The 66083-nt window shown below is 43.7% G+C and overlaps 2 protein-coding genes across 2 annotated transcripts; one reads left to right on the top strand and one right to left on the bottom strand.

Moving 5' to 3' along the window:
• Positions 1 to 13625: 13625 nt before the first annotated feature.
• On the top strand, positions 13626 to 21757 carry NIM1K (NIM1 serine/threonine protein kinase; the record flags this gene model as incomplete). The annotated part of the gene is made up of 3 exons (XM_080363009.1): positions 13626 to 13917; positions 18706 to 18974; positions 21008 to 21757. 3 exons carry the CDS (start codon positions 13626 to 13628, stop codon positions 21755 to 21757), a joined length of 1311 nt encoding a protein of 436 aa, XP_080219135.1.
• A 3118-nt stretch (positions 21758 to 24875) lies between these two features.
• Positions 24876 to 34631, bottom strand: HMGCS1 (3-hydroxy-3-methylglutaryl-CoA synthase 1). Its single transcript, XM_080362949.1, has 10 exons — positions 34595 to 34631; positions 29714 to 30171; positions 29198 to 29323; positions 28522 to 28686; positions 27665 to 27833; positions 27378 to 27548; positions 26506 to 26612; positions 26034 to 26159; positions 25600 to 25763; positions 24876 to 25206 (listed from the first exon to the last, which is right to left on the bottom strand). The coding sequence occupies exons 2-10, from the start codon at positions 30159 to 30161 to the stop codon at positions 25114 to 25116; spliced, it is 1569 nt and encodes a 522-aa protein (XP_080219075.1). The 5' UTR covers positions 30162 to 30171; positions 34595 to 34631; the 3' UTR covers positions 24876 to 25113.
• Positions 34632 to 66083: the final 31452 nt, after the last annotated feature.

Genomic DNA, 66083 nt, shown 5'->3' with positions numbered 1-66083 from the left:
CTGCTTTAAGTGACTGCCCCTACCCCAGCTTAAGTTTTGGAGGGAAGTGGTGGATGGGAAGCAATGAGATTGTGAAATGTTTTTTTCTTAAATTCTAGTTTCTAGATTTACAATATCTCAAGTTTTTCTTTCAAATAATGGGATGGAAGGAGAAAACACTTCTCAAATGTTTGTTTTAATCACCTGCCTGTAGATTGGACATGTAAATTTGTAATGCGTCTTGCTAGAGAATAGTTTTGGGATCAAAAGTGAAAACAGTATTTTAAAGGTTCTACTGGTCTGGAAGCTATAAATGCTGATTTGTGAGCACAATGTCCGCTGGTGTTTCATATTTTAAATTTTAGTAGCTTCTCATTGGTATCATCTTCATAAAGACCACCATTTTCAAGACCATAAAGTGCAAGATTGCAGACGGTAATAATATGTGCATGTTACCTGGATAAAGAGCTAAAGCTTCAGAGTGAATGGTATCTGTCCAGGCTTGCTTCTTGTTCAGGTCTCTCCTGTGCAGCTCTGTCCCCACTTGACAAGCACAGCCTCAAGACGAGCCACGCAGTAAATCTCTCCAGCATTAGTACCAGCTCTCAGCGGTGCACAACGCTGTTTGAGCCACCAAGGAGCACGCTGCAGCGGCACAGGGATGCGAGTTATCCAGAAATGGTCAGCCACTCCGAGCATTATGCTTTCCACTCAAGTGAAGCGCTGCCTGCAAAAGCTATAAGGCGTTTACCGACAGCCTGCCCCTTGTCTCATAGTCCATAGGTTGCGTGCATCGCTCAGTGGCACCTTCACGCTGAACACGGGTGCTGCAGCCCTTGGTGGCTCTGTACTGTGCCCTTGCTTGGGAGGAATCAAACTCGGTGTCAGCTTCCCTCGTCTGTGCCACTGAAGCACGGGCAGAAGGCAGCTGTGTCCTGTCCTTAAGGAGTTACCACTTACTTATCACTTATTTATCAGTGGAACTGCATTTCTGCAGGTGTGGAGGCTGGGGGTGTGTGTGGAGGGCTCCCCTGAGGCTGGGACATTCACAAAATCCTGGAAAATGCTCGGATTCTAGCAGGATCAGATTTTTTAAAAAGCTTCAAAGGAAAGCATTTAAAAAGTAGCATTGATGCAAACTGTCAGCTCTTCTGCAGCACATCAGTGGCTGATTTTTATCTTAATTTGGACCGTAATCAGCTCCATTTAGTGGAGGAGATTTCTCTTGACAACAGTTCAGTCGTAATTAACATTGACAACTTCTTGCATCAGTAATGGATTTTTTTGGTGTTTTATTTCAAAGCCTTCTTGCTTATTCTTCCTTGGGGTTTTTTGTCTGTGTGATTGTTTTTTCATCATCCCTCATGCTTTTTTCTGTCCCAGACCCTTTTTGGCTGGTTAATGTCACTTGAAACAGCTGATATCTTGCTAAGTAGGAGAAAAAAAAGCATGTTTCCCTTCAGAATCAAAGTCCTGGAGCATCAGTAAGAGCTGCATTTGGCCTTTTTCCCAGATGCAGATTATATCATCCTCTTTGCTGTCCTTGGTCTCTGGTGACACAGGATTTGATGACCTCCTGAGGATGTGTTTGGCAGGAAAATGAAAGCTTGAAGTTAAGCGATACCTAGAAGCTAGCCATACACTTCATGTGAAAATGTAGTCATCAAGCAAAATATACCGAATATATATTGGAATATAGATTAGAGTTGCCCAAACTTCTGTACTCCACAGTTAGAACAAACATATTGTAACTGAGGCTTAATTCTTGCTAAACACCACACAACTTCATTTGGGTATCTTGGAAAAAGCTATTCCCATAAGCCTGATGCTAATAAACTATTATTTTTCTTCACATTAGGGGGTGATAGACTGGTACATAAATTTTTATGTTATATAAATTCCTATATGGGTCTACATCACAGTCAGTGGGTTGTCCTCCCTCCACTCCTCTAGAAACTTGCTTTAGTGGCACTTATGGTTTTCAAGGCATGCCTGGAGGATAGTTGAGCAATGACAGCATTCTCCTGCGTGGTGAAAGACTGTGTCTGAAACCCTTTTTCAAGGTTTAGCACAGAGACTCAAATACACCACCAAAGTCTGAGTAGGTGCTGCAGTCACAAGCCTGCTTCCTGTCCGCTCTTTTGACCTAGATTCTGTTGGGTTTATTTGTTTTGTTTAAAAAAACATGGAAATTGTTCTAGTCCAGATGTGGAATAACTTTAGATTCTTTAAAGAAACTGAACTGTCCTTGTCACCTCCACTTAACAGACATTACAGTATCACAGTATCACAGTATGTTCTGGATTGGAAGGGACCTCAAAAGATCATCTAGTCCAATCCCCCTGCTGGAACAGGAACGCCTAAGTGAGGTTGCACAGGAACATGTCCAGGTGGTTCTTGAATGTCTCCAGAGAAGGAGACTCCACAACCCCCCTGGGCAGGCTGTTCCAGTGCTCTGTCACCCTTACTGAGAAGAAGTTTCTTCTCAAATTTAAGTGGAACCTCTTGTGTTCCAGCTTGATCCCATTGCCCCTTGTCCTATCATTGTTTGCCAATGAGAAGAGCCTGGCTCCATCCTCATGGCACTCACCTTTTATATATTTATAAACATTAATAAGGTCACCCCTCAGTCTCCTCTTCTCCAAACTAAAGAGACCCAGCTCCCTCAGCCTTTCCTCATAAGGGAGGTGCTCCACTCCCTTGATCATCTTGGTTGTCCTACGCTGGACCCTCTCCAGCAGTTCCTTGTCCTTCTTGAACTGAGGGGCCCAGAACTGGACACAATATTCCACATATGAGGCAATACAGGAGGTTTACAAAAAAAAATCAGCTGTCTTGGGAAATTGACTTTTATGCTATTCATAGGGAAAAGATATTGCTATTAATGAAACTTAAAAGAAGAGCCAACACATCACTAACTCAGAAGAAGAGAAGAGGAACTTGGAGAAGAGGATGTGACCTCATTAATGTTTACAGGTATATAAAGGGTGAGTGTCACGAGGATGGAGCCAGGCTCTTCTCAGTGACAACCAATGATAAGACAAGGGACAATGGGTTCAAACTAGAACACAAAAGGTTCCACTTAAATTTGAGAAGAAACTTCTTCTCAGTGAGGGTATCAGAGCACTGAAACAGGCTGCCCAGGGAGGTTGTGGAGTCTCCTACTCCAGAGACATTCAAAACCCACCTGGACACCTTCCTGTGTAACTTCATCTAGGTGTTCCTGCTCTGGCAGGGGGATTGGACTAGATGATCTTTCGAGGTCCCTTTCAGTCCCTAACGTTCTGTGATTCTGTGATTTTGTGAAGAATGCAGCATCCTTAACAGATGTGGTGTTTCAGAAATTGTTTCCTTCAGGGAAAAGCTTGTCTTGTGAGTTTCCTTGTTTTCTTCTTGCTTATTTTTCCTCTCTTCAGTCTGATCTGAGAACTTCTTAGTGATACAAGCATTTGCACGGCTGGGTGAGTACATTAAATGATTGTGGACGTGCGGTGTTGAGCTGGGCTGCCCACAGTGACAGCAATATTTAATTGGAAAGCGCTGCAGCTGTTGGCTCTAAAACATCTGGGAGAAAACGGGAGAAGCTACTTCCATCGACCTCCAGCCCCTGCTTTGCTGTGTTCAGGCAAGTAAGGAACAAGGACTGATCTGTCAGAAGTGAAAAGCTGGAGGTAACTGCAGCAGGTGCTTCAGTGGTGGTCAGAGCCAACATGGGAAGAGGAATTCCAACAACTTCCAGTTCTCTGGCAACTAGAGGTTTTCCTTGGATGTTGCATGTTGTGTGAGTCTGTGGTGCCTATCTGCCTACACATGTGTCTGTGTGGCAGGTGTATTGCAAGATTTAGTTGAATTTGGGGTCAGAAGGATATGAAATGGAAATGTTGAATTCAGGGCTGTAGTACAGGGAAAAAACCTTGAGCAAAACCCTTCAGATCACACACTTGTGTCTGACCCTGCTTTTGTTTCACTGGTTCCACTGAAGACGTATGGGTTTCTCTGACATGGGTCCACACAATGAAAAAGGCTCTCTTCTGATTTGATGTTATAGTTCAGGTCACCTTAGAGACAAGTGTAATTATCTGCCAGTGTGAGGAGAAATGCTGACGAAAGTTTAGAGTCGGAGCTTGTTTTGGAGAATGCATTTAAGTGAACGTGACTGGGCTTTGAAGTTTTGCAGACTCAGCAATTATCTTGATGTTGTGACTGGCAGTCTACACAAAATGGTGCTACAGAAGAGCCTGGTTTCTGACTGCTACAGCACAGAAATGAGCATCGACTCCTTGTTCATTTCAGAGCCTTTTTCCACCAGGGACCTGAGCTTCAGCTGGTAGATACTGAGAGGACGATTGTTTGCAACACAGAAATTTTGTCTTTTGGAAGTGCTTTGCAAAGGCTCCCTAGATTTGGCGGCTTTAGCACTGGGAGTTCACTTCTGGTTTTGGTCTCTGCTAATGCTCCCAACAGTAAACACAACATGGTGTATGCAGTGGATTTCAGTGCTGTGAGCAGGTGCTGTCTGCCAAGGTCTCCTGAACTTTAAAGCTGATTTGGACTCTGATTCTGTTTGTATTTGCAGGCGAGTTTTACATCTGCTCCCATAATTTTCGTATGTGTGAATCATTCTGCTAATAGTACAGAAGGGTTATGAAGCTGCTCAAAAGATGCTGTGTTTAATGTGTGCCACAGCAGCTGAAGCTCAGAGAACAGTTCTATTTGCAGCAGGCTATTTTGAATGATGCTTGCTGCCATTAGACCGTTTCTCTAGATCCCAGTTTCAAAAACACCCATTGTAATGTCATTTTATTCTCACTCCACTGGAAGGGGAGTCTTTAATGGGCAACATTTCTTTGATTTGCAAAGTTTAGTAACTTATGACCCATAGGATGTCAAATGAGATCAGATCGCTTCCTGCTAAGCTTCTTGCTGAGTCTCAAAGACTTAACTGCGCGTTAAGTGGTTTCCAGAGGTTAGCTGAAGCTTCAGCAGTTCTGGCGAGCGTGTGCTTATTCCTCTGCGTGGCTCTGTGCCCACCAGGGCCGGGGAGGCTGTGCAGACAGTGGAGTGGGCAGCAGGGCACTGCCATGGGAAGACACTTCATGGTACATGGTGTCCAAACACGGGTTCAGAGGCAGGAGCTGGTGTGAGGAGCGGGTGGTCTGCATGGTGAGAGGACCATGTCAGTCTGAGAAGGCGACAGGCCCATATATTGCTAGAGAAATACGGCTGGGACTGTTTTCCATTTCACTGTTATATCTTGATGGGTTCTAGAGATTTCCAATCTAATTGTCCATTAGATAAAAAGTACAAAGATGTGTCTTTCTGTCTAGATTTTTTTCTTTAGATGTTCTGAAAGTTCTCAGTACTGGAGTCACTTTGGGACATTTAAAATGGGCAAGGCCAGAGCAGTTGCCATGACACTTTCAGGAGATGGTTCTTCAGCATTCGTAAAATGAAGCGGTGTTTATGACATTGCTCTGTTTCTCCATGGCTTATGCCCTTTTTACATGGGTGTCGTATACCTACATCTATGCCTTATTTTAGTCAGGCTCAATAATATAATTACTGTAATGCAGTGGCTTGTTAGCGCCGATTCAGGATGAAGCTGGGGTATCTCAGATGTAGTCTAAAAAACTGGAAGCGCCAGGCAGTATGAAGAACATTTCAGAGTGCGGTGTAGGAATTACGTCTTTCCAGATACCTCTCTGGAAAATAATAGCAGCTGCCTATCTTCTGCCCAGATCCATTTAAAATTTACCTTATGAATACTTCAACTTTTACTACTCAGTACTTTTGAGGAGTGCATATATATTGATGCAGCTAAACTTTATTACCTTGTAAGAGGTAACCAGAGTTATCTGTAATTTGCTAGGGCCCATGTGGTAAGTAAGTGGGGAACAGTGAAAGAAAACTGCAATAGGCAATGTAAACCCGAACATTGTCTGTTTTCTTTGGTATGGAAACACATTTTAGGTTTCTCTTTCCTGCAAATAATGGCAGGGTGATTTTATTGCAGGCCATCTGCTTAGCAATGCATATCTGCCTAAATATACAGTCATTTTGTTGAAATAAGTAAAGACTAATTACCTTGGTTATTTCAGTGGGACTCAAAGTGTTGCTACCTCTTGCTTCTTGTACTATAGGTTGCTTTTTCCGGAATTAATTTTATTTTCACTGAAAGCCTGTGAGTCAAATTCATTTTCAGTGGAGTAATTGGATTATATGTAAATTTTGTCCTCTTATTTAAAAGGCTAATCAAGACTTTGTTGCATGTCTGTTGCCTTAGAATGCATGTTTAATGGAAGCTGGTTTTACCTTGGAAGAACAATTCCGTGGCAAATTGACCAATTTGCATTGTACCTCAGAGAAGGAAATAAAAGAGACTGGTCACGTTAAAGTTTTCAGAGGGTAAGTTTTATTTCAAAACACAGCTAGACTTCAAATTAATCCTTCTCGTTTACTTCAAAGACCTGGGAAATCAATAGGTTCTACTAATAAATTCATTTATTTGTCTTTGCTTTCAATACAAGTTTCTGCACAATTCAAAGACTAATGAATTCTCTCTTTAGCTGTTTTTATTATGCAATGCTGCAAAAGGATGAAAGGGATTTTTCCCCTCACACGCATTTTGGTTTCTACTTCTCAGGTCTCAATGCATTAGCTTAGTATAGCTTCTGTTATGTTGATTCCTGTGCATTTGTTTTCCTTTCAATATACCCCGTGCAGTCTGCATGCTGTGGGTTTGATGTCAGGCTCCACTAGCTGGGCTGCACCCAACCCGTGTTGGCGTCAGCTCGGCTGGGAGAGAAGGGTGCTGAGGGCTCTCTGCAGCCTGTCCTCCTTGATGCTCTCATCCAAGAGCTCATTGCAGCCCATCGGCAGACGACACCTGCAGAGGTGGACAGGTGAGTCTGTGCTGCACCCCGGTGCCAGCATAGCATGCACTGCCTGTGGGTGAGCCTGCAGGACTGCCCTGGGCTGCTGCTGCCATGCCAACGCTGGTACAGGTGTGGCCTGGCAGATGAGTGTTGCTATGACAGCCCAGCCTGCTGTCTGCCTGCCAGGTGGCTGTCTGTGGGCCAAGCTGTAGCAAGCCCTGGGCACAGCCAGTGACTACCTGTCACTGATCATGGTGAGATCTTTTAGGGGTGGATCAAGGATTAGGGCACACCTCTGGGCATTCCCTCTATTCTCCCTGTTCTTGGTGGAAGGAAGTTGGACTAAATGAATGTAGGAGCTTGCTTGGATCTGTGATCTTCTGCCACGATGACCTGTGCTGAGTGGTGCGCTCCATGCCCCCCACACCATCTCTCATCAGCAGCTCTGGGAATGGGCTGATCGGGTAAGATCCTTGAGTCAGATTCTGTCAGGGAAATATCCACGTTTGTCTTTAGGGGTCCATCCTGGAACGGATGCGGGATCAACCCAGAAGATGAAGATTTCAGTTTTTCTGATGAACTGGTGGAGGGGGGCTCCTGAGCAACCACCCACCTGTATTCTGCTTCAGTGTGCAGGACTGGGGCTCATTAAACTTCTGAACAGGTTGCAAAGTCCATTGTCTTCTGCCCTCAGTTACAACTGTAGAATAAGTTGTGGGCTAGAGTTACTGTGTTCCAAGTTGTGGGGGTTTTTGTTGGCATTTTTTTTTCCTTTTTACACCAGGATTTCTGATTGTTTTTGTTTGGCATCAGCACAGAATAGGTGTTGACAGGTGGTGATAGAGTCAGTACAATACAACTGTTTGTTACCACCTCCTTCTCCTCTAGGTGCTGTGGCCAACAAGTGAAGTTTTGCACGGAAGCCATTGAGGGCGTTCTCTTTCACCAAGTGATCTGCAGCAGGAAAAGCAATAGTGTCCATGATCTTTAATGTTACTGTTTTGTTAGCCTTCTCTTTCACTTTGTCATCTTGAAGGTAGTCTTACATCTGTGGTCTGTCTAAGATGTGCAGAGAGGACAGCAGAGTGCTTAGACTTGGCTCTAGCCGATGGGCTGGCACAAGTGGCTGGCATTACCCTGTGTCCACACGTTATTGTGTGGCAGGACGGGGAGGTTCGTGCAGGAGGTGAAGGTGACTGACCTCCAGGTGCTGTGTCAGACTGCCAGAACATCTGCTGTTACAGTGAGAGTCATATGGACTCCATATGGAGTCACTTAGGTATTGGTACCGTTGTGCCTTGTCACAACCTACAATGTGCTGATGGAGATGATGGAAGGAATGAGAGCTGTAATGCACTACAGTGCATGTTGCAGTCACTCTCTGATGATATCATGGCATGTATCTTGTATTAAGCAAACAGGCTTTCATTTAACTGAAAAAAATAAATACAGCTTCTGCATAGTCTGTTGTACAGGGCTTGACTCCCATTTCACTGTCCTAAACAACTCTGATTTCCATCTGGTACAACACTCATGGGGTTGTACTTACATGGTTATAAAAGCGAGTACAGTGTTAGTTTATGTTGCCTTTGCCAGGGCTTCTGCATGTATTAATATTCCGTGTGCAGAAAAACAATGCTGTGTCTTAGGCAAGGATATTTATAAGGTTAAGAATTATGTTGATCATGTCTGGTTTTCATCAAACAATAATTGGCAAACTGGATGCTATGCTAGCTAACAGTAGTGATTCTGGGATGTACTAAAATAGGTGGCATGTGTGCCTGGGCAGAGAGAGCGAGTTGTTTGCACTGCTTTTATTTCCTCCTACCTGAGCTGGGAACATACAGTCTGCATTCAGCCTGTAACTGTGCTATACTCTGTGGTTTGAACCTTTTTTTTTTAGCAACTCATACAAGGCTCTGGGATGTGTATTTTATATAGTCAGTATGTTTTCTGGCATTCACAGAAATAGCACTGAGAGTGCTTCTCATTTAAATTAAAAAAAATGTGCTCAGGGCAAACCTTGAACAAGCGTTGACTTCCTTTGGCCACAACAGCCATGTACTGAACCAATATTACTTGAGAAAAAGTACAAAAGTTGAGCTACTGCTTTCCCTGTGTCAGTGAACACGGTTTGTGGCTGCACAGGAGACCTTTGTGCCATGTTTGGTCTGCGGTACGGGTCTTCCAAACACAGTATAGGTCTTCCAAACACAAAAATATACTGGGTTGCTGGTATTTCCTTGCAATAACTGAGCTTCCAATGCTATTTTAAAAAAAAAAAAAAAAAAAGTCAATATTTTTCTTATGGATGACTTTAAAAAATCCCTGCAACTTTACCTTCAGTTTGCTTCTACAGTTGTCTCGAGGTGCATATAATGTGCTAAGCAGAAGACAAGCTGTTCTTCAGGGGAAGTCAAACAAATCAAGATAATCTTATAACACAGGGAAATACCTCCAAAATCCTGCTCTTTTGGAGCGAGGCAGCAGAGGGGCTGACAAGCGAACACTAGTGAATGTGTTGCAATATCCAGTGGCACCCTCTGGATTAAAAAAACCCGCTATTCTGAGGATTTGAGTGGTGACTTTATTCATAGGCACTGACTAGGAGCTGCAGCAGTTTAAGCACACAAAGCTGGATGTTTTTTGCCTCTCCAAAAGAAGGGCTTAATAAAAGAAACTAATTTGGGAAATGTGGTGCTTAGAGCCCTGGTCTAGCTGCTTCTGTGTTTCCACGTGCTTCATTCAAAGCTTCTTAAGACCATATCACTTTTATATACCTGCCAAAATGGGATTTGGGAACCGAAGTTGGTATATTCAGTGATCTTTTTTTTATTATTATTATTTCATCTTTTTTGCTTTCGTTCTAAATTTCCTGAGAGCTGGGATGCAGGGTTTAAACTGAGCCTGCAGCTGAAGCCTGAGGGTATTTAGAGCTTCTTAGAATAGGATCAGATGGTCAGTACCTGGAAATATTTGAAAAACAAGGTCAAACAAGAGCAGCGTTGGGCTGGCCAGGTTCTTAAAGGACTAATACATCTATTCACTCTGTCTTGTGGTGCTTTTCATAGTGTTCTGGTTTTTGCTCATTTGTTTTGGTTTTTAAAGTAGTAATTTGGGTAGATTAATTCTCCTGAGGTTTTTTTAGGTTGAGAGCTAGCCAGGCTGGAGAAAGCAAAATTGAAATAATTGTCCTTCATTGTAATACTTGGATGACTCCTGATTTCCTTGTTGCTCCCTTCTCTCTTAAAATTATTTGCTTTTACAGTTAGTGCCCTTTTGTATGATTTCAGAGTAGATTTTACTGGTTTAGATTACAGGAAGGCACACAGGCCATAAATAGACGGTATATATTCTGCTAATACCAGGAATACTGAAGTAGCTCATCTTAAAAGAGACAGGAAACCTAGCCAATTGGCCAAGTGCCAGGAGATTGCAGGGTTGACAATTAGTGGGAAGCCTGAAAGGGAGATTAATGGTAGGCTGTGCTCTAAAAAAGAGCACGTTGAGCCCCAGGAGAAATTCAGCAGGGTCAAATTCTGGAAGAGCCATGTACTGATGCCTGAACGCAGTTTTGGCTTTCTGTTGACAGCCCTGTCCCCACGAGGCCCCGGCATTGCCCTGCAGTGTGTTTGTGACACTGACTGGTCACACAGACTGGGCTCGCAGCCTTCTCTGCCTTTACCAAATGTGTTCAGGAGGGGCTTGTACGGGTCTGATTGAAGGAAATCCTTCTCGTGCAGCCAGCCCTTTCTGTACAGCCAGTTAACTGCAAAGGGCTTGATTATTCTTGCAGAAGATGGTCTTCAACTGAGTGACGTCTAATGCTGAATAGACTGGCATTCGTAAGAATCACATAAGACACAGCTATTCAGAGCATCTTGCCGTTTCCCCCCCTACGCCCCACCATGAGCAGTACTTTTGTGTTTGCCCTGCAAGAGCAGAATTGTCGACACCTGCCACTCTAGAGTGCTCTGCCTACACCCATAAGCTACAGTTGTTCTTTGATAAGATGATGAGCATGCCAATGCCTGTCCAATGATACTTAATTAAATAATAGTTTGTAGCTTGTACATGGCAGCTCTGACATTGCTCATGGAGCATTCCAGACCTTCTGCATGGACAACCTGAGCGGCTGTCGTTTTCCTCAAGATCAAACAGCAGAATGGGAACACCTGAATCACTGTGCCAGTGTACAGCAGGCCAGTGGCTTCCAAAAGTCCTGCTCTGCCAGAGTGCTGCCCACCATTAAAACTGAAATACCGACGAGTTTCATGTTACAAGTTTTTTGTTACCTAAAATACTCTCAAAATTGTGATGTTAAAACAGAAAACAACTGTGGACCAGAATTCAGGCAATCCTGCAAGAAATCATCCTTTACCTCAATGGCAAAGGAGAACAAATAGAGACTGTAAGGTTTGGGTTTAGGTGGGGCTTTTGTTTGCTGGGGGCGCAGATGTCCTTCCACTCAGATTTCTTCTTCCTTGGTATCAAATAATAAATTTAAAGGGAACACTTGGTGCTAACAGCCCATAGAAGCTGTGGATGCACCTTCCCTGTAAGTGTTCAAGGCCACGTTGGACTGGCCTTTGAGAGACCTGGTCTAGTGGAAGGTAACCCTGCCTCTGGCAGGGGGATTGGCACTAAATGATCTTTAAGGTCCCTTCCAACGCAAACCTGTGATTCTATGGTAAGTGAGGGTGGTTTGATGGGAGAATACTGAAGACTTTATTCAGTTGTCACTCGGTCTCTCCCCTACTAACAATTTCAGGATTTGACCAATAGTTGTTGCACACATACAATATTTGTCAGGGTTTTGACTCTATTTAGATCCAGAGAACAATGTGATTGATTAATTGTTATTGTTTTATACTTTTCCTGTCAACTGTGAAAATGGCCCTTTTCTTCAAACAGGAGTAAAACAAAAAGAGTAACAAGAATTCAAAGGCGTCGTGGAATGTGTACGTTCTCCCTCCATTCCCACTGCAAACTGCGTCAGCTGTAAGTTTGCAGCACGCACAGTAAGCAGCATCCATGGCTCAGAGGAGTGACAGGGAGAAGTGATGGACCTTCCTGTACTGTGAGGCCGAGGAGAAGCTGGGCTCTCTGCCTGTCCCTGGGCAGAGCTGTCAGCAGCGTGGCCGCAGCATGGAGCGGGGAAGCAACTTGCAAAATCACTGGGGTGTCTGAGGGGAAGGAGCAGCCTCCTGGAGGCTGGATCACCTCAGCCCCTCTGTAGAAGCAACTGAGTGCTCCTGTACCACTCCAGTTCCTATTCAGTTAAATTGTCACCAGCCATGTCTTCTTTGCCCTTACAAGGTGCCTTTGGCCTCTCCACCTCTTGCTCAAGCAGTAGATTGGTGTTTAGAGGGCAGCTCCACCTGCAGTATCACACACTGTCTGTCCTCCAGTGTGGCACCTTAGGTGACTGTCTACTTTCCCTAAGCTCCCGGCACTGAGATGCTGTTCTAATTCTGTCCCCCTCAATCTGGTGAACCTGTCCACGGCAGCAGTGGGGTGTCTCCCACGTTCACCAGCTGGCCGGTGCTGCCGCTGGGAGCAGGGGAGGTGAGCATCGCCACCCGCGCCATCTCGGAGCTTTCCTGCCCGGCTCTCCACCCTCAGGCATGTGGCTGCCTGATTAGCCATTGCTGATCACCTCCTGTTTACCAAGGTTAAAGAAGAAAGGGGAAAAGGAACAAAAATGGTGTGCTGCTTTAAAGGTAAGTGATTGCATGTGTATTTAGAAAAAGGACTTCTTCGCTGGTGCTGCCAGTCATATAAGAGTTAAATTGGTGAGATGGTAATGCGGTGTGCTGTTATTTAGTGAAGCGTATGGCTGTTATGTAAAGGTTTTAATGACGGTCTTCATCTGTCTACTTAGGAACACCACGCATCTGGCAAAATTTTGAGAAGGCTCAAGGTGTTAAAGAAAGCTCATCTAAATAAAGAAGGGTTAACGTGACATTGCAGTTACTTAATCCTGTATTGTCCCACCATGTGACTGCAGGGATACTGAGAGACAGCCTTTCTTTGCCTGGTGCACAGTTTGTGCTTTTCCTGTCATCTTCCAGGATCAGTTGCTTTGTTAAACCTGCGATGAGGAGGAAACAGGAGCAACAAACTTTTTACAGCAAGGCTTCAAGGCACAGTGACATTTCCAAGGCACCGTGACGAGCTCACCGGCTGAAGAATGAATGAAAGGCAAAGCCTACATTCAGCTCTTGGACTGGTACCAGAATCAAGGAGAACGATGCTCTAAAGGTCAGCTATTCAAAATGAACTGGAAGCTTCTGCATTTATTTAGAGTAGTTAACCAGCTATTTGTTTGACCTTTATCTATCAAGTTACTTTTCAAAACAGCAAGCTGAAGCCTGAAAATTCGTGTCAAATGATTTGCATGTGTCAAATGCCCTGCATAGACAGCAAGCAACTGACCATTTCCTTGCACAAAGTTTACAGTTTTAATTGCAAAGCGTCTTTTACCTTGTAGATGAAGATCCAAACATACTACATCTGTTAGTGCGAGATGGATGTAAGCAGCTTCCAGTGTTATCTGAGATTTTGAACAGAACTGCAATATATAGACATGCCAGATCTGGTTTTGAAGTAATTTCCAAACTAATTACTGGACTTCCCGTAAGCTGCTTTCTTGCCTGGGTTTGTCACAGTGTCCATTATGTGGAGGACTGCATATTCATACAGAATTATTTCATCTGAACTACTTATCAGGCCATCTTGTTAAATGGGGATATGATTACCTTATAGACTATGACAACAGGATATGTGAATGGAGGAAGTCTTGGGAAACACCGCTATTGCAGGTGGCATCGTGAGGACAGCGGAGAGGACGACGGGCACCCGGAGCGCTATGGAGGAGAGGAAGAGGGCGGACAGCACAGGCTGACCCCATTTGAGAAACTAATGCAGGATATGTCCCAGAATGAAAAAGTGGTGAAAGAATTAACCCTGGGAAAGAGAATTGGCTTCTACCGAGTCAGAGGAGAAATAGGAAGTGGGAATTTCTCACAAGTGAAGCTTGGAATTCATTCCCTAACAAAAGGTAGGCACCGTTGTGTGGATCACCTAGGTGGTGAGTGCCCTCATTCTGTATGTGTGCAAATGGACCTCTTTGGGAAGAAAGATGCTGTCTGAACCTTAAATACACATGTAGTTTGTATGTGTCTTTGTTGTTGTTGAGTGAATATAGAGGCAGAGCCACAGATAAATACTCAGCTTTCAATTAGGCTTTAAAAAAAACCAAACCAACAAACAAAAACATTTCCTAGCTGTCAGCTATTACAAGAAAAGTTAATCTCTGCACTTTATGGAGTTAAAACATCTCATCGCATAGCATGAACACTCCACGCTGTGAAGCACGGTGTTGTGCCTCCCCTCCTACACCTCATCCTGTCCGTCTGCCCCTTCCCTGGCCAGCTCATGGACCTCAGGGTTTGTGTTGAATTGTCGATTATTATTATTTATTTTTTTGAACTACAGAAAAGCACTCTATATGCTAGGATGTTCTTCTTCTAGGAAGAACTATAAAGACTCAGGAACTGCAGCAAACACTTCAGTTAGAGGTATAACTAAGAATTTGTCTTCATCTGTCCTGTTTCTTTTTCTGCCTCTGCCTCTCTGACAGCGATAGAAACTGTTCTCATTTTCCCTCAGGGATTACTAGTTTTCCCCATATCTTTGTGCACTGCTATCTTGTTTTTTCCTTGTAGTCTTTCCAGTTTGATTGATTCTCCTTTCCTCCATCACACTGCAGGTGAGAGGAGATACACCCGAAAGCCTTCACGACATGCTGTCTGTTATTTTTATTACCGCCTCTTTCAGCCCAGGCTGCAGAGGTGTGAAAGCTCATGTGTCCCTCGTGTGCACCGGTTGTTACACTGGGAATCAAAGTGGGGAACTGAAAGTATTTATTTTTTCCAAATTTAAGCCTGCCTATGCCTAAGGGTTGCTTTAACTGCTTCTGGATTTTTTCGTTTTGCTTGTTTCAGAAAAGCATCTCAGTTTTACCTGGCCCACAGCAAGTTATTTGCTCTGCTTTTTTTGTGATTATTTTTTTGTTCCAGAGAAAGCTGTCTTGTCCTTACTGTTGGAGGCAATGCCGCTCCTGTACTCGAAACAGGAAGAACGCTAAAGAAAGGAAGTTATAAAGTTGATCTGAATGAACGTATGATCTTATGATCTGTTTAACTTGTTTAGGAGACAGGTTGCTTTAGCATTTCAATAGAGCTGATTGAAAACTTTGAACTTCAGTGGATACAGTAAGCTTGGACAACCTAAATACTAAAAACATTTTTTTTTCTTGAGAAGATTATTTTTCACCAAAAATGTATCTTTTTTTTTTTTTTTTTTAGTATCTTTTTTTTTTGTTGAAAATGTTCACAGGGCAAGGAATTAATTTCTCAATATTAAGTTTGCAATGACCATAAGGAAGGAAGAAGGACAAACATATTTTGACCCATCTCTTCCTGTGAGCTTATCTGTCCTCATAAAATACAGTATGCGGATAGGAGAATAGGAACGTGCACACATGCACACGCACACCCCACTGCCACCCACAAAGAGGATTCTGAGTTTTCCAGTAGATGCACATTAGTGTTTGAGTAACAAAGCGATGTTCTTGCACAGTGCTAATGAGTACAAGTTGGGTTGTTGTTGTTGGTTGGTTGGTTTGTTTGTTTTTCTGATTATATAAATACAAAGGGCTCATTATTAATGCTGTTTGGGTTCCTGTGGTAGGGGGAGGTGTGTGTATCAGGGGGCTGTTCAGCTCTTCAGTTATTGTCAGAGTGTTAAGTTCCAGTTTCTCTTGACATGTCACCCTATATTAAAAAAAAAATAATTATTAATTATGTCCTTCACTAAGGTGAGCTTTTGTAACAATTACATGCATGTGCAGTTCTGTGGCCCTTGTGATCTGTCACAACAGGATACAGGAAGAGTTTCCTAGAGGGAAAAACTGCAGGATCGCACTGGCTGAAGACCCTTATGTCTCTCACAAGTGCTGTCTTGGTTGCTTAGAGGATGCAGGAAATTCTTTGATGCTATGATGTGTATTGGGTTCTTTGGCACTGTTGCCTATTTCATTAGCCTGAGATTTGGCAGATACGTTCTCCAGAGACCAGCAGAGTTGCTTGCTAAGGACTGTTAGGATCCTAAGCTCTGTATAACCTTTATTTTACATACACCCCAGCTGACAAATGTAGTGTGACACCACAGCTCAGATGCGATTAAAAGCATCCACAATTTACAGCTAGCAAAAAGCCAGTCGAATGTGAAACATCAATTGCAAAGGTAGGAATGTCCAGGGACCTAGTTGGTGTTTGTTGTGGGGTTTTTTGGGGTTTTTTTTAAGCAATTTTAACTTGTTTGTATTTTGTTTCCTTTTGCCATCATAGCATACATCGCTCCTTCCTGACATTATTTCTCAATCTTTTCCAAACTTCTCTATTAAGATTTCAGTTAGCTCTTTTCAGACCTCAGCATACACTGCATATAGTCAGAAAAATCTCTTGCTACTCAGATTCAGTATTTTGGCAAATAAGCTGCCTACTAAAAATGCTCTTCTGTTCAGCACTGCCAACGTGCCAGGGTAATAGAGGATTTGTAAACCAGCTGGGTTTTTTTGGAAGCAAAGGGAATGAGTTTTTTAAAAAGCAGGGTGTTAGTTTTTTTTATAGTTTTACTGGGCTGGTTTTCTTTGCATGTCATGCATATGCAACTGCAGTGATGTAGATATAAAGGAGCTTGGTTCTGATTTATGGTGGTATGTGAACAGTGAGCAGGATCAAGCCATTCAGTTCCAAAACTTTTTTGTCTCCCTTTCCTTTTAAAACTTGGCAGGAAAACTGACCAGGAGGAATAGCAAATTCCAGCAAAAGAAAGGAGAAGGAATTTAACCTTGAAGATTATTCTTTTAAAGCTCAAATACCCCCAGCTTTTATAAACCAAGATGTAATTATATAGTTACAAAGTTTAAGTTGTAAGTATTGTTATCCCTGTAGTATCTGGGCATTTAGTTGTCTAAGTATTACCTACTGTGAGCTGATGCTCTTCCCTCTTGGTTTAGGTAATGAATATGCTACCAGCAAGCCAAGGATTTTAGTCTTTCACTAAAATGTGGCTGGGGCCACAGTCAGAGCTCTGACAGGGTCCGTGTCGGGTGCTGTTACCATTCAGTGTCTGCATTTCTTCCCAATGTATGTTACTAAGGTAAACATATCAAACATGGAGTTTTCTTTATCTGTGCAGACACGCAAGCTTATGTATCCTTAACAGTTCCTTTAGATATGTTGGAATACTAAACTTGAGTTAAACAACTTTACAATATTAAGTAAAAACATGTTGAATGCTTTTATACCAACATACATGTGCAAATCTAATAGCCTCTCTCCTCTTAAAAGCAACTAGTAAGCAATACTGACTTTTTTTAATTTACTCCCATGTACTAGGAACCAAGATAAAGGGTTTTTTTTAAAGATTTCATAAAACTGATTAATTGTTAAGAAATCTGTGAACATTTGGTTAAGCTGTTCTTGTCCGGGGGGGAACAGTGCCAGGAATAAACAGTTGTATTCAAGAGAGTGAAGACAAAAGCCATAACCTACTCATTCATACAGAAACATAAGGTCAGTTGTGACTGACCTGTTCCTACTGCTTTGAGCTTCCCTGGTCATGCGGTGCGGCTGCAGATGTATATCTATATTTTGTGGCCCTTGTCTTCGCTGTAGATATGCTACAGAAACATGTACAATTTAGAAGCAGCTTGCATTACCAGGACAGTGTAATACAGCTAGATATGCTGTCTCACGGGATCCCTGGAACTTACTATATTTCACTGTTGTTTTGGTCTTTTTCCCTTACTCAGAATAAAACCTGTGTTTGATGCAGATTCATGGCCCACTGCAGCATACAGACATGAACATATAGTTTTCTGTATTCTTAACAGTACCAAGAACTACTCATACATTAACATATTGGAAAACTGGTACATCTATCCTGAGAAAGACAAACCTCTACAATACCGATTGTGGTAACAGAATTTGTGGAGTATAGGATAAGAAGTTAGGGAAGAGTTCTCCAAGTCACACCAACTTAAAAACGCCTCTGCAGTTTGAACTTGCAGGGTTGTAGCCAAAGCCCCTAAATTACTCCCAAGTTTGTCTGTCCACTCTGAAACAAAGCACCTAAATTTGACACCTCCCTGGGGAGTCTGTTCCAGAGAGTGGTGGAGCACTGGAACAGGCTTCCCAGGGAGGTGTCACAGCCCCAAGCCTGACACTGTTCAAGAAGAGACTGGACAACACCCTCAGACAAATCGTGTGAACTGTGGGGTTGTCCTGTGCGGGGACTGGAGTTGGACTTGATGACCCTGGTGGGTCCCACCCAACTCAGGACACTCTGTGATTCTATGAGTCTGCAAGAACCAGGATCAGACCCAGCTCGTGTGAAGAGCACTGAGCCAACAACGAAAGAGAAAGTGCAGACCTTCTTTACCAGCATTAGACATCAAACCAGATGCTGTGACTGTGTCCGTCAGACACATATTAGCCTGACAGCTGGGGAGCACACTAAAACAGCCATGATTTGATTAACCCTTGCAATATTCCATCAGCCTTTAGCTACCTCAGCAATGCATAGGCTGCCACAGATGTAAAGGGGCACGGGCGTGAGTGTGAAATATCGCAGGGCTCAGCAGGCCTCTTTGGTTCAGCATATACTGATCAGAGGTGAAATTTTATTGGACTTCTGTAACCAAGCATTGTTGTAAGTAAACAGTATCAGAATTTGCATCTATTGCATTAATAACATGGAAAAGCATTTTTCTTTTCAGAGAAAGTTGCAATTAAGATTTTGGACAAGACAAAGCTAGACCGGAAGACTCAACGTTTGCTATCTCGTGAGATATCCAGCATGGAAAAACTGCACCACCCAAATATCATCAGACTATATGAAGTGGTGGAGACACTCTCAAAACTGCACTTGGTGATGGAGTATGCAGGAGGTGGGGAGCTCTTCACTAAAATCAGTACAGAAGGCAAGATGCTAGAAACAGAGTGTAAAATAATCTTCTCCCAGATTGTGTCTGCTGTGAAGCACATGGTAAGTTGCTCTTCTTCCACAAGCACGTTGTCCCTCACTACTGTAGCACATGTTGTGCCTTTATCTTTTGGGTTTCAATTAGCAGGTTTACTGTTAATAAGATTTCAGGCCCACATTTCTGAAGAGCAGAACAGCTAGAGAGGAGCTGTCTAAAAGGTATCTGAGAGAGCTTTCACATAAACGTTGAGTTCTTGCCCCTCTGTTGACAGCTTTTGGGAGAAGACTGAACTGGGAACACCCAATAGGTAGAAACATCCCTTTAGTGACAGCACTCTATCTGCTTTACGTTGCCATAGGCTTCGTTTCTTACCTCCAGCTATTTCAAAACATAAGATCAATTGCTCTTCTGCTACAAGAAAGCGTTCCAGAGAAGCAGCTTGTTAGGTGTTGCAAGCATCCAGCTTGTTTATTAATGCATGCAGGAGACTGGCACTTAAGACAGTTAATTCCTGGTCGTTGTTTTGGCACAAACCTGTGAAGTTAACACCCATCACATCACTTGCCCTTGTTTATTCTTCAGTATTGCAGCTGGGTTTAGGATGATGCCATTTGTGTAGAGCCTTATAAAAGGCAGAAAAGGAATAATTAATTATGTCAGTACCATCTCCTCTGAACCTGCACAGTAACTACAGCTACTTTAAACGGCATAAAAACAAGGGAAGACTGTTCTGCAAGTATGAGCAGTGGCATTTTTTAAAGTTGGCTCTGGGTGCCCTCCGGTGGCTTGCATTTTCCTGACATGTAACAGCCTCAGGCAAGTCAAAAGCAAGGATGCTCCCAGGTCACACATCTAGAAATTGCATTACAGACTGCTTGTGGCATAAATGAACAGCATGCATTTTTAATATATTTTGACAAAAGGATCATATTGTATAAAAGTATGCGATGGATTAGCTTCAACACCTTTTCCATAGGACAGGTACTTAGCAGCTACTGAAACTTACTTTACATCTCAAGATTGCATGTTTCCTAGCATTAAACCCAGACTACCAAGCCGGCCAACCTCCTTCACCTGTACACACAGCCTTCTGGAAAACATTTTACTTGTGCTGAGCTATCAAATCCAGGCTACTTAAATCACATCTCACTGCTGCCAGTCCACACAAGGACAGAAGATCCTTGCCTGTTATCGATGACAGTTTAAAAATCTTGGGATGCTGAAGGGTTTCCTGATTGTCTCCGGACACATGCACTTTGTTACTTCTACGGGCAGGGCAGAGAGTGTCATTCCTCATAGTTAGTTCAAGACAAAGCTAAAACCTTACCTGACCAAGACAGGTATATCACCACTCAGCAGAGCAAACTCAGTTTGATTCCTTGGCTGCTACTGCCATTTCCAAGGGAAAAAAAGTACAAGTTACAGCATATATATTTACTTTAGATCTCTAAAACTAGAGGGCACCACTGAACTTTGTGTCTTGCAAGGCACAAGTCTGTGGTCCTTTTCTCCTGCCACCACCCATTCCTCGTAGGACATTAGATCACACAACAGAACTGTAACAACTTATCTGTGATGATGTCGACTTGGTGAACTAAGTGCTTTCACATCATAAATCCACAAGCCAATAATATATACAAAAATGGAATGAGTTAAAAAGAAATTATTTTTTGTTACTTACACCATTACAGAAATGTAGTAATTGACAAAATTAGTGCTCTGAACTCTGAAAAAATACAGATTTTGCACATGAAGATATCTATCTATTCTTGTAGGATTAGCTGTGATACTATCACAAATCTGCTTTATGAAAATAGTTTATAGTATTAAAGGTTAGCAAAAGATTGCTACTGTTCCTAAACTTGGCATCCTTCTTCCCTTCTTTTGCACCTACTCTGTTGTTTCTGTATCAGTAGACAACAAAGTTAAATTTGTTTAAATACTTCAACTTTTCAGTTTCATTGTAGTACTTATTTCTGACTTTGTCCAAAATAACTCCCTTTCTCCTATGTGGCCGTTAATCAATGATAACAGCTAGTCACTTGAGAACCTTCCTGTGAACAACCTAACACCAAATTTTTCTCTTGTTTTACAGCATGAGAATAACATAATTCACCGGGACCTGAAAGCAGAAAATGTCTTCTACACCAGTAACACCTGTGTTAAGGTGGGAGACTTTGGATTCAGCACAATAAGTAAAAGAGATGAAACTTTAAATACTTTCTGCGGCTCTCCTCCTTACGCTGCTCCTGAACTCTTCCGAGATGAAAACTATGTTGGCGTTTATGTAGACATCTGGGCACTGGGGATCCTGTTGTACTTCATGACAACGGGTGTCATGCCATTTCGGGCAGACACTGTGGCCAAACTGAAAAAGTGCATTCTTGAGGGGACATACAGTTTGCCTCCCTGCCTCTCAGAAACTTGCCAGAAACTGATAAAAGGCGTCCTTCAGCCAGTACCGACCGAACGATACTCTGTCAAACTTATTATGAACAGTGAATGGATGCAAGGAATACAGTACCCCAAACCTTTAAAGCCATTTAAACTGGATCCAAAGTACTTATCGGACATGAGTACACTGAAAGAGGAAGAAATCGAAGTGAAAAACATTCTGGAAGATCTGGGAATCACAGAAGAGCACATTCAAAATAACCGGGGAAGAGATGCACGCAGCTCAATAACAGGAGTTTACAGAATTGTTTTGCACAAGGTACAGAAGAAAAGGGCACTTGAATGTGTTCCTATCATGTCCCACCCTGACCCCAAAGAACAAGACTTGAAGAGAAGGATCAGTTCTTACAAGGGGATGAAGCACACATCCAAGCTGTGCTCCATTTTATAAACTGTACTGCAGGCTTTATACTTGGCACATTTAACAAAGGGTTTTATTCATGTTTCATAAGTTCTGGTGTTACATTTTTTGTAATTTTTGAATAAACCAGAAATGCCTCACCTCCTTTGCACTTCTCAAGCCACAGCAAAGCGCTTGGATACAGAGCTCTTATGCATTTCTTTGTCCCTTGCTCCAGACACCTCATATAGCAAAGTGCAAAATCCCCAGGAGGCGAAACAGGCAAGGGATGATTAGCAGAGGTCATCTTTTAGTAATGATCAAACACTATTGCATTTAACACAGTTGGGACATCTCAGTAGAGGCATGTAAGAGATAACTCATTGAAATTTGAACCTCAGCTTGACACAACTTTACCACCACAATCCAGGACAGTTTTTGCAGAAAACTAAATTTAAGCAGAAACCAAACTATAATCTAAACAATTGCACATTCTTCTATAAAATTTCTTCAGTAAATTAAGCATGACAAAATTTAGAGCTTTTTTCAAAATTTTATTCAAAGAAACGGCAATGCTGTTGACCACAGCTCCTAATTTGTCACAATTCAGGAAGGCAAATTAAGATATGCTACTTTAACCCTGCATGTGTGGTTGCAATTCCTAGTGCATAACTGGTTGGGTTACCATTTACTGACCTTCTAGCACCTTCTGTTACTTGCACAGTTCCAACAGTTCAGAACTGCTTGGACTCCAGCTGCACTCCCGTAAAGAAAAACTTAAGTGTACTCCAAAACTCATGTAAATTCTTGCTTTAGCAACAGGTATCAGTAAGCTGAATGAACCAATAACAAAATCCCCTTATATATTGAGTATTACAGACTTGTACTAACTCCTGCCATCCTACCTTGGCAACAAAGGCTGGCACTCTTGACCACTGCAAGTTGTAAGTTGGGTAGTCTGACAACTCCAATTGTTCCAAGCATCACCAAAGTGTAGACACTTTCAGCTTTAATTGCTTATTTTATACATTAATCTTCAACACCATCAGCTCCAATGCAAATGGTGGAAAAGTGCAGTAGCTGTCCTTCTCTCAACAGGCATGGCTGACATGCCCAAACTAAGAGGTAGAGTCTCATAATTTTAGTTAAGGCAAGTAAGCTAATACAACGTTTAGAGAAGTACAGCTGGTGCCTTCAAATTTAAGGCCAGGATGCCTTATGTATTATAGGGACTGATCAGATGATCAGTTGACTTTAAGAAAGGAGTAATTAATGTAAATGAGCCACAAATTACTCTGAAAAGCCACCCATAGGAAACTGGACTCTGTGAGGCTCAGGTAAGTACAAAGCAAAAATGAGTACCCCTTCACAGTTTTTCTGAGGGGGATAAAACAATACCATCTTTCATAGGACAAGAATAAGTATCAATTCTATTTCATAAGGTGGGAATGAATTCCTCCACTATAAACAGTTCTTATATGAAAGCAATTATCTGGAAACACAACCCTGAAATAATGGTTTTACACCAGCCTAAGCAACCCTTTCTTTCTACTTTTGTAATGGAATGATATTAAGAAAGACCCAGAAGGTCCACATAGCTTGTGATCCCAGAACTTTAGGTGTTTATGGGGCTAGTTTCCTCATTCTTTCCTGTTAAAGGAAAAAAAAAAAAGGCATCCTGAAAACCCAAAAAGTCAGCACTACTCCAACAGGTCTCAAATATTTCCAACTTTATTTTAATAAAGGATCATCCTCACAGACCATGAGGTCCCTGTGGTTAACTTTGGGCCAGTAGCTCACTTCTTGGCTTGTCCACTGCCAGCAATGGACTTTGTTCCAAGGCAATTTGTTTTTCTGGTGCCAAGATACGTTTCACAAGGGCAACCTAAATCAAAATACTTGCAAACACTATCATCATGCATATTCCTCCATCATTTTCAGCAAAAACAACAGATTAGTACTCATTGATTTATAACAAACAACTATTTTACCAAGCCTTGACTGTACAAATACAGCAAGTTATCAAATCCTAGTGAGTGACAGATAATACAAACACTTCATTACACACAAAAATTGTAATTTAACAGACAAATCAGGTTCTGCTACTTTGTATTAGATAACGTAGCTTTGTAGAATTAGCAAAGAAAAAAAATTCAACAAAACTTCATTCTGTACATTAGCTCAATTTAAGTATATATTACAAGCTTACAAGGCTTATGTCATAGTTCATTTCCAATCTGGGCTTTAAAAGTCTACCAGAATGGACTCCCCATTAGCATTGTGTATCTACCACTTGCAAAATGGATAGCTTCTAGCTTGCATCTTGGGAAAAAACTTTTTTTTAACAAAAAAAAAAAAAGACCCCACTCCTACAATACTAGGGAGAAGGGCTTCGAAGTACAAAGCCAAAATCAAAGTTCGAAACAGTCATTTAGAAACATATTATATAAAGAATAGTGAGAGGCCAGAGCTCCAGACAAAGTGATCTTCCTGCCTTCCTTTGTTGGCCAATTAAAACAGCTCAATAGCATCTCTAAGTTTTATTTGAAAATTCCACTGCCTTAAATACTTCTACTGTACAATTCCAAAAGGTGCCAAATCAAGAAACCCAAAAATTACACCCTTTTTGTTCTTTAGAATAAAAAAATTACTACCTCTCTTCTTTTTCCTCTCTTCTCCCAGGCTGCTGTGATTTATAATGCAGGTATGAAACATCATATGAATGTTAGGGGGAATTATGCAGTAACTAACACAGTGGGTCACAGAGTTTCTTGGAAGAAAACCACCTGTCAGTCTATCCATTTCTCATCCAGACATTTTGACAGGGGAGTCAGATTCTAGTCCAGCAATGAATGTTACTCAGTTCTATACCCTTCCCAAAGCAACAGGGAGATGGGAGGTAGGCTGGGAGAAGAAAGGGAAGGTGACAAATGGAAAGAGAAGAAGTGCAGTATTCAGAAGATTGACTGCTTACTGTCAAGGCACTGAGAACCCTAACATGGAAAGCTTGGACTATTTTGCCACACACTTAAGCAGAAGTTAACAGTGTAGGTTTCAAGTAATCTCACACGGAAATAGCAAGCAGAAGACTATTTTGTTTCTATGTACAAAGACCTTGTAATAGACTACAGCTACTACTCTGCAATTAAAAAAATTCAGACATGTTTAGGAATCCCCATAGACCTTGTCAGGTCTCTCCATCTCCAGTATATTAATGTTTCTAGTGTTCTGAAAATTGTATAAATACTAGCATACCGTATTATGACAAATCTTTTCAAGGAGCTTATACAGGTTTTTCATGCTCCAATGAAGTACTACCGTACACTGAAACTTCAGCACTACTGCAATATTTTTTTTCCTCTCTCGCCCTACTCTTACGCCTTGATTCCCCACCTCACAGAGGTATCTTAATGCTCCCCATTGGAAATGGCAACAGTAACGCCTTCAGATTCTGTTGTTGCAGGGATTCTTGGCACTTTCTTAGCAGGGCTTGGGATGTGCTAAGAAGAAGGGAAAAAAAACATTAAATACAGTTTTCTAGTTCACAGACATTCATACTTCATGGTTAATCCAACTCTCAAACAACGTGTGCTACACAGGACAGCTTGGTCTTAAGTCAGTCAAATTGGTCATGCTTCATGCAAACTGATTACGTGAAAAGAGCCAGTTTGTTCTTGTTTCATTCCTGAACAGTTTCATTCTTGTTATGATGAAATGTACTTTTAAAAATCCCACATTCAATTTTTTACTTCTGGCTTATGTTATATATGTTAACAAAGTATTTAATATAACTTGTTAAACCACTTCCTCTTTTAACATACATGCACATGCTAAGACAAACACAAACCGTTTCACCATTTACATCAATATTTAAAAGAGCGTTGAGTGTTCACCTCATGAACAATGCCTGGGTGGACAACTTCAACTCCTGCCTCCAGAGGTCCATCCCCCACGAGCGGGCGCCGTGCGTAAGTTCTCCTGTGCTTTTCATCCACACGCACCAGGTACCAGGTTCCCTCAAAGAGATCTTCTACGGAGCACTGTGGAATATAGTTTGCTGTAAAAAAGTCAGTAATACACCGTTAGTTTGTTCTTGGTCAGAGCTTTACACAACATAGGACGTTGTGGTTTGGAATAGTACAACAGAAAATAAACAAGTGTGCATTGTCATTTCAGCCACATTGGGCCAATGGACACGAGCTATTCAGAAGTGCAAAGAGCTGGACATTTTCTTCATTCTACACCCTCATCATTTCAAGTCAGGTGAATTAAGTGATGAGCATTTTACTGTAAGACTAGGAATGATTTATATTTACGAAGTCCTTACCCAAATGATGTGTTTCCTGTCTGATCTTCATGTTTTCGGCAAAGACATCAGGTGCAATACACTTTCTTGAGTCAAGTCTTGTTTTCAGATCAGAAAGGCTGGCAGTTATTTTGTCCAGTGCAGAACCTACAATATAAAACCACCAGGTAAGGTAACACTAGTGTTAAGAACTGCACACTAGCATGTTAACATTTCAAGCTCATTCGAAATATTTTCCACTGCAGAAGCTAAAGTTTTAGTAATTTTAAAATATTCGCAATTACTCAATCAGAACATTAGCAGAATTTCAAGAATATTATTTATTTGCCCACTGAGACATTTAGACATTCGCTGGAACTGAAACATCTTCAGTTTAACACTACTGTCATTAGGCACTGTTCTGCAGGTTAGGCTATGCTGAAGGTTAGTGTAACACGGCATTTAAAGGTGAGCTGTGCAAGGGAGTCAATTAACATCTCTTCCTCTCACTCACCAGGAGTGGCATCTTGTGTAACTCTGATGGAATACAGCGTAGCAGCAAAACCAGAGCCATAGGAGAACACACTGATTCTCTGTCCCGCAAGCTGCTCTGGGGAGTACCTGCAGATCAAGCAACATTTGTTTAAATGCCAATGTGCCAATTTTTAACAACCAGAAACTACAGCTAGCTTAGAAAAAAGCAGCCAGCAAATTATACTGACTACAATATACATTTAGAATGCTGTGTGCATAAATGATGATATTTAAAAACTCAAACACTGCTGTTGTAAATTCCAAAGCTGCCACGGCAAAACAGAGCAAAGAAATGCCCAGAATATGATTATCTAGAAGGCAGTCAGCTTTCAGTTCTTAAGAGACCTAAAGCCTAAAATGAACAACCACATCTTAGAAGGCAAAGTCAGAACAAAGTAAAAAAGAGCACAAGAGGAATGGTTTTTTTAGAAGTCTGCCATTAAAAAAAAAAAGTAAATACTATTTAATTTGGCTTTGCTTATTGTAGTGAAACAGAGAAAGTAGTCTGATTCTCTTTTCCACAGCAGTGGGTTTTTTTTGGGTGGGGGTGGGGAACAGGCAGGGGAAGAAGGCTGAGGTTGAGAAAAGATGGCACCTTACAAATATAATCCTACTTTGGAAGGCAGTAAGCAGCTGTCCCAGATCAGCTTCTGACATAGAAATTTTGAATTTGCTCGTCACTTTAACTAATTGTATGCACTGAGTAACTTTTTAACTTCAGCCTTTCTGCTTGAGGCAATCTAGTAGGAAAAGGTTTGATATATGGTGCTTTTACAAATGGCTTTCTGAAACAAAAAACTTTAATGACCTTATATATAAAAGCTATTGTTTTTATTCTAGTTTTATGCTTACTGGGCTAGAAGAGAGGCAAGGCAACCATAGACTGAAGGGGTATACATATTTCCATTCTGATTGGATACAAGTAATGAAGCTTTGGTTTTCTGATTGAAGAGCTCTGCGCTAGCTTTCATAAAAGCTTTTTCCACATCTCTGTCAAAATATGTATCTTCAAGTTTTACATCCCTATGAAAAAACAGAAGTTCAGAAACAGTTAGTAAAATAGCAGAAAGTAAAAAACACACCTTGGATGTGTACCAAATTAAAATTACGTGAACAAGAAAGACAGCAGCCATCCTCACCTGAAAGCTTCCAGACCAGTGTAAACACCATTTGCTGTTTCTGGGTTCTGGTCACTGAGAAAATCATTCAGCAAGAGTCTAGCCACAGATTTCTGCACCAGTTTACAGTAGGGAGAATGAAAGATCATGAACCCAAAGTCATTCAAGGTGAAACGTCTGTCTGTCCCCTCTGAAAGTGGCAGAAACATTGTGTTACAACTTACGTTTAGTACTCACTTCAACTATGAAAATAAAATGGCAGGGTGGGAGGATACCAGTCATCAAAACACATCAGCATACAAGACAAACTATTGCTGTCAAGTTCTTTTAAAACACTGCTGCTACTTCTATTTACAAATTACTTTCTTAGTGACCTTTTGCACCAACTATTTTTGCCCTTCTTCTATGATAAAAAAATATAAGGTTAACAGAATCTCCCCATTTCTACTCAGCATTTCGACATAATCATCTGCTTTGTTTCACTATCTAATCTTCACATCTGTGCTTCTTAATGAGTGAGACAATTACTAAACATACAGGGTACAAAAAAGAAAAAGTGTTGTTACATAACACTTAAATATTAACCTTAAGAGCTTGGGTGAAGAGGGAAATAATGGGCTTTTAAGCAAGGTATTATAGGTAACACAAACAAAAGCCTGTAGAGACGACTGCTTACTGACTACCAGGTCTTTAGCCACACCAGAACAGAAATAACACACTTTTTATGGGAGAGAGAAAACATAACAATTGCCTAGGAACACACAAAGGTGGAGAAAGGGACCCATATACCAGTCTTTAGATTGGATGCTAAAACTTGAAAATACATTGTGTAGTTACACATTCCAGCATTTGCCAGATCATCAGGTGAGGCTACGTACCCTTCTGCCACTGGGCGTGGATTTTGTTGCGATAGACAGTATAGCAGCGATCTAATGCACTGAGGTAGCACTGTATAGATAGTTTGCCATCAACTACAGGATATTCAGAAACCATATCTGGTTTATAGAAGTCATATGCATGCTGCATGTGGGTTCCACGCAGCCCTGATGGAGAGAAATTGAAAATTACTTTATTCAGTTGCTTTCAGTCAGTCTGAATGCATTACTTGGCACATGTGGGGAAAGAAGCAATATTTGGGCCCAGTCAAACAGGTTTTCATAGCACTTCAGGCCTTTTAAAGTGATATTTCACACAGTTCTCAACTGCTTATTAAGTATGGTGGGACTGCGCATGACAAACACAAGTAACAAGTTATTTTCATCATTTCACCTGGGACATAGAGCACTGTGATATTCAGCTCTAGCCCACTCTTTGCCAGTTTTACTGGAGAATCCCCAGGGAAATGAAAAGACAGGAACACCTCTGGCTGTTATTTGCTGCCTCCTGCAATGGGACTTGGCCATGTTTGCCCAGAGCAAGAGGAGTTAAAGTTCAATTTCTGACATTAGTGGGAGGTTCATCCAGCCTTCCAGCAACACACAAAAAACAGAGGGCAGGCTTTAGAATGGATCCACTTATCTGGTTGAACAGTATTTGTTTTCTCACAGGACTAACCTCTCTCAAAAATTAACGGAGCATTTGGACCAACCAGCATAGCAACAGCACCAGCTCCACCTGTTGGCCTGGCATTTCCAGTGGCATACACTGCTATGTCTCCAGCAACAACGAGTGCATAGCGTCCTGTCAGAAACACACAGAAATAACAATGAGAAACAGGGGAGAATCTAGTACATTTTACCATCCATCAGCAATTTTTAGAGTTTGGTTACAGCGGAAATGACCTCAAGATTAAGGGGCTTTTCAATTCTGACTTCTCCCCCACCTTTCAATTTCCTGGCAGCCACTGAAATTTGCAGGAAAAGGCCAGTGATTCTAAGCCATGTCATTATTTTTTGCACTGTAATTGAACTGGTGGCAAACACCCAGAGAATTTAACAAAAAGACTTCAGAAGAGAAAAATAGTTTACCCTCTTGGGTTTTATATGGTTAAACATGAACCCTGTCACTATAAGGCAGAATATCCAAAACCAGGGGATGATGTAACTTTTCAAGAAAATGCCCTGAACTCACCATCCCAAGAACTGGACTCAATCCAATTAATAGCATTAAAAAGGGCAGCAGTGCCTCCATAGCATGCATTGGTGGTGTCGATTCCTTCTACATCCGTATTACCAGATTCTTCAAAAAGCTGCATCAGGACAGTCTTTACGGATTTTGATTTATCAATTATTGTCTCGGTTCCAACTTCTAATCTCCCGATACAATCATAGGCAAGGCTGTTCCTCTCCATGAGCTTCTGAACCACAGTCAAGCAGAGGGAGTTGATATCCTCCCGGTCGGAGCAGAACCCCATTTTTGACTGGCCCAGCCCAATGGTGTATTTCCCGGCATCCACGCCATCATACTTCTCCAGCTCTGTCTGGTCAACATACTGAGATGGGAAATATATTTCCAGTGCAACAATTCCCACATCTTTGGGCCAACAGGATTCAGCATTCACTGGGAGAGAGCCAGGCATCGTGGTAGATCTTAAAGAAAAAAAAGAAAACCACAAAAACAGACAATTTATTCACATCCATTTTGAGAGACCTACTTTCAATTTCTCTAAGTTTATAGAAAAAGTTACATTGCAGGAATTCTACAAGGTCTCTCTGGAGAGACTCTGGTCTCAGCATAATGTAAACATCAATATAAACATAAACATAAATATAATATAACATAATATAATATAAACATAATAAACATAATGTAAACATCAATATAAAATGTTACAAAACTTCCACTAAGAAGAACTTCTAAGTGAAAACACAAATTTCAGCCCTGGAGATGAATGGATGTAGCTTAAGCTCAAGCTACTTCACTGAAGCAAAACACATGTTTCACAAGTGTTTGAGAAATTAGTCTTAATGTTCATTATCCTACTTTTGCTTATATGCAAAGTCTCAATTTAAGACAACCAAGCTAGAAATATTTGATTTTTTAGAAAAATTGTTGGCATTTGGGAACTTCCTGATAAGGATACATTTTAAACAGGTGTCCTTACCAGGAAATCTCCGCCTTAAAGAAGGCCAGGACTTTTCAAAATTATTTTTATTTTTAAAGTAAATGAGCTAAGGTGCTCCATTTTGTTTATACTTACAACAAAGATGCAGTTTGGTTTTTGTCTGCTTTTTGGTTTTTTTGGCGGAGGGGAACAACTTTTTTCGCATGTTTGGTTGGGTTTTATTTTTTGTTCCTTTTAATTATTCTCTGTCTTGGCATTCCAGAACACTGGAACTCCTAACAGCAGGCCTGGAGGAATATTTCACAGGCTGAGATGAACACACAGGGATTCTCCCTGACCAAGTTTTCTTATCTGAACTCCATAGCTTTATTGTCACTATGCTTGGGGATATTGTACACCCCATTACTCTAACCCTATCCGTAGTACTCAGACAGGCACCATCTTCCCGTATTTTTGCTTACATCCTTCCAGAGCATTTGTCCCTTTTGTGCACAGCTCAAGTACCGTCATCCTGACCTCACCCGACTTCTTCCACAAAACCACCAAGAGCTGCATAACGCCTTTCTCTGCAGGAATGACAACTTCATGGGATGTGTATTAAGGTAAGCATTAGGAAAATATTAAAAGTGTTTTCTGTTAGAGGTACAGCCTCGTGTAAGACTGCATGGCTTGCCGTTCATTTTGATTGTCTCTAACGAAGTTCCAAGCATATCTCTGATGTACCCAAAAGTATTTTCTATTTAAGTATTTTCTCTTGTAGCCTTAAAACGCGTAGACGGGAGAAAAGCGCTATCTGCAGCTGCTGACCGAAGCGCTGTGCAACAGCCGTACAGCGGCACTGCCGCGATTTTAACCAAAACAAGCAGTTTGGCCTTGTGTGTGCTTCCTGCCGGCACCCAGCTCTCTCCCTCCACGCCGACAGGGGTCTCTCCTGCACGCAGGCCGTCACCCCAGGTGACCGCCGCCCCGGCCGCGCTGAGGGCGGCGGGCGCCCCCCTGCCCTAACGCGCCTCAAGGTTACCCAGGGCCCGGACAAGGAGACGGCGAAAAGTCACGGAGGGTGGCGTGGAAAAGCCACGGCGCGCCCCACCCGCAGCGCGGGCTCAGCGCGGCGCGGAGGCCGCCCACCCCCGGCCTCCCCCACGTCCCGCCCGCGGCCCCCGGCCCTTACACGTTGCGGAATCCCATGTCAGGCTGCCGGCGCCCCGGGCCGCGCGTGCGCGCTGCGCACACCGGCTCGCGCAGGCGGCTACTGCGCAGGCGCGGGAAGCTCCTCCCCCGGGGGCGGCGCTTCCGAGATGTCACCTGGTAGCGGCGACAACCTTCTCCGCCTAAACCCATCACAGCTTCCCGAAAGCCACGGGCAGTGAAGAGAGGGCCGGTGGTCCGGAGGGCTCCTCCAGGAAATGCTAGGATCATGTCCCGTCTCGGCCACTCACACGCCACCTCCTGGAGACACGACGCAGTGCCGGGGGCCAAAACTCGCCGTTTTACCCCAAATCTGCACAGGGACTGCAGGGGAGGAGGATGATGCTTTCTGGCTCCCTTTATGAATGCAGACGCGCCATCGACATCAAGATCCCAAGGCACCAGCTGGGAAAACGACTTCGGGGTTCAGCTCTCTTTCTGGCGGAAAACACCTCATTTCCATCAAAAGGGGACAAAAAGGAAATACAGACAGACCACTGCTGGGTCAGCACAGGGTCTGGCAGACACCACAAGGACGAGCCTTGTACAAAAGCAGAGCTGATTCTGCTCCAAGAGCTAGAAAGCTGAAAGGCACTTCAAAGATTCTTGCAGTAATAATTTTATTTAAGTTATATACTAAAATGCAATGCATGCAGCACATAATGGACTTCACCTGTAATAACCATAGAACAGTGGTTTTTAACCAGCCAGTGAATTATTAGGAAACTCAGTATGCCAAGAGGATTTGTATTATTGGTGACGGCTGAAGAAAACACTCTGCTCTGTGCTTGTTCCTTACAGAACTTTGAGATCAAAACTGGCATTTAATTCATACTGGCTGCAGTTCTCTCATCAGAAAACTTCCTACAGAAGACGACTAAAGAGAGGCTCTTTCTATTGCGTTCTCATGGCTTATCAAATACCAAGCTGGCCAAACGCACCTAACATAGAAGCAGTCAGGGCTGTCGGGCTGTACTGCAATGGAAAACACGGCTTTATAAGTTTGCTCTGATTACTGAAGAAAATGAGACATATGACATGTTATTTCAGTCAGTCATTTCAGGAAAAAATTGTTTACTTGCTGTAAAACAAACAGTCTTCTGTCCTCTTGCTCAAACAGCAAACAACTTCCCATCATTGAGTTTTTAATGCAAATGAAAGAGCACTCAAAAGTACAATTTCTTTTAAAAGACGGAGGACCTCAAATGCTTTAATATAAATAAACAAGAAACCTGCTATGTTTCACATCCCCCTAAGGTTGTATAAGGAATGATGAGCAGCATGAAACAGACACTTCTTTCTGCAAACATTGCCAGAAATACATTCTCCCATAACAACTGGTGGCTTTCTTTGCTTTTGTTAAGAATTTGAGAGTATTTTGTCAATAATTGGACTTTGTCATTTTCTGCCTAATTCATACAGAACACTTATATGAAAGTTAGAAAATAAGCCCTCAGGCTGTTGGCTACAAGCAGTACACTTGGTAACTCCTTCTGGGGTTTCACCTCTGGAGGACCCAGGGAAGAGGCTTTGGTGATGACGGCAGAGCCACTGCAAGCTGTTCCTTGAAAGTTAAGCAGTGATGACCTGGCAGCTACAGCCGTGACATCACCTAGTCATCCCTGCAGAGCCGAAAGGTCCACAGGTGCCCAGCGCATGCAGGACAGCGGTCACGCCACGAGAGGTCCCTGCCGCCACCCGCACTCGCCACGGCATGGACCGCGCGTGGACGTGGCATCCCCGCGCCCCGCTCGCCTGCAGGCTGACGGGGTGGGGCTGCGTGGGAGGCGGGCAAAACGCGTACAAACACCGAACCGCAGAGACGGCACCTTGAATTAACCCGTGAAAGCCCACCCGCAGCGCCTCCCGCGCTGGGGAGCCCTCCCTCCGGATGCACCCCCGGCACATCCGAGAACGGGGCTCGGTCAGCAGCACGGGTGAGTGCCGAGATGCCCACGCCCGTGCAGCAGCCGCCAGCATCGCCGGGGGCAGCACCCGGCTGCCATCGTCCTGCGTGATGGCGGGTGGCGTGAGCAGAAGGCCACGCCCGCCCCGCCCTCCCCACCTTGGGTGGGCGCCTCTGTCGCGACACGGAGAAGCAGCAAAGCGACACGCCGAAGGCGTCGCCGCTTTCGGGTTTCTTTGTGGAGCCCTAGGCGGGGGCAGATCCCGGCGGAGCCCCGCTGCAGCCGCCCACCACAGCGCACCCAGCCGGGGGGCTTCCCCCGCGGGCAGGATGGAAGGCAGCGCCCGGCACCGGCTCTTTCAGGCGGTCTTTGGCGTCGCCGGCTGCCCCGGGCAGGGAGCGCCGCACGCCGCGCCCGGGCGATGCTCAATGATGCTCCCGGCAGCGCCCAGCGCCCTGTGCAGATTGACACCAGCGCTAAGAGACACTCACACGCCTCTTTTGCTCTTTTCTTCCTGCCCTTTTTCCTCTTTCATCCTCTTTTCTCTCCCTCTTTTTTTTTTTTCCTTTCTCCATTTTTCCTCCTTTTTTTACTTTTTTCTCCCCTCTTGCCGCACTGCAGGCACTAGTGACAACACGCTTGCATGCACTGAAAACACCGCTTCTAACTATGTCGACCCACCCCCAAACCCCGCGGGCGGCTCCGCAGCCCCACCGCCTCACGCGTGCTTCCCCCGAGCGGCTCCGCGCCTCCCGTCGCGGCGGAGAGGACACGCAGGGGCCGCTGCCCGGTGCTGAGACGGCGGCGCACGCCGTTCAGCCCAAAGGCCTCCAGGTGCCGAGCCGCCCTCACCTGTCGGAGATGATGGCTCCGGTGTCGCTCGCCGCTCCGCAACCTCGCCCGTTCGCACGAACCAGGGAAAACACGGGGCGCCGGCGAGAGGCGCCTTTAAACAGCCCCGCCGCCCCGGCTCCGGCTCTCGCCCTGAGCGGCAGCTCCTCCCGCCAATCACAGCTGCCGCTGCCCAGGCCCCGCCCGCCGGGCGGCTCGCAGCTGGCGGAGAAGGCGGGGGGAATGGTGTGAGAAAGTGACGCGGCGTGGCCAGAGGGCAGCGCGCCAATGAGGACGCGGCAGCGGCGGCGGGCGCTCAATGGGAGCCGAGCGCAGCGCGGGGGGAGCCAATGGGAGCGCCCTGCCGACGGCGGGTGAGGGTAGCACGGCTGCCGGTCCCCGGCGAGGCGAGGAGGCGGTTGCCTGGCAACGGGAGGCGAGGCCTGCCCGGCCTGGCCACAGCCTCCCCTCCAGCCGCCCCGGCGCCGGACCCGACCTCTGGACCCGGGCCCAGCCCGACGGGCCCCGGCGTCTCCGGGGGCTGAGATCGGGCGCGGAGGGCCCTGGGTGAGGGGCTGGGAGGCGGCAGCGGCGCGTCGAGAGGGGCCCCAGGGCTGTTGCGGCGTCATCAGGCCGGGGCGGGCAGGGGGCTGCGGGGCAGCAGGAGGCCATGGTGCAGGTAACTCGGCTCAGGGAGCGCAGCCCCGTATCCTGGGCCTGTGAAACCTGCCCACGGTCCTTCCCGTGGCGGGCCAGGACCAGGCGCTTGGGGCTTGCACGGGGCTCTGCCCCATGGACGAGGCGCTGTCCTGCCCTACCTGCCCTGGATCCTCCCGTCACATCTCTTCCCAGCTTGTTAAATCCACAGTGTGCCAAGTCATATCTCATGGCGTTATTGGTGCTTGGCAAAATCACTATTAGCTAATGTATGGGTTTCACATGCCAACCTCGGCGGCCTGTAGGCACTGTGGTGACTGATATCCAGCTAACCCATTGCTGCACAGGTTACTGGGCATTGCCTGTTGCAGATGGGAAAGTGCTTCATAAAATTTACACACCTATTTTAAAGCCTTGATAGTTCGCTCAAGTCGAAGAAATATACTCCCTTAGCAGCCAGTGTCAGGTTCTGTGACATCTCATTGCTACAGCTAGGCAAAGACAACACTTTGCTTGCCACCCACAGTGTGAAGGTGTTGAAACTGTATTATTTCCACCATTTTAAGGGCATGTAAAAATAATGCAAAAGAGAGGGGAAAACTGTCACTGAAAGACTTAACTCCTGTCATGTTTGTTGAATCTGTTTTGCACTTGTAACTAACTGTTCTGCTATTGTCACATAGAATCACAGATTTTTCATGTAACTCTTCATAGTGCAAGGATTGAGAAATACTACTGAGAAATCAAAAGTTTTGTTTGCACATGTTACCCTGCACTCTTCTGATAAGCTTATGCCAGTCTGTGTACAAGCCAGTTCCATTTGTAATTCTGAAAAAACACGGTGACAAAATGCAGGCTAAGTAGGTGATGGCACGGTTAGGTCATGTAGACACACCGCGTGTTCTCTGCCTACGCACCAAACAGACTTCCTGTTAGAAAAGTTGAACTTCTGCTCTGGGAACCTAAAACTTGAATTCCTCCTACTTTTCCCTTCCTACCACAAAAAGAAAAACCAAAAGCAGAACCATGCCTTTGTTCTAGACTTAAATATGGGTTGCTAACACCAGCCTCTCATTGTGGGCTTTGGTAGCAAAATGCTTCCTGACGTGGGGTTGCACTGGCAGTTGTGGCTGTAGGACAGAACAGGCACCCAGGAGATGAAGCCATCAGTCTTGTTGAATTTGCGGGAGCTCAGGTGAGGGCTGTGAGTGCACCCCGAGACCTTGCAGCCCCTTCCCCGCTCCCTGGGGGCTCATCTCCCTGTGCATGGGCCTGGCTCCGGTACAACGCACACCCGCAGCCTGGGACAGGGCTGCAGCAAAAGCAGCTGTGCAGAGACCCTCATCGCTTATTCCCCTTCACTGGGGGGCTGTATCTGAACTGTTGCAGGTGTCCTTGTGCCCAGCTGTGTCCCTGTGGTCCTGAGCCACTGACTTAACTTCCCAGCTTCACCTCCGACCTGCTCATCACTGCACACTGGCCTGAAACCCTGGATTCTTGGTTGACCCCGCTCACCGTCACTGCCCTGCTCTGCTTTGTTGTGCATTTACCAGCAAGGCCACTGCCCTGCCTGCCTTGTCACGTTCAGCTCCTGGCTCTCCTGCCCTTGCAGAGCTACTTTGCTGCTCCTGCCAGCTTCACTCTGCTGGCCTGTAGGCATGCACTTACACAGTGGTGGGGTTTGTTTGTTTAGGGGTTTTTGTTGTTTTTGTTGTTGTTGTTGTTGTTTGTTTGTTTGTTTTTCTGAAAAATGTCATGTTTGCTCTTAAAATGGGAAAAGCAGAATTGGTCTTTGCAATTGTTTTTTTGGTGTGTAGTCAACAATAAATGCAGATGTAAATAGTAATCTTGTTATCTTTATTACATCTTCACAGATATGATCAAAAAAGGTGTCAAAATTACCAAGATTAGCTTGGGGAAATGATCCATATTATTGCTTTCTTTTCCGTGTCCGTGGTACAAGATGATGAATGACCTCTCACAGTCTCTTACATTAACTTTCTGTGTCGTAGAAGATAGCATGACATAGGCATGCATAAAACCATTGCTATTGATTCAAAATCATGTACGTTCAAAACAAACCTCTGTCAACCACCTGTAGCAAATAAAATTATAACCATATTCTCCTAGTATTTAAAGTTCACATGCTGCAGATGATGAAGAAAAGGTAAAAGGTGAAAGGTAAAATGTGACAGCTGCTGGATTTTCAGAATCTTAAAACTCAGGTTAAGGACACAATGCAGCCCCAGTTTCTTAACAATTATCTGAGGTTAAATTCAGAGATCAGGTATCTAATCTACACTGCTAAAATCAATGTATTATAGTTGCCTCCTCAGGATGTTTCTGGATCCAGATGATAATTTAAATTTGCATCAAGTCCAGAAGTCCTCCTCTTGCAGACTTCTTTAATGACTAATTCTTTATAGCCTAAGATGTACTATATTTTCTTATTAAACAGTACAATTTATTTTATAATTGTTGTCAATAGCATTATTTTTATTTGGTTTTATGAGCCTCTTACCTGCTTTTCATGTCACTGAGTGTATTGCAAGGCAATACATACAAAAAAATTACTACTATGTCTTCACAAGAAGCGACCTGCCTATACTGCTATTGCAATAGGATAGACTACAATTGCTTTTTACAATTTTCTTGCAAATATTGCAGTAATATCATTTAAGTTGTTGGTGAATCTTGTTCCAAACCTCTTAGGTAATTAATTATAGTCCTCTAACCAAACTGTGTTTCAGACATGTGATTGCCACTATTTCCAGCCCAGCTTTTGAGAATTCTGGTAATTTTCTTTTTGTGGCTCGACAGCTTAGCCAGTTTGTCCCATGGGATTTTCAACAGAGACTGTATTCGGTAATTTGGACTCATGTACCAAAATGAATGCGGCACCTCAGTAACATTAGAACTTGAAACCTGAGAAAGGAGAGGTCCTTTTAATAAAGATAGTACTACCAAAGAAACTCAGCATGACTGAGAATAAGCTTCGAGCAGGTTTCTGCTCGAAGGTTGCTAGTGAGAGGAAAACCACACTTCCTCTTTCTCTGTTAAAATCCAGGTTGTTTTGATAAAAGAGGAGTTTGAATTTGAGCCTCTCTCACCATTTTTCAGCTGTGTAAAGGTGGATGCGATTTCCTAATCCAGTACTGTTTCAAAAGAAAAGTATTTGCTCTCTGATGACTCACCTTTACTTCTAGTTTTAAGCCTATGTATCAAATTTAGGGGCACTGGCTTATCCTCAAAGAAACCCAACAGGTTCTTTGCTTCTGTTTAGTAATTCTCAAGCAATCCTATCTGTGACTTTTTTTTCCTAAAGTCTCTTAAAGAGATAGAGACTGTCGTATTAGGCTAAGTTAATTATTCTTAAAATAAATTAAACAGTCAGATGATTTAAGTTTTTTCTTAAAACCTTTTAAAAGTGAATTTATGAGAATTTTTAATGATATTAATTACAGGCCTAGTTTGGATTTAGTTCAACTGGAGCTACACTTAAGTCACTAAAATGCTCACTGGGGTTTTCAGATGCCAACTACATCTTTAGGTGTCTAAACCCATTGAAAAGAGAATTTTAGCCAGCATTTTCAGGCAAAAGAGCATCCTGTCCCATAATAATATGTTCCATAAAACAAGATGTTGAGATGACTTTATTGAAAAAAATATTGATTTTATTTTGTTGCCAAGTACAAAATAGCAAAGGTCAAAAAATAATGCTCAGGTACAGGGAATATGAGGTCACTCAAGTGAAAGTCTGGAAACTGAAAGTTGTTTTTTTTACATATTTGTGTGTCAGGGTTCAGGGATAAATGAAACTGTACCAGGCAGTAGATCTTTCAAGTGTTGTTTTGGTACTTCACATACCAATATTGGGTCAGAAAGCTTTTTGGTTTAATGACTAGCAGAAGTTGTTAAACTCTCAAAAGAATGCCCAGGAACTCAAACTTGAAACACAGTTGGGAGCTGGGAGAGGACTTGTGTCATCTCATAATCTCTCAGTTTGATCTATTGAATCCAGGAGAACCTGATATGAAATAGCACCCACACTGGGGAACAGGGAGGTGTAAACAAAACTATAAAAGCCTGTCTTGTTAAAGCAGGTCTAGTAAATGCATATATTTCAATAGTATTTGAGTTGCAGATCTGGTTAGGTCCTAAAATATTTGTGACATTTTAACCATTCCAGTTATTAAAAATGATAAAAATGCATTTAGAACACACTTTACTGTTTTTATGCAATATACATAAGAGGAGGAACGGCAGCAGTGTTATTATTTCAAATACAAAGCAGTAACTGCTGAAGAGATAAGAATCTAATGTGAGGGGACAGGAAAGCTGACAGTACAAAAGGAGGTCATCAGTAGGAAGAAGATACTAATCCCCAAACCAGAGGGACAACCGAGCCCAGAGGACCAGTCTGTAAGCCAGGACTGTGTGGAGCTTCCCAGCAGCCTGTGCCGAAACCAGCAGGGACAGGACTTCCCATGACAGGCTGGGTACCCAGGAGTTCTCAGTCTCGATGGTAGTGCTGCTGTGGTCTCATTGAGGCTCACAGTTTCACTTTTCCTATCCGTACTCCCAGCTTGACTTTGCTGCATTTTCCAGTTTCCCAGACTTTCCTGACTTGACTTTACCAAGTGGCAATATTTAATCATTCTGTAAGCAGTGGTCGAATGCTTCACAGGGGCCTCAGATGTGTCTGCGATAGCCTGGGAAGTTAGTTGCATTCTCTGATCCCATGGAATGCTCAATATTTCCGATAAAGCAGGCATGGAAATCAGGATACACTCCATACTTTGGTCAGTACTTAGGGTACACTCTACACACCCAAAAGGCCACTGATTGCATTGATGGTTGCATGAGGAATTGAGATGCTATCATAAACCCACCTAGAAATGTGTGACTCAAGAGGGAAGTGTGAAGGTAAAATATGGAATCTTGAGCAGAACATGAGGAAGAAAATAAATAGAACTGCCAGAAACAGTAAGATACCGATACTGTAGTGCAATATATTTCACCAATTTAGTGTTCCAGGTGCTCTGTTGACCTGGGCCCAGGAGGACTAGGTTCTGCCTAATACCCGTTTACTAAATCATGCGGTGTCCAGGCATCACAGTGCGCATCAGAGTGCACACAAAATGGTGTGAAACGTGTACCACCACAGCTTGCATCAGCCAGAGTTGCATCCTCTGCCTCCCCTGGATGCTGCGTTTGGGAGGAAGAGCTTCTGTGCATGTTCGAAGACAGAGAAAGCAACACCAAACCTGGCTCCTGGCACAAGGCGTCCTGCATGTCATGTCAGCAGGATGGAGCTCTGCCAGTGCGCATGGCGCACACAATATTCCCTAGAAGCCGGAAGAAGAGGTAGGTGAGTTGCTTCATCCCCGTTGGGAGGCTGTTGCCTCATCAGAGAAGATAATTATGTTTCTTATCTGTTTTGAAAGGAGACAGTTTCTTTCATCAGATGTGCCTCTGTCGGTGTATGCTATCTAATCTCTAGTGACCTTGCTACAGATATTCGTCTTTATTTTATGTAGGGAAGCCATCAGCAGCTGCTTCTGTCTACTGGAGTATGTAGTTAGACGTAGCAATTTCAAAACAAATACAAGAGAAAATTCAGAGGAGCTAATTTAAGGCAAATGCAGTGAATGAAAATGAACAGTAATTAGTAGGTAAAGAGGAAGAAGAACAGAATTATGTGCTATATTAAGTATTTTTGGCTCACCAGATAAATATTTTAAGTATGCATTCTATGGCACTTACTGTTTTTAAGACCACTCTTTTCCCTCATTTGCTGCTTTCCACACGTATGTGTCTGAGGAAAAGTGCCTTTGACTGAGGTGGCTTTGTGGAAATAGTAAATTAGCCTGAAGTTTCCAAGGAAGGAGGGAGGGAAGGAACTGGAGACTGTGCCACACGGGAGAAGGCAGTGCCATGCAGTGAGAGGGGGACTATGGAGCGGAGAGCCAGACCGGCATTTATTATTAGTCTTCAAAGAAAGGCCGTGATAGACACATGCAATCCTCAAGGGTAATTAAGAGAAATGCAGCAAAGAGGGCAGGAAAGACCCAGCTGAAGGATTTCAATAGGGAATTGAATGAAAAAAAGAAATGGAGATTATTTTTTGTTGCGTAGCTTTGGATGCCACACTTGGAGCCCAATGAACAGGCTCGGTTATTATCACTGAAATGATATTTCATTACAATAACAGCTGGGAGCAGAGGTTCTTTAGAATAAGTAAACAATACATGGTTTTGGCCAGCTTAAACTGAACTAGTATCCAGAAATCTATCTGTAAAATCATGTAAGAAGAAAAAAAATTAATGACTGGAAGAACAGAAATAAAACATGTAACAGCACAAAGATGATTTCAGACAAGAAAGAATAAGGACCAAGAATGGGACTGGGAAAATGGAGCAATGATGAGGAAGGAACTACATACTTCCATGTTAAAACAGAAATCACAGGGGAGGTTGCCATGAAAACATGATGGGAGAGAGGAGGATTTAAGTCTAACAATAGATCTAGCAAGTGCAGCAAGCACTTGCTACAAGGCATTGTCAAGAACTCCTTGTCATTTGGCTGGTAATGTGACCAGAATCATTCTTGTGTAGAGTTGATGTTTTCTGCCGCTGCTTTCTCTAGCACTCAGATATTTGAAAAGTCATTTTAACGCTACAATCATCCATGGCTGATGAAGTCTGTTATCTTTGTTTGCAGGTATCTTCATCATGGGGCTTGCTTCTTCATGTTATTTTTTCTTTTCTTCTTAATAATTTTGGTTTTTCTCTGCTTTCGACTGTGAGGTTTTTTTCTGGGAATCTTGTGCTTAGTCATCTTCATCCATTTTTTAAGTTTTCTAATCTGTGGGCTCACACAGAACTTTCTGCCTCCTATGTAGAGACTGCCAGAGCAAAAATTGGTTGTCAGTTTCAAAGAAAAAATGTAAAGTCCCCAGCTTTTAAAAATGATCGTACTTATCACTCACCTATGAAGACCACAAAGTTAGAATTGGTTTATATTAAATTATATTTTATACTATGTCTATTCACTTTTGTCTGGTTTCAAATACGTAAAAGTTATAACCTAAAGTTCATATGGTTAGACTCGTCTTCTAAAAACTGAAAAAAGCTTTACTACTTTAGTGTGACTGAAAAAAACCACAATGCAAAACAGTACATTTCTATGGCAAATAAATAAGTAGACAATGTTATTATGATTATTTTCAGGATCACCATGCAACTGCCTAGAAATAAAAAAAATGTCCAGGATTTCTTTGAAATTTATCAGTTTAACACAGTGTGATATGGTACCAGACCAAAAAAAAAAAAAAAGCTTATGTACAAAAGTGAAGCTGATTTAATGAGTTTAGGCAAGGTTTGGAGAGGATCAACAGTTGGAAAACACAGATAAGTCTTAAAGTGCATGAGTCATTCTTCAGTTCTGAAAATAAGGCAATTATCAAAGTTAGTGCAGGCTGAATAACTGTCAATATTATTACTGAAAAGGAAATTCAATTCTAGCAGTCTTAAATCACACACAATCTTGTTTTTCACTGAATTTGTGTCAGCATTCTAAGATTCTACATGTTTAAGTGGCACCAAATAGTTTTTAACTTGACAGTACCCCTTTCACAGTGAAGGACTCAAAACATATCTTACATAACAGCTTCCAGGTGACACAGGCCATCCGCTTTCTGCACTTCAAACCTCTCCACTCTTTGGAGAATTCCTTTGGGAATTCCATGTGAAATTTTCATGCAACAGTTGAAGGCCCCAGGAAACAAAGCTAAAAAAGAGTAATAAGAATGTTAGAAACAACATAGGTATGAAGCAGAGAAGTCATAACTTGACTTCACAGAATCACAGAATCATAGAATGCCTGAGGTTGGAAGGGATCTCTGGAGGTCATCCAGTCCAGCTCACCTGCTCAAGCAGAGCCACCTGGAGCTGCTTGCCCTTGACCATGCTCAGACACCTTGTGGATATCTCCAAGGATTGAGACTGCACAACCTATCTCAGCAACTGCTCCAGTGTTTGACCACCCTCACAAAAACAAAACAAAACAAAACAAAGCAAAACAAACAAAAAGGTGTTTCCCTGTGTTTGGATTGAATTTCATGTGTTTTATTTTGTGTCCACTGCTTTCTGTCCTAATCAGCGGACACTACTGCAAAGTGCCTGGTTCCCTTCTTTCATTCCCACCAGTTATGGGAATGGGACTGGGTTGGAAAAGACCTCAGAGATCATCAAGTCCAACCCTTGGTCCAACTCCAGTCCATTTACTAGATCACGGCACTAAGTACCATGTCCAATCTCAGTTTAAAAACCTCCAGGGACGGTGAGTCCACCACCTCCCTTGTTCTATTGCTGACTGCCTGGGAGAAGAGACCAACCCCCACCTGGCTATAACTTCCTTTCAGGTAGTTATAGAGAGTGATGAGCTCACCTCTGAGCCTCCTCTTCTCCAGACTAAACAACCCCAGCTCCCTCAGCCTCTCCCCATAGGTCTTCTGCTCAAGTCCCTTCACCAGTCGTGTTGCTCTTCTCTGGACCCGCTCCAGCACTTCAATGTCTTTCCTGAACTGAGGGGCCCAGAACTGAACACAGTACTCCAGGTGTGGCCTCCCCAATGCAGAGTACAGGGGAAGGATCACTTCCCTTGTCCTGCTGACCACGCTATTTCTGATACAGGACAGGATACCGTTGGCCTTCTTGGCCACCTGTGCACACTGTTGGCTCATGTTGAGCTTCCTGTCAATTAGTACCCCCAGGTCCCTTTCTGCCTGACTGCTCTCCAGCCACTCTGCGCCCAGCCTGTAGCGCTTCAGGGGGTTGTTGTGACCAAAGTGCAGCACCCGGCACTTGGCCTTGTTGAACTTCATCCCATTGGAATCAGCCCATTTTTCCAGTCTATCCAGATCCCTCTGCAGAGCCCTCCTGCCTTCCAGCAGGTTGACACTCCCTCCCAAGTTGGTGTCATCAGCAAATTTGCTGATGATGGTCTCAATCCCCTCATCTAAATCGTCAATAAAGATGTTAAACAGGACTGGACCCAACACTGACCCCTGGGGAACACCACTAGTGACTGGCCGCCAGCTGGATGCAGCCCCATTCACCAGCACTCTCTGGGCCCGGCCCTCCAGCCAGTTCTTAACCCAGCATAGACTGCACTTGTCCAAGCCACGGGCTACCAGCTTTTGCAGGAGTATATGATGGGAGACAGTGTCAAAGGCCTTGCTGAAGTCTAGATAGACCAGGTCTACAGCTTTCCCTTCATCCACCACGCTGTGTAACCATCCACCATCATGTTGTAACCATAATGGTTACAACACCTTGATGACAACTCCCTTGAGCCTTCTCCAGGCTAAACAGTCCTGGCTCTCTCAAGATTTCCTCATCTGCAAGATGCTCCAGTCCCTTTATCATCTTTGTAGCCCTTTGCTGGACTCTCTCCACTAAGTTCACGTCTCTCTAGTGCTGGAGAGCCCAGGACCCAACACTCCAGCTTTGGCCTCGCTAGTGCTGAGGGGAAGGATCACACTTGACCCTGTGACCAGAACCCCCTGCTCTTGACCCCTGGTAAAGTATTTAGCATAACTAACGCCATTTTATTAGGCAAGCAGCCATTCTGTGACTGAGCCAGTGACATATTCATTCCCTTTCCCATGTTACCAGGCCCTGAATGTCCTGTGAACCAAGCAGATGAACCAGACACATTTCTTCCTCCCTTCTCTACCAGCCCCCAGCATGTACTGCTGCCTGGTATTATTCCTCCCCAGACACAGGACTTTGCATTTCCCCTTTTGAACATCACGAGATTTCTCTCTGTCCATTTTTACAGTCTTGTGAGGTATATTTGCAAAGCAGCAAAACCATGTGGTGCATCAGCCACAGTTCCCAGTTTTTATCACCTGCAAACTTGCTGAGGGCACATTCTGGCCCATTGTCCAGGTCATTAATGAGAATGTTGAACAGTATTGGGCTCATGTTGACCTATGGGGTACACCACTTGCTTGCAATTGGACTTCGTGCTACTGATCACAACCCTCTGGACCTGGTTGTTTGGCTGCTTTTCAGTCCACCTCACTATTCACTCATCTACCCTGTACTTTGTCAACTTAGTCTATGATGATGTTATAGGAGACAGTATCAATGGCTTTACTAAAGTCAACGTAAACCACATTCACTGCTCACCTCCCGACCACCACACTAGTCACCTCACTGTAGAAGGCTACCAGGTTGGTCAAGCATGATTTCCCCTTCATAAATCGATGCTGTCTACTCTTGATCATTGTCTCATCCTTTAGATCTTTGGAAATGCTTTCCAGGAGGATTTTCTCCACCACCTTCCCAGGGATTGAGGTGAGATTGACCAAGCTATAGTTCTCTTGGATCTTCCCTCTTGCCTTTCTTGAAGATAGGAATGACATTTGCTTTCTTCCATTCTTCATGAACCTCTCCCAGTCACCATGGCTGTTTGAAGATCATTGATGATGGCCTCACAATGACATCAGACAGCTCCTCACCACTGGTGGGTGGTGCATCCCATCTGTCCCTGTGGCCTTGTGTAGGTTCAGTTTTTCCAAGTGCTCCCTAATCTGTTCCTCCTCCACTGACGATAAATCTTCCCTGCTCCAGACTTTCCTCTGGTCTCAGAGATGTGGAATTCTTGAAGGCCAGTTTGAATGGTAAAGAATAAGGCAGAGAAGGCACTGAGTTACCTCAGCTTCCCCATGTAATTTGTCAGCAGTTGCCCTGCCCCATTGAATAGTGGGTTCACATATTCCCTTCTCTTTCTTTTACTGTTTATGTACTTGTGGAATCCTTTCTTGCTGCATGTCACATCCCTTGCCAGATTGAACTCCAGCTCAGCTTTGGCCTTCCTAACCCCATTCCTGCATAATCAGAGAGCAACTCTATAATCCACCTGAGTCACCTGCCCCTGCTTCCACTCCTCTGTTCCACACTTTGTTTTCATGTTTGAGTTCAGGTAGGAGCTCTGTGGTCATCCATGCAGACCTCCTGCCACTTTCTTGGTTTTCTGTTTGAGACAGACCTTTCTAGAGCTTGTCAGACAACTCTCATTGACCCTTCTCCTCTCCAGAGTCATATTCCATGGGATTCTTCCAAGCAGGTCTCTGAAGAGGTTGTTAATCTGCTCTCCTGAAATCCAGGGCCATGCTCTTGCTTTTTGCTCTGCTCCCTTCTCCTGGGATCCTAAACTCCACCATCTTACGGACACTGCAGCCAGCACTGCCTCTGACTTTCATGTTTCTGAACAGTTCTTCCTTGTTTGCAAGTATCTGGTCCAGATGAGTGCTTTTCCTTACTGGTTCCTTTGATTACTTGTGCTGGAAGATGCCATCAATGAACTTGAGAAATCTTGTAGATTGCTTGATCACTGCTGTGTTGCCCTTTCAGCAGATATCAGGGTGGTTAAAGTCACCCATGAGGGCGAGGGCCTGTGAATGTGAGGCTTTTTCCAGCTGTTTGAAGAAGATCTCATCTACTTCTTCCTAGTCAGGAAGTCCATAGCAGATGCCCCCTACAATGTCGTCTCTGTTGATTTGCTCACTAATCTCGACCCATAAGCTCTCAGTAGGCTCATCATCCATCCCCAGGCAGAGCTCCATGTATTCCTGCCACTCTCATGCATAAAAAGCCCCTCCTCACCTTCCAGCCTGTTCTTCCTAAAAGCCCATACCCCTCCATTGCAGCACACCCGCCATGTGAGCCATACCACCACATCTCCGTGACCCCGGTGAAGTTCTTGCTCTGTGCCTGCAGACAGAGTTTAGGCTCCTGCTGTTTGCTCTCCGTACTGCACACATTAGTGGAAGGGCATTTCAGAGAGGTGTCAAGGGTTAGTCATCTTTACAGCTTACAGGATGAGATATCAGCCTCTCAGATTTTCTGACAAGACAGGTGTTTTTGTTGTTTAAAGAACAGCTTCCTCCACCTCTCCTTGTCTGCACATATGTAAAGGCTTTTAATAATACAATAAAATAACAATAAAAATATTTAAGTGTTTTATTTGTGTATTTAAGTGTTTTATTTGTGGAAGAAGGTCACCAACATTAATGACACAGGAAGTGTCATGAGTATAATTGAAAAGCTCTGCCTTGCAAGGTTGAATCAGGCTCATTATCTTTTGTCTTTGAAATTATTAATGGTGTTGCTGGATTTTATGTTTTCTATTGCCCAATGGCTCCCATGGCTGAACATGTCTCCAAAAGGGAATGATCTCCTGCAGACTTTTTCCTGCTTGCTAATACCATCTTGAAAATAAAAAGTCACTGAGCCTTAAAAAAAAGAGATCATATCTCAATATTTTTTTATGACAAATATTAACATTTTGGTGTTTGATTTCTTCTGCTCTAGCACAGAAATATATCTTCTGAAAGGGACTCCCTCCACCAGCTCAAGGACAAGCAAAGGTATGTGTCTCAGGGATTTATCTAGGATATGAGGGTCTCAGGACCAAATCCCTGCTTCAAAGTGAGCACAGCAAGGACGCCTGTGTTCCAGTCCATGAGAAAATCTGGGAGAAATGGCGAGACAGTCTTCTTCCTATTTGTTTTGGTTAATTTATGTTTTCTAGCCTGTAAATCATGCTGTTCCTTAAGTAATCATTTAGCTTAGGAGTGCAAGAGTCATAGAGCATGAAGAAAAAAAAATAGAAGCAGGAGAATCAATTTCAGTTCCTATAAGCAGGAGATGAGAAATCTCTTTGAAACTGTCTGGTAAGCAAGAAGGTTGTGTGCTCTGCTCCCTACAAGAGTGCTCACTGACTGACGGGGTAACAGACGCCGGCAGAGCTGCAGCAGCGAGCTGGAGCAGGGAGCTGGAGCAATGAGCTGGAGCAGGGAGCTGGAGCAATGAGCTGGAGCAATGAGCTGGAGCAATGAGCTGGAGCAGCAAGCTCGAGCAATGAGCTGGAGCAGGGAGCTGGAGCAATGAGCTGAAGCAGGGAGCTGGAACAGGGAGCTGGAGCAGGGAGCTGGAGCAGGGAGCTGGAGCAATGAGCTGGAGCAGGGAGCTGGAGCAGGGAGCTGGAGCAATGAGCTGGAACAGGGAGCTGGAGCAATGAGCTGGAGCAATGAGCTGGAGCAGGGAGCTGGAACAGGGAGCTGGAGCAATGAGCTGGAGCAATGAGCTGGAGCAGGGAGCTGGAGCAAGGAGCTGGAGCAGGGAGCTGGAGCAATGAGCTGGAGCAGGGAGCTGGAGCAGGGAGCTGGAACAGGGAGCTGCCGCAGGGAGCTGGAGCAGGGAGCTAGAGCAGCGAGCTGGAGCAGGGAGCTGGAGCAATGAGCTGGAGCAGGGAGCTGGAGCAGGAAGCTGGAGCAATGAGCTGGAGCAGGGAGCTGGAGCAGGGAGTTGGAGCAGGGAGCTGGAGCAGGGAGCTGGAGCAATGAGCTGGAGCAGGGAGCTGGAGCAGGAAGTTGGAGCAATGAGCTGGAGCAGGGAGCTGGAGCAGGGAGTTGGAGCAGGGAGCTGGAACAGGGAGCTGGAGCAGGGAGTTGGAGCAGGGAGCTGGAGCAGGGAGCTGGAGCAATGAGCTGGAGCAGGGAGCTGGAGCAGGGAGTTGGAGCAGGAAGCTGGAGCAGGGAGCTGGAGCAGGGAGTTGGAGCAATGAGCTGGAGCAATGAGCTGGAGCAGGGAGGTGGAGCAGGGTTTTGGAGCAGGGAGGTGGAGCAATGAGCTGGAACAGGGAGCTGGAGCAGGGAGCTGGAGCAGGGAGCTGGAGCAATGAGCTGGAACAGGGAGCTGGAGCAATGAGCTGGAGCAGGGAGTTGGAGCAGGGAGCTGGAGCAATGAGCTGGAGCAGAGAGCTGGAACAGGGAGCTGGAGCAGGGAGCTGGAGCAGGGAGCTGGAACAGGGAGCTGGAGCAATGAGCTGGAGCAGAGAGGTGGAGCAAGGAGCTGGAGCAAGGAGTTGGAGCAGGGAGCTGGAGCAATGAGCTGGAGCAGGGAGTTGGAGCAGGGAGCTGGAGCAGGGAGCTGGAGCAATGAGCTGGAGCAATGAGCTGGAGCAGGGAGCTGGAGCAGGGAGCTGGAGCAATGAGCTGGAGCAGGGAGCTGGAGCAGGGAGTTGGAGCAATGAGCTGGAACAGGGAGCTGGAGCAATGAGCTGGAGCAGGGAGTTGGAGCAGGGAGCTGGAGCAGGGAGTTGGAGCAATGAGCTGGAGCAATGAGCTGGAGCAGCTCGCCAGGCAGCTGGAGTCCCCAAAGACCAGCCACACCATCCACTGCAGTGTGCAGGGTCTGAAAAGACAACAGAGCCCCGGGATTTCACATCCAGAAGGGAAAGTGGAAGAAAGCAGTTGGGCCGGCAGTTGCCTCCTCAGCAACCCAGCGAGGAGGACTACAAATAATCATACGGCGCAGGAGGATTAATTAAGTGTTGAACGTTACCTGTATTATTTCCCCATTGCCCTTTGCTTTTCTCTCTTTGACAGCGTACTGCTTGTGAGGCCAGTTATTAATCATTGTTGTTTGCAAATGGGAGTTCAGCTCACTGAGCACCACTAAGTTTAATTTTTTCTGGGTGCTCAAGACAGTGTGGGTGACACTAAAGTAAGATCTTTTGTTATCACCAATCAGTTCCTGGCAGAAAGATTACGTGGGATAAAAACTCAAGGAAAGGTAATCATACCTTGAACTTTATCTGAGCTGGCCAGCTCTGCTTTTTGGAGAGGTCTAGTCCTGTGCTTCTTTGGGGTCTACTAAACTAAAATGGTTGACAAGGCCAGCACTCCCATGGAATGGCTGGATATTACAGAAGGTCTCAGGGTGAGCCAGCTGTCTCCTGAACTCTTCCTCACCTGGTTACTCAGGTGTCTTGCTCTCATCCCACTTCACCTACTCAGAAACGTCACTTCCTCTAATTCTCAGATCTCAGCCACCTGTACTGCACTTTATAGTGTGATATAGTGCACTATGTTAGCCAGTTGTCCACTTTATGACTGAAAATTAAGAAATATTGATATGCTTCTATAGCTTTATAAAGAAATATATACACAAACTCATACAAGGAAAATAAAGCAAAATTCTTGATGCATCCAGGTGGCTTTATGGATATCACACTGGCCACTCACGACAGACTGTCGTTTTACAGGGAACTTAGCCAACAGGAATCGCGTCTTTCAGAAACTTGTTTATAATTGCACTTTTAGACAGCACTTCTATAACTAGAGTAGCAGTTCTAGAGTGAATTCAATTACCTGACACTCGGTTAATCTTTGGAGCATTAAGCCACTGACGTCTAATTCATGCAGCTGTACAAAAATCTGTGCCTCCCAGCATGAGAACATGCAACAGACTGCATGTGAAACTGGTGAATACACCAACAGAAAGCAGATTGAAATTTTATTTAAAATGTGAGTAAGGTGGTGCTTAAGATTTTGCTAAAGGGGCAAAAGCATTTCTTATGAAGTTTGAGATGCTGCTAGTAACTTTTTATTTGATGCATGTGCCTGGAGAGGGTCTCTTGCTTTCACAGATTTGTATGAGTGTTTGCCTTGAGGAATTCTGATCTGCACTGTTTTTTTGACCAAAAAAAGCTGTCACTTTTAAATATTGTTCTTGTTGTTATGTGCATGAAAGTACATCTACAATATGGAAAATATAAATTATCTTTGAATCACAGATGAATACACGGCATCAGGGTCTTTTTGTCAGACAATATGAAAGTGTCATCAGCAACTTGTTTACAGAGGTACTTGTGAGAACTGGTACCTTTTTACATGGGAGTCAGTTTTAAAAGTTGTGGCGTTTTGTTTGTTGATTGATTTGGTTTGTTTTGTGTTTTTGTTTGTTTGTTTGTTTCAGTTTCTGAGTGTGAAGAACAATTGGAGCAGTGAGCCAAGGAATTCCTGTATTTCCCTAGAGCTCCTGGAGAGGGGGTGCTGCTCTCCCGGAGCACTGAGCCATCCTGCCCACTCCATTGCCCAGTCCATTATTACAGCACAAAAACCAGTTCTGGTGGAACAAGACCTTTGTGAGTACTGTTCATTATATATGTCTTTATGCTTCTGTTGATCAGTATCAAGTCTCTTTAACGGATGAAAGTTTATTTTTTCCGATTACTGTCTCCTACCTGGCCAAACTCAGCCCACAGAAACTTCTCTCATCCTTTCTGCTTTACTTTTTTCATTGTCCTTCTCAAACTTGAGAGGCTGAGGAAGCTGAGGAAGGCTGTGTCATCTAGGGTTCAGGCAAGAAATATTAAAAGCAATTATTGGTGCCTGCTCAGGTTCTGAGGCAACAAAGAACCTGTCCCTCTTTTTTTCAGTGTCAAGCAGATGCTCTCAGGTTTGCCTGCCTATTTAGGGAAACTGCAGTGCCTGATGAAGAGCCGTTCCGTGGCACACAGCAGCAGCCCGTGGCTGCTCTGTCACTCTCTGGCTGCGGTTTGTAGGCAGGTAGGACTACGTTAATGCCTCGATATGGGCAGGGCAGACCACTGGTAAGGAGAAGCACAGCAGTTCAGCCAGGCTCTTCTGTAGAAAATTCAGTGTGACAGTGCAGCTCTTTTCCTCCTGGAGGGGGGCCAGATGGAGAAAAAAGGGGAGATGAAGCTTCATGGAAATGGTTGGTGAGTGATGGTGCCATTTCCCACAACCCTGAGCTTGCTCTTAACTACGTTTGGTGTAATTTTTGCCTCTTTTGACTAAACACAAGAGGAAAAGCTGGGTTCCAGGTGACAACAGTGGGAAAGGCACTTTTGGACCCTGTATCCGTTTCTCTCTGCTCCAGAGCCAGCCCAGCTGCCTTAGGCAGGCCTTGCACAGCACTTTTACTGACAGCTGTCACTCCAGCAGTCAGTGTGTTGACCTGGCCCTTGGTGGTCCCTCCAGAATCCCACTGGCAGCACAGAGGAGCCTGTCAGTACAGCTGGCAGAGCACTTGGTTGACCTTCATGAACTGGATGTGACCCATGGGCTGCTGAACGAAAGGCCATACTGTAGACATTATATGTAACCAAAAGACTCCCAGAAAGATAGTTCTTGCACTTGCACAAACTAAGGGAGCCCAGCAAAGATGCATATGGTCATTAAGCAGAATGGGTTCCCCCAAAGCACTGCACGATTGGAGGGACAGCTTCTCCTGCACAGTGAGATCCATCAGCCTGAGGCACTTTCTCTATCTACGCTGAAATGTGAGACCAGCTGCTAATGTGCCTTGAGTTCAGCATGAACCGATGCTGCTCTGAACCGGTTGCACAACTTTGGCACACCTGGGGCAGCAGGCATTAGTGTTTCCTAATGGAACTATTTGGTGGTTACAAAGTAGGCTCTGTACATTTGGGGGCAAAAAAAACCAAAACAAAAGAAAACAAAAACACCACCAAAAAAACAACACAGAAACACCCACAAACCTTTGCATTGATTAATCGGATTAATGTTTTGCTTAGTCAGAACACAATATGTACTGAACTGTTCTGGTCTCAATACAGCAATTTCCATAGGTAAGTTTCAGCTCTTAATCTGGTGTTGCTGGTTTATGGACACAATCCAGGCTTTGTCCTTGGAAGGAAATTTACTATCACATCACCTATGCTTTAAGTTAGCTACTGTAAAGCAGCTCATGTAGTACTCATTTGTTCATGAAGCTGCCAGAAAATGATCCTTTCGCCTAAAAAATTCTTGAGGCTATTTTAAGAGTTCAATACCTCAAAGCAGGTCTGTTCCACCTAACCTAAAGCAAATCAATAACTATTTTGTTAGGCAGAAGGCTCTGATCTTGGTTGACAGGTGAACAAAGCAGGATGATAGAATCAAAGAATAACAGAATGTTAGGGATTGGAAGGGACCTCAAAAGATCATCCAGTCCAATCCCCCTGCCGGAGCAGGAACACCCAGATGAGGTTGCACAGGAATGTGTCCAGGCGGGTTTTGAATGTCTCCTGGGAAGGAGACTCCACAACCTCCCTGGGCAGCCTATTCCAGTGCTCTGTTACCCTCACTGAGAAGAAGTTTCTTCTCAAATTTAAGTGGAACCTCTTGTGTTCCAGTTTGAACCCATTGCCCCTTGTCCTATCATTGGTTGTCACCGAGAAGAGCCTGGCTCCATCCTCCTGACACTCACTCTTTATATATTTATAAACATTAATAAGGTCACCCCTCAGTCTCCTCTTCTCCAAGCTAAAGAGCCCCAGCTCCCTCAGCCTTTCCTCGTAAGGGAGATGCTCCACTCCCTTCATCATCTTTTTTGCCCTGCGCTGGACTCTCTCCAGCAGTTCCCTGTCCTTGTTGAACTGAGGGGCCCTGAACTGGACACAATATTCCAGATGCTGTTTCACCTGGGCAGAGTAGAGGTGAAGAACCTCTCTTGACCTTCTAACCACTCCCCTTCTAATACACCCCAGGATGCCATTGGCCTTCCTGGCCACAAGGGCACAGTGCTGGCTCATGGTCATTCTGCTGTCCACCAGGACCCCCAGGTCCCTTTCCCCTGTGCTGCTCTCTAACAGGTCATTCCTCAACTTATACGGGAACCTGGAGTTGTTCCTACCCAGATGCAAGACTCTATAATTGCCAGTCCTCGGCAAATGTAACATAGCTGTACTCCGTGAAAACAAGGAGGTTGCTTAATAGCTGGAGATGAGAGGGAAAGTCAAATACTGAAAAATGCCCTAATGCATCTTGCTATTTTGACTGCATGGCAATATACAGAGTTAAAGCATAATTCTGAGAAAGAGACAAACAAAAGATAGAAGGGATTGTAAGCTATAGCTGGTGAAGTGTTGGAAATAACCCTAAATAAAGTATAAATTGTAATATATAAATCATATAATGTAATTTTGTGGCCAAGAATAAATACAAATGAAGATATGCAGTGGTGCTTTTCCTGCTCTGCTCTGAGGCCGGCTGTTAATAGGGACATTTTCAAGGCTGGAAAGCTGACTGGAGATGGACAGATTGTTATGTCACATAGGTGATGATTTTCAAATGAGTCTTTGTCCATCAAATCACTAGCACTAGTTTGTGAGATGTCTGTACCCATGCATCATCCTTGATGCTTCGGCCTACAGAGTATCAACAAAATGCAGGATGAAAATTGGCAAAACAGAGTGGTGTGGTCAAACAAACACTGGCATCCAGTACCTTATCAGTGCCTTATCAGAAGGCGAAATTTCTGCTGTTCCTAGCAAAACCAAACCAGATAATGTCCTATACGCTAAGATGCAAAAAGAGGCTGTCATGAACACACAACTATTTTTTTTTTATATATAAAGCAATACTATTTGGTAAGAGGGAACTCATATCCCACACCGCACAGATCATCCTAACTCTGACCAGACCAGTGTTACTGGAATAATTTCACTAGGATAACTCTAGCTAACTCCTTTGGGAGGACCCGAAGAATCTTATTTAGTTGTTATTCCTACCCTGTACATTTAACACTTGTTTTGGATGTTTTTACTGTATAGGAATTACCAAATTTCTCTGTTCATATCTTCAAGATGGAATATATGCAGGAGCTTCTAAAAGAGAACTTCAGTGTTCTCAAACTAAAACTCAAACCAACCACCTTTCAAATAAGTTCCCTTGTCCAACCTGCTGCATACTTTGTCATGTGGAGCTGCCCACTTCACTGCAGGTGTGACAGCACCTGGCACCCTGTAAATCCCTGGCACTCAGATGATGGAAGAATGCCAGAAGGTTTTAAAGTAAAATTGCAAAAAACTTCTTTTGCATTATATTACTTAAAACCAAACCAGACCAAACGAAAACACCACCACCACCAAGAAACAAAACAAAACCCAAACCCCAAAAATAAACCAACCACACAAAAACCGTGTCACACACTACAAAATAATACTGATCTCCTCATTTACTGGCACTGCTTGGGAGGGCCGTGTCCCTGCCTGTGGCTGGCTGTACTTTTGGCCACCAGATGGCTTTCTTGGCTTCTGCCAACAGCTACCAATTCACATCCACGAGCAAAGGAAACTTCTGCAAGTTTGCATGTAGCAGCCCAAACCTTACTTTTACATCTGTACCATGACCCTGAAATAAATGGATGCATAATGGCCAGCCTAAGAAGCCTAACCCTAGTCAGGGTTAACCCTAAATCTGGTTCAGATCAGAGCAGGATGTGCCTGTATCCAGAAAGCCACATTCAGTTCTGTCCATTTTCATTGTGGGTTCTTCTGTTTGAGTATTTTTGCTAAGTATGGAGCATGTTTGCATGAGGAAAGTTGGGTGATAAGGGTATTTCCCCTTTGCCAGATCGTGCAGTGTAAGAAAACGTGTTCTAAGAGAACCTTTACTTTGACCTGTGCATGTACGTGCCAGTCCTATTATGCAAGACCTTGCCGACTGGCCAGATCATAAATCTAATAGAACACTTGCAGAGCATTCCCATGCCAGCAGGTGCAGTGGCCATTTTAACAGGATAAAATTTTAAGGCAGATTTCATCCACATTTTCTAAACCCTCAAGGAGCTCCACAATTCCTAGTCCTACTGAAGTCAATGGATCTTCAGAAAGGAGCATCTCAAAGGCTGAAGTCTCCAAAACTTGAACTATCTTTTCTGTGAACACAGCTTGTTTTACACTAGAAAATTACAAAGAAGAAGTAAGAATTCAAGCACAGCATTGGCTAATTTCTTCTGAAAATTTTTCTATTTTGATGAAAATGCAACAAGACAAAAGCAAGTGTTATTAGATCTCTCAAATCTTCGAGACATGCTTCACTGAATGTGGAACAAAGCTGCATGCAAAACTGCTTTTCTGTAGAGACAAGTCAGTTACCTGAAGTTTGTCATAAAAAGTTTTTTAAATCATTGCCATCCAGGGCAATTTAACTTTAAAGGAAAAAGACCAAGCGATTTTTTAAACATATTACCTCTTGAGAAGGTTGGAAAGGAGAAAATTGCAGCTGAACGAGAGAGATCCCTTTAAACAAACAGTGAAATTTTATTAGGTGTTCCGTCAGGAAATCACTGCTTCAAAGTCTTATGCTTCCAGCAGTTAAAACTCTCTCAGCTACGATGTTTTTGATAATGTTTGCTATGACAACCCACTTGGCTTTTGCTTGCTTAAGCCATCTTACAGAATCAAAGTCCCCACATCCGTTGTGGAAACATCAAGGAAATTCTCAGGTGAAGCTCCTACTTCACTGAAACAAATACCAATTGTTCTGTGCAGTTTAAGACAGCCAGGTTTCACTGCTTAAATCTTCCCATGCTACAGCACAGACCTGCAAACTATCGTCTGTTGTCCCGTATAGAGCTGCAAAGGCTCAAGGAGACACAGTTCCAGGTAGACAGTCTCTCTGTCTTCTTTTTTTTTTTTTTAGGTGAATAAAGTATATAAATAGATAAAGGACAATTTTACTTACTCTCGGACGTCTGACTAGCCAGAAGTGCTAGAACAGCCAAAGCAGTGACCAGTTTCACATCCATTCCTCCCAGATCTGCAGGCGCACAGCCACGTAGCAGCGACGAGCTGCAGGATCTGACGCCTCACGTTACCTCCCAGCTGCTGCGATGAAGGTGACTCGAAGCCCCACCCTGCGTCCCGTGTGGCACTATGGACTTCAGGAGGGTTCTTCTTCTTACCTATAGACGCGTGGCTAAGTGTTTTGCCAGATGGGAAAAGAGGCTATTTTTCACTTAGTGCCCCAAGACGGTACAGCCTTACAGCCGCCTCCCAGCCCTCCTCGCTGATGAGGCTCTTCAACAACAGAAATGCTGAGAGTAGAAATACTTCAGAAACAAATATTTGTGGGATTAAAGTAAAAGAAAAAAACCCTCCCCTGTGATTAAGTATCATCTCCATGAAAGTTAGGCACGCAAAGTCGTGGGCCAAACCTGCTGCAGTCTGAACAGGCACGACCTCAGGAAGAGCCAAACCATGCTCTCACCATGCATTTGACCCGTGTGTTTTCAGTCTGTAAAGACCCCGAGCAAGGGCCGTGTTATTCAGCACGTCTTGGTTCCTTACTCCCTTTTTGCCCACTGGTAATGGAGGAGCCATGTTGCTCATGAAAGAGCGTCTGCAATGTTTTTGGTGAAAAGCAGCTGGAGAGAAACTGCAGCTGGTGTATCTCCCTCCATTTTTTTCCTGATTCTTTTTTCTGCAGCCTGTTTCAATAATTTCCCCTGTTATCAATGGAACGTTCGATTTGAACAAACATGTAACTTTCAGTTGGGGGGTGTGGGAAATGCATATTTGGAGGCTGATAACGCTTCTGTGAGCGATATCAAAAAAAGTCTTTTTCTGACTCATGTAGGAGATGGGGAAAACTGTCTCTGGGGAAAACAGCTGCTCCCATTTCCTGCTACACTTGACTATGTCACTGGTTCAAATCTCCTATGCCCCAAGAAGATAACTTGGGTAACATGCAGTTATTCCAGCACTGCCACTGCAGTCTGCTGTCTGCTTTGACCTTTTCCATGGCTGACCTAGAGAAATCTGTCGGAGAAGCCCCTAAACTCTTCAACCACGCTCATCTTTGCTCTGGCTCGTTACAGCCACTCTTACCATTCCTAAATTTCCAGAACGTGAGACAGAAGAACTTGCTAACCTCAGGTACTTTAATCTACATTCACACTGTCCCAACACCAGTTTTGCAATTCCATTTAATAATAAATTAATACAGTGCAATCAAACTTCCTGGCTATCACAGTTTTACTTCATAGCTGTTGGTTTCTGCTTGGCAGTGTTATCTACCAGGATAAGAGAATGGGTCAAATGCAGAGTACTACATCTTTGAATGAAAGTCTACTGTTAAGAGGATAAAAAGTAGTAGATTATTATATATGCTGTTTAAAGTATGATTTCGGGGAAGTCATTTATGTTGAAATCAAAGAGCTGATTCATTGTCACCATTTAGTTACAGTTTTATAGGCCAGATACAGATTACCAAAGTCTCACTGCAGCAAGAGTATGGAGTATGGGGAGCTGTGGCAGTGATCGGGATGGGGGGAGAAACCAAAGCACTCCAATTTTTAAGACTGGTTCCTGCGGTGACAAGTCCAAAGCGTTCCCAGGTGGTTATTCAGACACACACATTCTGTGCTCTCAGAAACACAGACCAAAACCAGATATCCACAGGTATTAATTTCTCTGCTGCTGTCATCCAACTACAGCATGCTAAATAAAACTTCTTCAGTCACATTACTCAGTTTGAGTTGAAGTTTTACATTGTGAGTTCCCTCAGAGTTCATTATATCGTTTATAGGTCCAAAATAAAATAAATGTCAACTTGTTTCAGTGGGAAAGTGTAGTAAGGAAGCTATGATTATGTCAGACCTGGAACATGCTTTCTACTTTATGGAGGCTATATAATGTGTCAACACTTTAAAATGCTAAACCTATTAGAACAGGACAAAGCGTAAACTGAGGAAACAATTCTGTTTTATGAGACTGAGAAATTAAAAATAAAAACAAAGCCAGGGAACAACAGCAAATATTGTGCTGTAGCTCCACATGAATGTGCAGGCAGTCATCCAGCTTACAAAGGAAGAACAAGTTAGACAGAAATCATTTTCCAAGAATTGCACTGACATAGTTGACAGTGGCATTAATTACAAGTACAGCTAAAGGAAAGTGAAGTTTTATTGACATATTGACTTGGATCACATTCAAAATGAAAGTGCAAACCTGCAGGCAGAAAGTGTTGCAAATGCGAAGGTGGTCATTCTTCTACCTTGAGAAACAAAGCAAATCCTTGTTTTAATCCTTTTAGAAGTTCTACTGTTTATTTGTGAATGTGGGACTGCTGGAAAGGCTAAAACTGACAGCTCTTTTAACATAAGCTTTCAATTTTTGAGCAGAGGTTATGGATGCAACTTCTACACTCAGATGCATTGTAATCTAATGCCTTCAGTTATGCATATCGTTTTCCAGTTACTCAACCAGAGGCTTGAGTAAACTGTCCTGCTTTAACCCCCTCCTTGCCCTCAGACAATCTTCTTTTGTGAGAGCAGTGCTGATTACTGAAGATTACTAAAACTACTGGCTAAATTTGTTAAAGCAGGATAGTTCATGTTAAAACAATATGGGATCATTGCTGTCTCCAGCAGGACTTGATTTGACAAAGGCTTATGACATACTGATACATGCAATAGACTTATCTGTTACTTTAGTACTTCCTATTATTCTATAAATGATCATAATAATCAACTTGCAATAAGAGATATATATTTTCCTAGACTGGCTTAAATCATGAATGGAGAGAGGACATAATTTACAATTATACTTTGGGCTTCCTAGAAGTGTCTCCAATTGTTTGTGCAGGTATCAAAATCCCAAACTGTGACCTCTTCAGATGTCCCCTATTCTAGCCTGCATCAGCTGGCCTTGTGCCTACAACTCCGATACATTAAAGTTCTCAGCACAACTCTCATTCTGCCTTCTGCATACCAGAAATTTACCTGCAGGTAGTTTCCTTTGGGGGGAAAAAAAAAATCAGAAGAAAAATCTGAGCTGTGAACGTTTTAAATGGTTAATGCACTTGATAAGAAGCAAGCCAGCCAGACTCAGTCCTCTGCCCAAGTGGGAGGGCATAGATACACTCACTTCTCAGGAAAGCTCCCCTGACAGACAGCCAAGGCCTCAGGGGGGTATATTCTACATTTGGCACTAAATCTTATTGATATATAAAACAGAGGAGAAACTTGAGGAGGGACTGGACCGCCCTTTTCACTCCCATCAGGTGAATGTCCCCACAAGCAAATAAAGCTCTCACGCTCCTGCAGTGCTCAGCCTCCCCGAGAGCTGAAAGGCTTGTCCCAGCCTGAGCTTCCTGGCACCTGGGGCTTGTAGGGCATGGACTTCTCACTCCCTGACCATTAAGTTATGATAGAATAGGCTGAAAGTTGAGTTGTCTGGAAGAATGCTGGTTTTTATCTCAAAGAAGAAATGCTGGTTTTTATCACCAAGAAAACAAACGTGCCAGCTCTGGCTGCAGTGCCAAAATTGGAGAGAAATACCTAGTATTTTCTACTGGCCATTTCAACAAAATTTTCATTACAGGTATTTTGAATTCCATTTGAAGAAGCTGACTCCCTCCCTGCACCCCTCTCTGCCCCCCACTACCTAAGGGCCAGGCATTTTACCTGGAGGTGCATTTACTGGATTTTAGCTGTTGCGGTAGTAGTAGCTATCCTCACCAATGGAAACAGCATGGAGAAAGCCACCAACACTAGTACACAGCAAAATGGATCATTCCTCACAGGGCAGCACTTCAGAGGCCAGACCACAAGAGGGACAGGTGTGAGCACAGATGAGAAGCTGACCGGCATTCAAAAGAGAAGTGAAAATCTCTCTGATATGAGAAGGAAGTGGAAGATTTAGGCTGATAAGTTCTGTGATTCTGTTCCTCTGTGAAGGCAAGAAACAGAGACTGCAGGAAAGGTGGGCGTGAAAATTCTGCTGGCTAGAGAACAAGAGGCAGACACACAAATCCATTACTGAAGAAGCAAGGAGTACCATTTGATAGAAGCCATGCTAGCAACATGTTGCAGATTTTGAACTGTTCTGGGAAGTAACCTCTGAGCAGAGCCCCAGGATTCACCTCAACAGCTTTCTTTGAGATTGTCATGGAGCACATCCTTGCTGATAAACTGGAACGCTTGGCTTCCAATGGCATGTTCCTATAATTTGAGAGCCAAATTATAACTCCTTCCCTATCTCCAATACAACATTTAAAAGTTGACATAATGTAGCATTAGGAAAAGGACCTGATTGATCGTGCAAGTGAGCAAAAGGAGAAAATGAAGAACCTTCCCTTCTCAATCTCTGTTTTTAAAAAGTTAATCACAACTTAGAGAAGGACCACAAGAGGTGTGTTGAGAGGATCTGCAGGTGCTGAAAAGAAAAAATGGCAGACGTCTTCCATGGTTGGCTTGCTCAGGAGAAAACCTCATGCTGAGATATACAAGTGGGAAATAAGTACATTGGGATTTCTAGAACAAAGGCCACTAATTCTGCATGCTTCCTTATTATTTAGAAAATAAAAATATTTTCTTGACTACATAGCTTAGTCATTCTTGCAGACCATGTAAAAAATGTGATGTCCCTTCTACTCTGCCCTGGTGGGACCACACCTGGAATATTGTGTCCAGTTCTGGGCCCCTCAGTTCAAGAAGGACAGGGAACTGCTGGAGAGAGTCCAGTGCACAGCAACAAAGATGATGAAGGGAGTGGAGCATCTCCCTTATGAGGAAAGGCTGAGGGAGCTGGGTCTCTTTAGCTTGGAGAAGAGGAGACTGAGGGGTGACCTCAATAATGTTTATAAATATATAAAGGGCGAGTGTCACGAGGATGGAGCCAGGCTCTTCTCGGTGACAACCAATGATAAGACAAGGGGTAATCGGTTCAAACTGGAACACAAGAGGTTCCACTTAAATTTGAGAAGAAACTTCTTCACAGTGAGGGTGACAGACACTGGAACAGGCTGCCCAGGAAGGTTGTGGAGTCTCCTACTCTGGAGACATTCAAAATCCACCTGGACACATTCCTGTGTAACCTCATCTAGGTGTTCCTGCTCCGGCAGGGGGATTGGACTGGATGATCTTTCGAGGTCCCTTCCAGTCCCTGACATTCTGTGATTCTGTGATTCTGTAATTGTCCAAACAGCCTCTTCCCAATCCTGTAATTGTCCAAACAGCCTCTTCCCAATCCTGTAATTGTCCACACAGCCTCTTCCCAATTGTGTCTCCCAAAAGACTTCTCATGACAGAGCTGAGTGCCAAAGATCATGTTCCCCTAAGATTTGGAGTCTTTTTTTGTCCTAGGCCTTAACTGACTTTTTGAATGAGGAAGTGAGTCTGTTATTTTTATTCCAAAAGACAAAAAAGTGAAATGAAGACAGAAGGTCTATTCATAAACACGTAATCAGTGAAAGCTCATGCCCTACAGAGGCAATATCTGACTAGAGAGATCAGTGGTCTGGTTCAGCATGATGCTTTTCTTCTAACATGCTTCTCCAGACTGCTAAAAAGATTGATGTTCACATGTATTCCAAGCATCTCTTTGGATCTCCCTGCCTTTTAAAAATCAACATTGTATGTATGGAGCGATAACAAAAGTGACAAGTGTTCAATGGAAACTCGTTAAGTCAAGATTAAAAAGAAGGTTGGTGCTCTTTTCTTCCAACACAAATAAATACATAAATGTTCTGGTCTTACGCTTTGGCTGAAAACATGTTTATGGTCACAAGAGACTTACGCAGGGATGAGTGCAAATATAACCAGTGAACGAGGTTATACTAACAGAAGGCTGTGTGGGGCACATGCAGCACATTACATCAGCGCATGAGGATCAACAGTCTTGCACCAATTTTACAGGGAACAAATGTCATTCTCTCTCTTTCCTGACCCAAATTCACTAACTGTTGCAGTGGTTTGTGAAGTCATTATTAACCATGAACTATGATCTCTTGCAGCCCTTATTTACACCAGGAAATTAAATTTTGCCTTATAAACCATCCTCCCCATGTTACATTTTCATTATTTAGCCAGCACTAAGATTTTTATACCACTTCACAGGATCTCACATCTGCCAGGTAGCAGGTATCTCCCCTCACAGCTCTGAGGCTGAGGTACTCTTTAGTCTCACATAGTATACTCAGTTTTTCATTCAGATAGTTGAATTCAAACTTTCTTTATGCCCAACATAGGTATGGAAGCTGGGGAAGAGGAAAAAGAGCTCCGAGATTTCTTTTATGCTTCTCATAGCCTGGGCTAAGAAATAAGAGGGTAGCTGTAATGAAGGATCTTTCCTTTCTGAGTGCACCCTATGGCCCACTGACCGCAAAACAGGAGCAGTGTGTTTTTACCCCAAGTCTGTAGAGCGAGATAAGGACTAAGCAAAACAAGTCGATTCAATGTGAATCATGCTAAGCCATTTATTACAGAAACAAGTCTCCTTATATATGTAACTATATTCTAATCACGCGTCCACGCTCCAAGCATGGATTCGTTAAATGAGGATCGTGGGCTGTCCGTGCTCTGGAGTCTCACTGATGATACGTCCGATGATTCACGCCATGCCAGGAGCCCGGTGATTGAGGAACGCCCCTCTTTCTCACAGCAGAGTCTGTTCTCGAAGTGGCCTTGAGATACCTTTGAGCCTGACTAATTCAGCAACAGATCTTTATCTATCAAGACCTGTCCACACAAGTCCTTGCATAAATTTCCTATCAATGTCCATTCTGGACATCCTGAGGAACAAGATGCTGGAAACCAGCTCTGCAGAGAGGAGCTGGGGGTTACGGTCAACAGCAAGTTGAACATGAGCCAACAGTGTGCCCTGGCAGCCAAGAGGGCAACCGTGTCCTGGGTGCTTCCAGCACAGCATTGCCAGCTGAGCGAGGGAGGTGATTGTCCCGCTCTGCTCTGCACTGGTGCGGCCTCACCTGGAGCACTGTGTGCAGTGCTGGGAGCCACAGGATAAAAAGGATGTAAAGCTACTGGAGAGTGTCCAGAAGAGGGCTATGAAGTTGGTGAAGGATTTGGAGGAGAAGCCGTATGAGGAGCAGCTAAAGTCACTTGTTCAGCCTGGAGGACACTGAGGGGAAACTTCATCACGGTCTACAGCTTCCTCACAAGGGGAGGAGGAGGAGCAGGAGCTGATCTCTTCTCTTTAGTGACCAATGACAGAACCTGAGGGAATGGCAGGAAGATGTGCCAGGGGAGGTTTAGGTTGGACATTAGGAAAAGGTTCTTCCCCCAGAGGATGGTGGAGCACTGGAACAGGCTCCCCAGGGAGGTGTCACGGCCGCAAGCCTGACAGTGTTCAAGAAGAGAGTGGACAACACCCTCAGACACATGGTGTGAACTGTGGGGTTGTCCTGTGCAGGGACAGGAGTTGGACTCGATGATCCTTGTGGGTCCCTTCCAATTCAGGACATTCTTTGATTCTATGATCCTGTTTCAGGAGCTGCCATGTAGTTTGGCAGATGTGGGGAAACTCACCATGTAAAGAGTGTTCACCCAAAAAATCTTCTTCCCTGTGCCTTTTTGATTTTTTTTTGGTTCTTTTTTCCCAGAAGGGAAAATAAGAATGTCAACATATAACTCCATATGTTACGATGAAACAGTACTGCAACTGGGTTAATTTCTACTGCCTCATTTGTACAAAATCCAATATGCCCTGCTTCTGAAAAAGGCTACACTTTAACAACAATGGGAGACATATATAGTAAATTTCTGAACAGTAAAATGATTCGTGAGTTGGCTATAGATCCCCCTTGTCCTCCTCCATGGTGTCACTGTCTGTGGACAATCTACTTGAGAATTTAAAGAGAAAAAAAAAAAAGTGTGGGGCTATTCCTGGCAGTTCTTTTTGGAATACCAGATGTATGAGCTTCACAAGTCCAAGGAGTATGGGAAATGTCAACATTTTGAAAAAAAGAGTAGTAATTTGCACTTATTACTTCTAATTTGCATTTATAAAGTCCATTACTTGAGGCTAAACAAGATCAGAATCACTTCCTCTGTTTTCATCTTCTTATAGTTAAATGTTATCTACATGATATAAATCAGATTATTTATACTGTAAGACTACCTGGGCAAGGACTGTCTTACTGTTACACAACAGCTAACATAATGGGTGACTGAAAACTTCCTGGAATACGCAGAACAAATACATTATTAATAAATTTGCCTGCTTCTGCAGCCCTGACTCATACCAGGAAGGGCTTTGATTGCTGGATTTGGCCTGCTTTTCTTCTGAATTCCACTAAAAGTAATGCGATCACCAAACATTCCTGATTTGCAATAAAGGTTACACTATGAAACTTGCTCGGTGAACCAAGCTAATCTCTCTTCCAATAGATGGAGGCTGCACAGGTGTAACAGGGTAAAATTTGATCCAGTAAAATTCACAGGAACGATTCTGCACTCAAATCTCCTTCAGGTGATGCTAACCACCTGAAGTTGGGCAAGTAAATACTCTCCTTAATTTAATCTGTCTTCAGGTACCACTGGTATGTTGCTAGTTAAAGATGGGCCACCCTGCTTTGTCCACTCCTCCAGAGATCCAGCCTTTGGGTTGCAGAAAGAAACAGACAGGAACAAGAGAAAAATCTTCGCAGTAAGTGCTGACTGTCCTTCCCAGGGGTGGTTCTGTGCCCTCCAGGGGACATTATACACACTCTCTCCCTGTCATTTCTTTCACTGCCTTTTTTTTTCAAGTTATCCAGTAGTTTCCAGTCCATCAAATATTTGGATGGAAGATGAGTCCTGCACATTTGTATTTATTGGCTAACTTGGGGCAGGGAGATGATTTACTTTGGCAAGTGAACATGGTACCTTAGTTCCTCAGCACTATACCAAAGCCTGTTTCCTGGCATTGGAAAGATGCCTGCAATGCTCTCTTTTTTGTAGTTTTAAAACCTGAACTATTTCATCACTCTAGCTCAGCTAGCAGGAAGTGACTGATAGATATAATTTAACCACAAACTTGCAACCTATTATAGTAATTACAGAATTTGAAACAAGCTCCTCTCTGTAGCAGTCTTTTTGTTGAAAAACTACATTTCATCCTAACATTCCCCAGCCAGCTCTACTTCTTTGGCTTCGAAAAATTTATCTTTGAACACACTTATCTGGCCCAGCTTCCCCACTTGTTCTCATAAAACAATAAACCCTTTCTTTTTTTTTTCCCTGCCATAAACTAATTAGGGACCTAGTGAGATTGTGTAATGCTTACAAAGCACTTTGGAAATAAACACGAAATGCTACCACCAGTAGAGTCATGGAGATAGGAATACTAGAGGGAAGAAAACAAATGTCAGTTAAGAAATTTTATGTCAATAAATTATGAAGGGATATAACATTTAATAGCATTAAAATGTATTTTATGCATGTCAGAGAACACTTCTGTT

Source organism: Nesoenas mayeri (assembly GCF_963082525.1).
Source record: "Nesoenas mayeri genome assembly, chromosome: Z".
Lineage (NCBI taxonomy): Eukaryota > Metazoa > Chordata > Aves > Columbiformes > Columbidae > Nesoenas > Nesoenas mayeri.
The sequence above is the reverse complement of the archived record's forward strand: the minus strand, read 5'-3'. Positions and strand labels throughout refer to the sequence as shown.

Excerpts from the sequence above, each read along its gene's own strand:
- HMGCS1 (XM_080362949.1), bottom strand. The coding sequence starts at position 30,161 with ATGCCTGGCTCTCTCCCAGTGAATGCTGAATCCTGTTGGCCCAAAGAT. Across the intron at positions 29,324-29,713 it reads TGAGTCCAGTTCTTGGGATG|GACGCTATGCACTCGTTGTT; the intron begins GTGAGTTCAGGG and ends TGTTTCTGACAG. Across the intron at positions 26,613-27,377 it reads CTTGCCTCTCTTCTAGCCCA|GTACTCCCCAGAGCAGCTTG; the intron begins GTAAGCATAAAA and ends CTTGATCTGCAG.